The sequence below is a fragment of the Sitophilus oryzae genome, unplaced genomic scaffold (genome assembly GCF_002938485.1).
Source record: "Sitophilus oryzae breed Bouriz unplaced genomic scaffold, Soryzae_2.0 scaffold_213_pilon_pilon, whole genome shotgun sequence".
NCBI lineage: Eukaryota > Metazoa > Arthropoda > Insecta > Coleoptera > Curculionidae > Sitophilus > Sitophilus oryzae.
Genome location: NW_022146767.1, coordinates 2404 through 74492, shown reverse-complemented (window position 1 = coordinate 74492; position 72089 = coordinate 2404). Strand labels below are relative to the sequence as shown.

The 72089-nt window shown below is 31.8% G+C and overlaps 4 protein-coding genes and 1 long non-coding RNA gene across 6 annotated transcripts in view; 2 read left to right on the top strand and 3 right to left on the bottom strand.

The window, feature by feature from the left end:
* Positions 1-3796, bottom strand: part of LOC115884216 — an 11846-nt gene extending 8050 nt beyond the window's left edge. The window contains exon 1 of the long non-coding RNA XR_004050522.1: positions 3519-3796. This is a non-coding gene — a long non-coding RNA (uncharacterized LOC115884216). The remainder of the gene's footprint in view (positions 1-3518) is intronic.
* Positions 3797-32267: 28471 nt separating this feature from the next.
* On the top strand, positions 32268-33049 carry LOC115884234. The gene is made up of 2 exons (XM_030902741.1): positions 32268-32347; positions 32532-33049. The coding sequence occupies exon 2, from the start codon at positions 32567-32569 to the stop codon at positions 33047-33049; it is 483 nt and encodes a 160-aa protein (XP_030758601.1). The 5' UTR covers positions 32268-32347; positions 32532-32566.
* Positions 33050-42213: 9164 nt separating this feature from the next.
* Positions 42214-59916, bottom strand: LOC115884214. Its single transcript, XM_030902717.1, has 3 exons — positions 59829-59916; positions 52588-52917; positions 42214-43047 (listed from the first exon to the last, which is right to left on the bottom strand). The coding sequence occupies exons 2-3, from the start codon at positions 52901-52903 to the stop codon at positions 42815-42817; spliced, it is 549 nt and encodes a 182-aa protein (XP_030758577.1). The 5' UTR covers positions 52904-52917; positions 59829-59916; the 3' UTR covers positions 42214-42814.
* Positions 44441-46693, top strand: LOC115884213. The gene is made up of 2 exons (XM_030902716.1): positions 44441-44804; positions 45985-46693. Exons 1-2 carry the CDS (start codon positions 44457-44459, stop codon positions 46636-46638), a joined length of 1002 nt encoding a protein of 333 aa, XP_030758576.1. The 5' UTR covers positions 44441-44456; the 3' UTR covers positions 46639-46693.
* On the bottom strand, positions 44798-47539 carry LOC115884212 (putative nuclease HARBI1). Of its 2 annotated transcripts, none has more exons than XM_030902714.1 (3): positions 46905-47539; positions 46692-46843; positions 44798-45835 (listed from the first exon to the last, which is right to left on the bottom strand). In XM_030902714.1, the coding sequence occupies exons 1-3, from the start codon at positions 47239-47241 to the stop codon at positions 45020-45022; spliced, it is 1305 nt and encodes a 434-aa protein (XP_030758574.1). In that variant the 5' UTR covers positions 47242-47539; the 3' UTR covers positions 44798-45019. The 2 variants fall into 2 exon arrangements, with proteins under 2 accessions (XP_030758574.1, XP_030758575.1); XM_030902715.1 differs by having other exon boundaries at positions 46692-46807; positions 46905-47536.
* Positions 59917-72089: the final 12173 nt, after the last annotated feature.

Below are 72089 nucleotides of genomic sequence, written 5' to 3'. Positions count from 1 at the left end.
AGTTCAATATATTTTGTTCTAGTGGGCAGGTTTTGATAATTTTTTGAGCAATTTATAGCTAAATAATTTGACATTTTAGTCCCTTAAAATTAAAAATGAAAGTCTCCATCTGCCTTATTATCTTATACTAGCGTTTACCAGCGACTTCGTTCGCGTCGAATTAATCATTTGTAATGGTGATGATAAAGTAAAGCATGAAAAAAAACAATATGGCGATATTATTATATAACTTTGTAATATTTGAGGGGTAGTTTCATCTCGTTGGAATTTGACTTTCGAAAAATCCGTTTGCCAAAAAGAAGCTTTTTACGTCAAGCAGTTTAAGCAGAATCGTGGTTAAGAAATTACCCAACTTTTTGGAACACCCTGTATGATTTTTTAAAAAATTTCAAAATACGTAAAAAAACCAAATAAATTATGTTTGTCTAAGCGTTTTTCCGAAAGACTAACCGTTTTTTAAATAACAAATATTGTAATATTTTAGGGGCATTTTCACCCTCTTGGAATTTGAGATTCGATAAACCCCTCGTTATCGAACCTCTACACCCCACAGTCAATCCGTTTGCCAAAAATCAGCTATTGTCAAGCAGTTTAAGCAGAATCGTGATTACTCAATGGTCATATTTTATGAAACACCCTGTATAAATTAATAAAAAATCTTAAAATATGTAAAACAACAAAATAAAATATACGTGTTTAATAGGTAACCGGTGAGTTTTTCCGAAAAACTCACCGGTATAGCTAGCCTTTTATACTTCAAGATATACGCTTTTGTAGAAGACATATAAATTGTAGACATGTAGATTTTTATATCATAAAAAATGTCTATACCTTATTTAAGAATGGGAGATTTTCACAAATCTAAGATTTGTCAGCATTCATGGGACACAGGGCAGAGAATAAATTTTAATAAGGCCAAATTTATAATGAAAAAAGCGATAGCCTCTATAAGAAAAATGAAAGAGGCTTTTTTAATGCAATCTAATAAAAATAAATGTATTCCTCATTCATCTGTAGATGTTAGTAATGTATGGCAATCGCCTCTTTGATTTTAAAGAACATAACATAAATAAACATAACATACCTACGTAAAAATTAAAAATAATCGTACATAAAATTTGGGGCTTTTTGGTTTAACCTTATTAAGTAATTGTTATCAGGAAGTAATTGTTAATTTTGAAGTTTAACTTGGATATAATGTCATTTTAACAGAACATCAACGGTTTTTGTAGACGCATCTTTTTTAAAAAAACTAGTGTTCTCGAATAGTTGAATTTAAGTATTTTAAATAGTTTTTTCTTTATTCTTTGTATTTTTTTGCTACCGACGACGGAAAGAGATAAACTTTCCGAAACGTTAAGCATTTTTTTGTTCGTTAGGCAAATTTGTATATCTGTAAACCTAACTTCTGACAAGTAGTTTCCGTTTTGGATTAACGCAGAAGTGTTTACAAAAAATAACTATTTTATTTTGTAGATTTTCTTTCAGTGGCGAAATACCCATATAGGATTTTTGGATTTATATCATGTTTTGGTCCCCATCAACATCTTTTTGTTGTGTCACTGTTATTGAAAAGCTCTGTTATTAGTAATATTTGGCAGCTTTTCTAGCAGAGATGATTTTAAGTACAGAATTTGTATCTTTGTTGATTTAATTGAACATATTAGGGATCAACTTCTGTACTTAATATCATCTCTCATAGAGTAACTGACATCAAACAATATATAATACTATTTTTTCATGACAGTGACTAGAGAAACAGTAAACTATTTTTCATAAGTGTTTTGATGAGTACCAAAAACTAAGGTATGCTTGTATAATGGTCTCATTTTTTATTATTTAACTCTATGGTCAAATTGCTGTGAATTGTTACTGTTTTCCTCAAAAATGAGTATCCCTTCTTTAAAATTCATCAAAATGTTCGTTTTTGGTGCCGGTAAGTGCGTATTCCAAAATAACATATCTTGTGGTAACATTTCTATTAAAATAATTGTGTTGGCGAATTTGGTACACTTGAGTTGTACGTAGTCGTAATAAATAAGCTTAATAATGTAATTTAATTTGGCTATGAACATAATTTAGGTTTTTTATATCCTATACCAGAAACCTTATGCTTGGCACGAATCGTATTGTTATATAAACGTGCCCAAAATCACCAAGATGTTTGTTGTTTTTTTAAACACACATAAACATTACATTGGCCACACCCACAAAGATATTTTGGGTAGTTGGTTATATCACAGGACTCTAATACGTCAATTTGGATATTTATTGGTGTCATCAGTTTGAATATCTGTTTGTTTTGGAATTATTTTTCGTGATTTTGTACAGTAACTTGTTAAAAATGATAATAGCACTGTTTTTATCATTATTAGGGTATTATTATAAACAAACACAATTGTCGCGTGATGGTCTTGAGTACACCAATTAGCACGTAGAAATTTAAAACTTTTATCTCGCTAATTTGACTCATTCACATGTTAACAGTCATTATTTACAGATGTGATTAAAAACAATCTGATTATTTGATATTTACCTTAAAAATTCAATAATACGTTTTTAACACCTGGATATTTAAAAACCTTTTAAATTTTGAATGGAATATATTATAAATACGGTGTATATTCAAAGAACTAACCATTTCAGTTTACGTTTTCTGATTGCTACTGCTGAAATTGTACATCAGTGACTAACAAAATCTTGAAATATGCTATTTTATATGTTTTAGAAATTTGTGGAACTTTCAGGAGCGGCTGAGAAAAAGTTTACAGGGTTTTCACATATATTTAGTACTTGCAGGCTTACTTATTGAAGGTAGTAATTTTTTAAATAATATATGAGTTGTAAGGTTTTACCTGAACCACCAGAAAGTGAAATCAATATTTAAAGAAAAGATAAAATATACAAGATGATCCACACACACACACATATTGCATGTTTTGTTTGTAATAGATAATAGAGACCATTTTCTACATACAAACTACAATTATTATTTTAAATAAATAGTAGTTTTAGTAAATTAATGCAAATAAAATTTTTAGAGTAATTATTATTACTAAAACCTTGATTAAAACAATAATTTTGAGCAAATAAGTAATTTATTATGTCATAAACGGTGAAAAAAATGCAAGACTGCTAAAGTCTTGCATACTTGGTCTTGCTTATTGTACAAGACCAAGACTAGTCTCGCTCAAAACACTTATTGTTTAATTTTATTTATCTTTTTGGTGGTTCTGCTTAAACTTCTATATTTAAAGGTTTTTGCTACCTATATGTATGTTTTATAGTATGCAGAGATTGTAGAGAAAAATTTACTTAAACAAAATTTAAAAATAAATTTCGAATTTCCAAGTAGTACCACATGATATACATATAATGTATTTCATATAGTTTTAGTAAAAATTTCAATTATAAGTTTAGTTTGGAGTCTTTATGTTATGATTGGTAAAAATATTAGTTACAATTTAAAATCCAGCAGTACTTAAGTTAAGTACTGAAGTAAATCAGTAAAAACTCACCTGTATTAATCGAATCACTGACAACTAACTGTACACTACTTCTATTATTATTATCTAATATTTTTTCGGAACTACCCGATATTCAGGTCTACCGATGTTTGGCGCTCAAATGCCAGTTTGCCAACAAGTCGCCGTTGTATTTATCGTATTTATCCGATGTGAATAAAGCACGATGTGCGTGACGTTTCCAGTCTTGTGACTGCTCGTCCTCACCGTCACGCCGCGCTACGTAGTCGTAACCGGCTATACACGGCAGCCGGAAAAAATTATCGTAGTCGCTGTTTATTGGCTACAATCCGGGCCAATGTTTACGTTTTTCTAAAGGCCAAATGTTTGTGTTGAATTTTTTTTCGTCAGTTTAAAACACATATTTTATGCAGTTGATTTTTTCAAGTAGAACACATGATCTTTCACCCAACTCCTTCATTTAATGTAGATGTAGATTTCTCCCCAAAAAATCCTATTTCCAGAAAAAATAAGATGAAAACAATATAACATACTTAGATCCATTTTATCACATACTAAACCAATGAATACAGAACAACAAACAAAAAACGTAATGTACAAAATACCATGCGAATGCGATAATTTTACATTGGTGAAACATCTAAACCCTTAAATGTTCGAATTAATGAACATTAAAGATTATTTAAGAAAGGGAGATTTTCACAAATCTAAGATTTGTCAGCATTCATGGGACACAGGGCACAGAATAAATTTTAATAACGCCAAAATTATAATGAAAGAAGCGATAGCCTCTAAAAGAAAAATAAAACAGGCTTTTTTATTTAGTATTTTTAATAAATTGTACTGAAGCTGTGGTTGGTTCCTTGTGAAACATCGTTGAAATATTAGTATTTTAATAAAGCACGCTTTTAGATGTTTCAAAAAACTTTTAATAAGAGTAACTTTAACTCTACATATATGTTTCGGCTTGTTAGGCCTTTTCAAGAGTTTTTTAAGAACTAATCGTCTAACTACACTGTAACTATATATATATTTGCTATGGGGGTGGGTTCTGAGAGTTTACAATAGGGGTAATAAAAAATGTATTTAGAAATCCTTGTTGGTCGTTAACATTATTTTCGTTTTTAACAGATTTTAGTATTTCTAACTGTTCAATGTAATTTAAGCGTCTACCTTTTGTTTCTCTGTGTAGTAACTTAATTGAGTTTTCATTAATTTTGTGATTATTTACTATACAATGAGTTGCAAGACCAGAACTTTGCTGGAGATTATTAATAGACTTTACATGTTCTTTAATCCTTATATCTAAATTTCTACCTGTTTGGCCTATGTACACGGCATCACAATCATTGCAATCCACTCTATATACACCCGACTTATTTTTGACATTAGTTTTGTCTTTATTATTTAATAAAATTTGACCTAAATTTCTTTTATTTACGTTAATAATTTTACATCCTATTTTATTGAGATTATTTAATATTTTGTTAGTTAAATTAGGAATGTAGTTTAAAAGTCGATAATTGTTATTGTCTTTAGAATTAGCGGAATAAAATTTTTTCATTAATATTTTCTTTTGTTTTTTCTTTAGCATATTATCAATAAGGGAACACTTATATCCTTTGTTGATGGCGATTTGTTTAATAATATTTAACTCTTTTTTAAAATTCTCTGGGCTCAGTGGAAACATTACCAATCTATGAATTAAACTATGAAAGGGTGACATTTTGATTTGCCAGGATTGGTGTGATTGACTATGTATTACGGTGTCTGTGGTAGTGGGTTTTCTGTAAATATCAAATTGTAATCTATTAGACTGTTTTATAATTGTAACATCAAGAAAATTGATGGTATTAATACCCTTTTCAATAGTAAATTGTATTCTCGGGTTAATTGAATTTAATAATGTTAAAAAACTGTTTAAATTTCTCTCGGTGCCTGACCAAATACAAAAAATGTCATCTACATATCTTGCCCAATAATTTATTTTTGATATTAAACTACTCTTGTTTTTAAATAGCTTCTTTTCAAAATCTGCCATAAATATTTCTGCGAATAACGGTGAAATTGGGGAATCATTCAATTTAATTCAATCTAATAAAAATAAATGTATTGCTCAAGCATCTGTAGATGTTAGTAATGTATGGCAATCGTTTCTTTGATTTTAAAGAACATAACATACGTAAAAATTAAAATAATAATACAGAAAGTTTGGGGCTTTTTGGTTTTACCTTATTAAGTAATTGTTATCAGGTAGTAATTATTGTTAATTTTGAAGTTTAACTTGATATAATGTCATTTTAACAGAACGTCAACGGTTTTTCTAGACGTATCTGTTTAAAAAAAAACTAGTGTTCTTGAATAGTTACATTTAAATATTTTAAATAGTTTTTTTTCTTTATTCTTTGTATTTTTTTTTGCTTCCGACGACGGAAAGAGATAAACTTTCCGAAACTTTAAGTATTTTTTTGTTCGTTAGGAAAATTTGTATATCTGTAAACCTAACTTATGACAAGTAGTTTCCGTTTGGATTAACGCAGCAGTGTTTACAAAGAAATAACTATTTTATTTTGTAGATTTTCTTGCAGTGGCGAAATACCCATATGGGATTTTTTTGGAGAAATGAAAATAGGCCGGGACAAGACAAAGATAGACGGAGAAAACTTGGAATAACTGTCTTTAATTACTATTTGACCTTCACCCGCTTTGAGCTGCTTTACCTAATATTTCGCAAAATGCTTCGCGAAATATTTTACGAAATATTTCGCAAAACATTTCGTGAATAGTGTAGAGGCAGTTTAACACTATTTGTAAAATAAACTTAAGAAGTACCTACTTATAAATGCAAAATAATTAAATTATGATTCCACACATTAATGAAAAAAAATTATTTACGTTAAACTTGTCATGTAGTGATATTATTCAGCATATTTAAAAATGAAAATTATCCACAGAAAACAATTAATAAATATAATAGAAAGATTCTCAATAAAACTTCACAAACTGACGTTTTTGTTTATCGCATTTGAAATATGAGATACTGGCTCAATCCAGTCTGGTTTAACATATTTTTGATCACACCAGTGCTATCAATTTTATGTTTAACAACATTCGGATGCACGACCTACACTACATTTACACAAACGCACAAGGTAATTTATTATTTAAAATAATTTGACGTTTGTTATCTTAATGTTTTGTTTTCCATTAGTATAATTTTAAAGATATGTACTCCGTTGTATATATTATTATTACAAAATTTACCTATTCACAAATAATCGTACGTTTTTAGACTCCTGCTGACTTTCTACACTAATATGAATAATATTAGAAGACCTTTTTTAATAACTATGTTTACATAGCAACTGTTAAAATTGCATTTTATCTGTCAAAAATAGTACTTTAACCGCAAGGGTAGATTAAATGATACTTTAACAGCGAGGATAGGTTAAAAACTTTATTTCTTCCTTTGAATAAGAAGACTAAGGAAGGAGCATAATGCCATAGTTTAATGATAATGCTATCCATGTATTCATGCATGGTGGGCGGAAAAAGCACTCTAGGGTGGGGATCCTTGACAGTTCTGTTTGACGATTCATTTGACACATTTGAATTTGATTTGAAATTTTATGGATTTGTCAGTCTTTACGGAGCTTATTTTATGTTATTTATTATTTATTCTACTACTGATAGTTGTATAAAGGTAGTAAATCTAGATGGAAATTGTGGCAGAAGTTAAATTAACAGTGACACTATCGCGATTTATCGAAAAAGACTCTGAAATAGTTGGTTGTGTAGCGTGCGGTAGATCTCGGCAAAAATGGAGTGAAATAATGGAACAACTTTTCGCTAGTAAGTGACTATATAATATCCATACGTGTAGTAAACCGATCATTTATGAAATTCACTTAAATTAACTAATTATATAGTGTTTCTTGCATTTTTGCTTTTATTTACTACTTGTCAAAGATTAGAAGTCAAAGAATTTAGATACGTCAATTTGATTTACCAGATTTACCTGCTTCAGTAGCGTATCGGATGTTTGTGTTAATAAATAATTATAATTAATTAACTTATCTATTTTTATTAGAATTATATATTTTTGTAACAATTTTAATAACTACCAACATTTATTCACAACGTCAAATAAAACAACATATTATTGCGTCTACCCCACGTCTACCCTACATCATAGTTTTACATTTTTTAAATAAAATTAGAACGGCACTGATAAACCGGAATTTAAGTCGGCCATATTTGAGGCCCATCGCGGTGGACCTAAGATTTTTGATATGCTCCTTCCTTAGTCTTCTTATTCAAAGATTTCTTCTCTCACGTTTTTTAATTGCTTCCATTTTTGAGAATTTTTGTATTCCTTTTCACAAGTTATTCGGGATTTAAATGGAAGTAGTTTGGATATGGCGTTTGTCGCCTCAGCCTGAATATCTGTCGGTAATTTACTTATTTCGTTTTGAGCCATTTCTGGCTCCAATTCAATCAGCAATCGACACGAAAGAGAATTAAAAAATATTGACTCAAAACTGACAACTAAAGAGACAACTTTATTTATTTGTCAAATTACATAGAAACCAACGCCAACCCAGAACAATATTTTTTCTACTCGTAATAAATTCCTTGAAATAATAATTTCTGAATATTTTTTATAACGTAACTCGATATGGAAAAAAATATTATTTTATACACGACGATAAAATTGCATTATCGACTACCTAAATTAATTCATCTTTTCGGTCGACGATAAAATATCATTTTATCGTCTTGTATAAAAAATAACTAAAATTTAAGTAGTTAAAAACACTAGTACTACTGTAATTTTTACGGTAAAATCAAATATTTTTTAAAATAATATTGTAATTTTGAAATATATTCTGGCCAAAAATATCTTTAATTAACTACCATCACTAACATTCATCGATGTAAAACAGCCGTTAAACGGTAGCCTACTAAAATGCCGTTAATAGATATTGTGACGTCGTTCTTGTCGGCAGAAAGTAATGCCTACCCTTATGCATTTTGCAAGAGCACCTGTGGGTCAGTGGCTGAGGCTATCGCTTCGTAAGCGAATGGTCCGTGGTTCAAATCTCACGCCGACCAAGACTTTTTTATATTTTTTTTGCTTATAGCGTGATCTTATTGCATTGGTTTCACTCTTTTTGGTTGGATTGGTTTAGTTATTTGGCGGGTTGGTTAGCGTGGTTATTTGGAGGGTGATAATTCATTGGTTAGTTGGTTATTTGATGGGGTTTGTTGATTTTTACTAATTTATATTTGTTTTTTATATTTTTTATCAGTGTCGAGGTTAGTTGCGTTGGTTAAGTTGGTTATTTGGTGGGGTGGATAGCGTTGGTTAGTCCTTATAAAATTGCTCTATTTCATAAAGTCGTCAAGTGCGTCACATCAACGACCTCATACCTATTAACGGCATTTTAGTAAGCTACCGTTTAACGGCAGTTTAAGTACAGCCAACATTCATTTCAACTTATTACGTTATGGTTAGTAAAGTAATCATCAGCGTTTGATAAACAAACATAAGTTAACATTAAGCGGGTTGAGAATGACGTTAATTTAACATATCCAAAACATCAATCTTATTATTATGTTCTCGATTTTAGGCCGTGGACTTTAGAAGAGTTAGTGTGCCAAAAACAGTTATAATTTATAAATTATTTATTTACAACATCATGAACATTACATACTTCTTGACTTTGGGTGTAAGACTTTAAAATTAGATTGGATCACATGGAAAGTTTTATATTAAATTTTCCTCTGTAACACATTACTAAGTTTAGTTTGTATACTTCACGGTCTTAAAATAAGCTTTTAGTACAAAAAATTAACATCTACCGGGTGTGATATTTACTCGGTCCAACTTTTGGCAAACCAAACCGAATTTTTGAAGTGAAACTGAGATGACGTAATCGTAATTCGGGCTATATGTGAGCTAGGAGCCTTAAACTCGGAATATAGTAACTTTTCATGCTATTTTGACGACGTTTCGTGCACTATGAAATCCTATCATCAATGGTGAAACAATCGTCCGATTTAAATGAAATTTGGTATGTCGATATATTGGACCAAGGCCAACTTGAACGTATACGACAGTGTCACTGTGACAGCTCGTTTTGACGTAAGAAACGTCAAAAGTTGATGTCGTCCGATCGCGGCCAAATTTGGTTGGTAGCAGTTGGTAGGCAACGATCACATCCTGCAAAGTTGAATACGACGTTTTGTTTCCATGTTCATCAGGGTGGGACCACCACCCCTTCCACTTAAGGCCATTCAACCTTTTCCAATATGGCGGAGAAAGAAGTGCTTTATTTGGCGCGTATTTTAAACCCTGTTTTATTTCCAAATAGACATTTTTCACACAAATATCGGGTTAGATTACGTAATATTTCTCTAATTTTTTAATATACATTGAGTCTAAAGTTCTCCACATAAGTATGGAATTTTTTGTATTATTACTTTTATGAAAACATCAGTTCGTTACTTTTTATAAAAAGGTCTGCTTTTTCAGAAAATAGGTAGTGTTTAGATATTCAAACTTGAGGTAGCATATATAGGGTGTTCAAAATTATCGGAAAAAGAAATAACCAGAAATATATGACAGAAAATACCAATATAAACTAAACATTCAATTGCAAACACTTACCTACCATAGTTTAGAAAATTTACTGAACGTTTGATAAATATATACTATTATGGACAATATAGGAAGTTACTTGTCTTAGTAAAAGCCCTGGTAAATGCTCTTGGAATTATAAATTACACTGGCTTGGATAAAAAAATATGGAATATTTTTTCTGTTTTGCAGCATTACACAAATGGGAATAAATTTAAACTATAATAGGTGATGATAACTAAAAAATATAATATGTTTCAAGATTTTATATAGAAAAAAAAACTAAATACCTTTTTGGGGGTTCGTAAGTAAAACGCTTAGCTTAGTTTTCTTTACTCTTTCTCTTTATATAGGGCATGATACAAATAACATGTAGGGGGCAATAACAACATCTAAAAAAATTAGGGTTCTGTAGAAATGCCTATTTTGTACATCAATATGCTTGTATAAGATGGTATTATGGAGAATATAATACATTTGCACTTTTTTTTAGCCTCAGTACCTTTAAAGGTACGACATCTAATGCTTCACCTGTTATGTCATAAAATTTTGTACTCCTTTCAATTTCTTCATCGCGAAAATTTAATTCACATCTATATTTAATCATAATTTAAGTTTGATGGCCTTTTTGAGGCATATTTAATGCACTTCTTAAGAACTACTAGTAGGAGTGAAATTATCTCTTTTAATAGCTGTCAACCATTTTTTACGAAGCTCGTCATATTTGGGGAATATAAAAGCAGAAACCTTGGGACCCCCTCTATAATTCCCGTGACAATTTGGAACAGAGCATGTAAAAGGCATGCTACAATAAAATTTTAACCCTTTAATACCTATCTTTTGATTATTGTAAGTAACCATTATAAAGTACCGTATGATCGGAAAAAAACGGCGTCAGCGACGGCTATGAAATGAAGATCGCAGTCATTTTATATGTAAATTTATATGGGAAATGCCATCGATCGTCATTTCCCAGCCAACTGGGCGCCGTTTTTTTCTCATACGGTACTATGCAGACTGGCGGTGAAGGCTTTTTACTCATTTAGGTGTAATTATCTTGATAAATACTTCTAGTTCTTACCTTAAAATAATTAATAATAGAGGAGTACGACAAGCACAAAAGTTTGAAGTTCCCTATGTGGAATGTCTGGTTTGGATTTTTATTACACTCTTATTTTATCACAATTTTCTGATCACACCATGCACTGAACACTAAGAACTAAACAACCGTGTTGCAGAAGCACAATAAACTAGAGATAATTAATTATTTCTGGTATGCAATCGGAACGAGAAACCACTACCGGCTTTTCAGGTTAAAGGTAAACAATTTAAAAAGGCACTACCTTTGCCGCCATATTTGCTTTGCGCATATCATATTGATATGCGCCCGATGTAGCCTTGAGTGCAGGGGGTGGTGGTGGGACTAAGGATTTGATATTGAAGAAAAATGTGGGTCGATTTCGGCATAATTGGGGACGGGCTACAGGATGACGCCCTCGACGTTTCGAACCGATGCCTCTAAATGGACGAAATCTTCAGGATTTTTCTGAATTATCGGTCGATTGGAACCAAACTCGGCACGTGGATAGAGGTACCCCCATTGAGTCTTCATCTTCGGTCATTTTAATACAAATTTCAAAAAGATCGTTATTTAGAATACAAGCTTAATTCCGATGAATAAATTAAATCCTTTTAAGCTTATATATCCAAAAGGGAACAATTTTCTAAAAACGAACCGCTTGAAATTATTATGTCCGTTCGAAAACGATGAATAAGTAGAATTTCAGACAATATAGGTTTATTATGCCACAAATGTACGAGTTAATAAATTGTACGTTTGTTAGGGCGATGTTTTGCGGTTTGAAAATTTCACTGTTATTCAATTTGTTGGTCATTGTCCAACTATAAAGCGCATTTAAGGAAAACAAAGACATGAGTAATTATTTGTAATAAAGCCGCATACTCACTATGCGTTCATGCGGTTCGTCGATGCGGTTCGTCTTGCAACCCCATAGTCATTATACATATTGTTACCTCCTGGTTAACAGTACTTTGAAATCATCCAATTATATATTTCTGATATTTAACAATTAATTAAAAGTTACTTCGCTGACTACGTTCAATTTCTAATCTTGTTTTGAACGCCGGGATAAAAATAAATCTCGTATTTCTTTTCAATTTTGAACACTATAATTGTAGGTGTTGAAAAATAGCATTTTTTAACATTGAAAAATATGCATCGATTTCACAAATAACAAAATTTTCAAAACAGTAAATTTTCAAGAAGATAAAATATATTATAGTAATAATAATTTGCTAAAAATTTTCAATCGATAATTTGTTTTAGCATTAGTATATATCACTAGTCACTAGTAAATTATATCCTGTAAACATTGGTATAGACATTCGGTTAATTGATGATAACTTTTGTTCCTCCTGTATTAATGATTGTAATTTATAAAATAATAACTACCTAGCATTAATGTGGTTTGGATGAAAAAAAAATTGAACTGTTTTCTGCTGTGTCATAGTTCCCATTTATTTTGTTTCCTATCATGACCGATTTATTTATTTTTCAAGGACAGTTCTATTTATTAAAAAAAACAATATTTAGTAAACTACGTTATATAATGGTGGGTCATATGAAGGTGACGAATTCATAAGACGAATTTTATGAAAAACTTTAATTATGTTTCATATTAAATATGGAGTTATTTTACTACTTCTATTTTACGATTAAACCTTGATTTTCATGCATCCGTTATCCGTTGATACGATGCCGATGGTCCGACGGCACTCTGATTGTTAATAGCGTTTTCGCGCCATTTTTCATCAGTAATTTTTTTACTCTAGCCCATCAACGGAGAAAGATCGTGCAATAACGAACGTTTTGATACTTTTTTGACTAATAACCTTAATAAAAATAAAATAATACAAGAGCTGGTTCTTTAATATGTGTATCCTGTGTTCTCCTTACCAAAGGGCGGGTGACTACTGCGGTTCACTACTGCGCATCACATCTGTGTTATTCAACATCTGTTCACTACTGCGCAGCACAAATTCGCTCTATTTTTCAGGAACTAAATAGGCTAGGACAAACCTATGTGTAGCATATTTAGTTTCATAAAAAAGTAGCAAAGTTTCATAAAAAAGTAGCAAAGTAATGTAAATATTTCATCATTGTATCTCTACTTATAAACGAGAAATCTTATAAACCACACGCTGTGATACATACATATCTGTATGTAGTGAACGCAGTAGTGAACATATGTTAAATGCAGATATGATGCGTTAGTAGTGAACGCTACATCTATCGGCAGCCAGACGGTCCGCACTCTGCTCAGGAAAGCATATAGTTCAGTCATTAGGATCAAAAAAGGAACCTGCTTGGAAGATTGACTTGGAAGGTTTTGGGGTTCCTAACTAAAATCCATAAAATGCACATTTTCAGACTTGCCGCCGGCGCCGCCATCTTACCAAGATGGCGCCCAAAATCGATATTTTGTGAATGGCTCGAAAACTATGCATTTTTCGCGAAAATTTGAGAACAAAATTAAAGAGAATAAAATTTCCTATAAAAAAGGTTTTATGAAAATTTTCGCTAAAGTTAACCGTTTAGGCACAAAATCCCTGGAAATTTTACAATTTTGCGTAAAATATGATATATTGTGTATAGTCGATTTTCCGAAATCAAATGTCGATTAGGGTTCACTAAAACTAGTTTTAGTTTAGTTTCTTCAATTTTGTCATGAAACAATGGCGTATCATTAATTCGCTCATTAATTTATGAATAATTAATTGTCGTGCTGGACAGCATCCATTGCGAACTTACCACCAGGTTCAGAATTGGTCTGGTTGTACCAAAGATGCCGAAAAATGGGGTTGGAAGAAAACAAAAACAGGCATTACTACGTTGAAAGATCCAGCTCCAAAATCCCTGTTGGCATTTTATCTTGTAAATGCAAAACCAACAACTATGGTAAAGCCTGCGGATGCTCTGGCGGCTGAAGATGAAGAGTTGGACGTATTGAGAGACCCTGATGAGCCCAGCACAGCAGGCACGATCGATTTTGACACCAATGAGCCAGATCCGTCGGGCTCGTGCAGATAAGTTAAAGTTTTTAATTTATCTAGTGGAGTAGGTCTCCGGGGGAGACCACGTTAAAATAAACGTGCCATATACTTTACTTCTAGAATGGTGTGGAAACAAGTACACATTTTCAATAATTAAAATTATATTAATTATTCATAAATTAATGAGCGAATTAATGATATGCCTCTTTTTTATGACAAAATTGAAGAAACTAAACTAAAACTAGTTTTAGTGAACCCTAATCGACATTTGATTTCGGAAAATCGACTATACATAATATATCATATTTTATGCAAAATTGTAAAATTTCCAGGGATTTTGTGCCTAAACGGTTGACTCTATCGAAAATTTTCATAAAATCTTTTTTATAGGAAATTTTATTCTCTTTAATTTTGCTTCCCTCAAATGTTCACGAAAAACGCATATTTTTCGAGATATTTGCAAAATACCGATTTTGGGCGCCATCTCGGCAAGATGGCGGCGCCGGCGGCAAATCTGGAAATGTGCATTTTATGGATTTTAGTTAGGGACCCCAAAACCTATAAACCTGGAAAGTTGCAAAACTTCCGGACTTTTTTCCAAGCAAAAATCCCCAATGACTGGACTAATAGCACAAGATATATTAAAGAACCAGCTTTCCTAAAATTCTCTCTCGAAAACGTTGTGTAAACAGCGAAGTAAAACAACGAAATCGTTATAGAAATGAAAACATAAAATGACACCAATCACAAGCAAATCGTATATCCGATGAACGGAATATCGTATCATCGTATCGTCGGATAACGGACGCATGAAAATCAAGCTTTATTATACGAGTACAAAAAAATAACAATTATTAAATTATATGTATTAAGTATATCTACCTACTGAAAAAGTTAAAATCAATGAAGCGTGACAACAAGGGAATATTTAGTATCTAAAATTGTATCATATTTTAATCATATTTTTCCTGTTCCATTAACATTTTTCATAGATAAATAAATACAATATCATGTCGTTTTATCATGACCAATTTATTTATTCAAATACTTCACCAAACTGTCTATCACATGAGTACTTTTTTCTGATTCAATTCAAATATTTTGCATGCAACTTATCATTATCATTATTATTATCATTATCTATAATTTGTAATAACATTATTTCGTCTGATGCATTATAGTATCATCATATTGTTACATTTGTCATTACTATATGAATTTAAGGCCTATAGTGACCCTCTACACTGAATAATTATTTGGGAGGGGATTAAAATTTTTTAAAAATCGACTCCAAAATTACAGTAGCTAGCGAAACGCGGTTAATATGGAGATACGGAGTCTTTTTGAATTTTTTACCATTTGGAAAATTGCCCATAACTTTTGTATTTCCCGGAATAATCAAATTCTGTAAAAACGTTCTTGAGGCACTTTTTTAAGGACAATCCAGTGGCGTAGTCAGTTTTTTTCTATATATAGGCCATTAAACGTTTCTCAGAAATCGAGCCCATGACATCTATGCCGGTTTTGCTCTATCTAGTCAGGAAATAGGTTTTCTCTGTTAAAACAGACAAATTTCGACCACCCTGTACATATAACAAATACAGTTATAAATCGGAAAGCAAACTTTATTTTAAAATTTTATGGTAAAGATCGAAAAGTAATATTTTTACATATTTTAATTCTCGCAGTCTAAACATATTTCTCTTGGGCAATGTAGATAAATGGTTCTTCTACAAGCTGTACTTATGTGTTTATTTTTTAAGTATTTTAATTTCCAAACTACAGAGTTAAGAAACATCAATTTACAGCTACTTACTAGTCAGTCTCACGCACTTTGTTCTTACTTTGCGTTGTATAAAATTCCGAAGAATATTAAAAGTAGGGTTTTTGGTAAAGTGAGCATACATATTTTATATAGCTACAAAGTATGCCTAAAAGGTTCATACACAGCCATAAATGGTAAGAGGAACAGATACCTTTAAAAGAGGACCAAATACATTTGCTCCGAAAAGAGCTTCGTTAGGGATCTTTTTTTAAGATTAAAAATACTTATAAATATCTAAAAAATATTTTTTTTATAAAAATAGTATATTTTTAATGGAGGTAACTTGTCTATCCTATGTTCTAGGTTAATGCTATTACGTAGATTTTAATATCAACAATGAATTTGCAGTAAAAAACAGCTCTAGGCTAAAGAACATTTATTGGGTCATCTTGATAGCTCTCTGGATTTCTTAGAAAACACATGGAAAACTCTGTTCAATATAAACTTTTATTCTTCTTATCAAACTTATTATGTGCCTGTAATATTACCTACATAAAAATGCTTTGCTATTAAACTTCTATTAGTAGATTAAAATTTCATTTTTTCTGTTGAAAAAATAAAATTTTAATTTTAAATTTGGCTTTTTAGGCCTTATACAAAATACAATTTTTCATCGTGATCTAACAAATTTTGTTCGGTTTTAACCAGTATAAAATCCAGTCTATGACGTAGGTTATTTTCGATCGGAAACGATGCGGCATTGTTTTGTTTTGAGGTTTTGACACTGACGACGCGTCGTAAAAAAGCAGCATCAAAATAAAAAACCGCGCCAACTTTATTGTAGTCGCTTACGCGGCCGACAACCGTCAGAATTGTTTCAGGATAGGATCGTTGAAAAATATCGATATGATAAAATATCGATAACTTTTTGTAGAGAAAAATAAACTTTAAACGAAATCTTAGTAATGCATAACATAGATCTTTCGGCGTGTTCCACTGCGACTTTTTTAGGTCTATTGTGGTGCTCCTCTGAGTTCTATGTTACATTCTTCAGTAATACCCTACTCAAAAAATCTGACAACTTGGAAACTGAACCCTCCATATATCTTTTTGAAAATGGGTTAACTGGTACTGATATAAAATGTGTTAAAAAATGTCTGTACCTATGTGGCGGATTCATTTATCCAAAAAAGTTCTATAGGTCTTTTTTTAAAGCTTTTTGGTTTTACCTTACTAAGTAATTGTTATCAGGTAGTAATTGTTAATTTTGAAGTTTAACTTGATATATTATCATTTTAACAGAACGTCAACGCTTTTTGTAGACGTATATGTTTTAAAAAAAACTAAAGTGTTCTCGAATAGTTGCATTTAGATATTTTAAATAGTTTGTTTCTTTGTTCTTTGTATTTTTTTTTGCTTCCAACGACGGAAAGAGATATACTTTCCGAAACGTTTAGCTTTTTTTTGTCCGTTAGGCAAATTTGTTCATTAGTAAGCCCCTGCTGACAATTAGTATCTGTTGGATTAACGCAGCAGTGTTTACAAAAAATAACTATTTTATTTTGCAGATTTTCTTCCAGTGGCGAAATACCCTTTACTTACTACGAAGTACTTTTTTGGATAACAAGTCAACAAAATCTTACTTCAAACAATTAGGTGTTTAATTGGTGGTTAATTGTTGAAGTCTTACTTCAAACAATACCCTAAATTAACCCAACCAGACCTGTAAACTACGGTAAAGAGCGGTTCCTGAAAAATATCGGTTTGATACGGAACGGTTTGATAAAATACTGGAAACGTCAAATGTTGACGTTTTCTAAATTTCAATACCTCTATTATAAAATTTATCTTTTATGCATTTTTAATGTACCTATTCTCTGCTTTTACGTTTGCTTCTTCTTTTCAAAGGAGTTTAATATTAAAATGTACTTTAATAATAAACTCTTAAACTCGTTAGACAGCTCAAGTAAAGATTTGCAGGTCCAATATTAAAAAAGATCAATAATAAATAAACAAATCTAATCAATATTTATATTTTTATAGCTTGCAAAACATTCACGATTACTTGTTGTCTTGTTTTTCATGTTTTCTTTAAATGTTCCTAACTTTAAGAAACAATGGCTGCATAATAAGTTTAAATGGTCCTAAAAAGTAATTCTATTTAGTTAATGAAATTTATTTACCTTTACTGCCTATCTCCATTGCTTTTGGATGTAAATACAAAATATTATTACACATTTTAGAAATTAAATGAGAATTTCACTCGAACTTCCAATATTTGCTTGATTTTTTGTCAAAACCAAACCAATACAATATTTGCTTGATTTCTGTTACATAAATGACATTGATTGACAAACAAAACCAGAAAAAACAGCCTTCTTGCGCTGGTTAACAGTGTTCCGCAATAAGAAACCTTTCAGGAAACCGATAGAAACGGTACATAAAACCATAATTAAGGTAAGCAACGGAATACACCATTAGTCTCATACTTTGTCACATCAAAATAAATTTCAAATTGTTAAATCGGATGTCAGGGGAGATTGGAGCCAATGTAGGTATGGTGCGCATATCGATATTTTTCTAAATGTATATGCCGATATCGATATTTTTTGAAAAAGAACATTTCTAGTCAAAAGTATTTCGGATAAGACGGAATCGGGAGCAAAGTGAGGAGGCGGAGGAGGCTCGTGAAAACTCGTGACTCTATTTTCGCAAAATAGATATTATTGACGGCTTGTTATTATCGGAGGCACGTTTAACTCGTCCGCGTCGTAACGTGACAAGATAATAACACGTCTATTAACGTACAGGGTGGTCTAGAAGAGGTTAATTTGAGTTAATAATTGAGTTTAATCCATCTTGTTTCTGGTGTTTATCAACGACATTGCAAATCTAGACATTAGCGGAAAAATCTGCTTCTTTGCGGACCATACTAGTTTCACTTGGAGCGGCTCAGATGTTACGGCACTATATAATACTATATCCAGTGACTTACGCACCATTAAATCTTGGTGCCATTCTAATCTCCTATGCCTCAACCTATCAAAAATAAAGTTTTGTCATATAAAAGTACTATACAACCTTTTGTACTTAACAACACCACTACTGACGTCGTGGACTCTGTGAAATTCTTAGGACTTGTTGTAGACAACTCGTTAAAATGGGACTTTCACATCGAAGCTCTATCAAAGAAACTAAGCGCTGCCTGTTTTGCGCTAAGATCAGTTTCTAAGGAACTTAACTTTTCAGCCTCTAGAATAGCCTATTATGCCCTTTTTGAGTCACATCTTCGTTATGCCCTTCCATTCTGGGGTACTTGCTGCGCAACAAAATTTGATCGTATTTTCAGACTTCAAAACACAGTAGAACTCACTGCCAGAATTTCTTTAAAAATTTTAAAATACTGACTCTTCCTTCTTTATTCATTTTTGAATCAGTTTGCTTAATCCGCAAGCACATATCTGCTATTCCCGAAAGACCATCTCATAACTATCCACTTAGGAATGCGGAGCACGATCTTTATCTGCCAATCCCGAGCTCAGAACTAGTTAAAGGTTCAATACTGTATAATGCCAAAAAAATGTACAATCATCTGCCTTTGAATATCAAGTCGCTTTCATTCTTTCCCGCATTTCGCAAAGCTCTAAAATCATACTTACTGGAGAGAGCCCTATATGCGGTAAAGGACTTTTTTGTTGATGTTTAATCATGAATTTGATCATCTCATACACTGGTCAAAAGTCAAATATTTAATATTATTACTCTTAAAATTATACCTATATCTATTTATTGCTTACTGTTATTACTGCAATTGTCCATGTATATTCTATTTGTAATTTTAATGACTTAATTTTTTTTTGAATTGTATGATTTGTATTGTGTATGTTTTGTTGTTTGTATATCTTTTTGTGCTTTTGTTTGTTTTGTGAGTGCTTTGTCGATGAAGCTGTTTTTGTACAATAAAGCGTTGTTTGTTTTTTTTTGTTAATGAAATGGGGAATAAATATTAATGAAAAGGAACGGGAGTAAATTCAGTACTTGCCGCCCAACTTTCAAGCTGATGTGTGTCTGATGAAAATTCATAAAATTTGACAGAGAATATATAGCCACGTGTCTTCTCTTTACGTCATAGTGGTTGTGGTAATCACTAAATTTGACGTTTAGGTTATACAAATTTTTTTGACAGAATTTTTTTTTGTCCAAATATTTTCATTTTTTTTCCTCAAAGACGGTTAATGTTAGATATAGAGTGTTTGATATCAAAATTCATAAAATTTGACAGAGAATTTAAGTGTGTAATAAAAAAGGGGTGTACCCATTTAAAGTAAGGAAGTTGTTGTCAACTTCCGGTATTTTCGGAAATCCCGCCATGTATTTTTAATTGATAGATCTCACTGTGAAGCAATGATGTGCAAAAAAACTCCGATCCAAATCTTTGTATTTCTCTAGAATCTTCTAATGCACGCACCGCTTGGGACACCCTGTATATTCTGTGCTAATACTGAACAGTCAAGTTGCATCAGTGAGTGGGAACTGGGAACCCGCCTTTACATCTCTAGACCAAATATAGCAATCCTCATTCCATTTAGTTCGAGACTAGTTGTAAAATTCCAATTTTATTCCTATACTCATATCGAGGCTGTAGCCAATCCATAAACATGAATGCGCTTCCCTGCAAGTAGCCTATAAATATGTAAAATGTCTTATTTTCCTCGTAATATTCTCGTTTTAGATGCTTTTCAATTAGGTTATAGAGTAATCTCCTAAAAGTTCGGTATGATTGGCTTTTCCGTATGCCAACCTGATTGGAAATGAAAGTTTTCAAAAAGCGCTATTGGAAAACGGGTTTCGATATACAGGGTGTCCCAGGCTGAGCGTGCATTAGAAGTTTCTAGAGAACCACAATATCTAGATCGGAGATTTTTTGCTCATCATTGTTTTACAATGAGATCTATCGATTAAAAATATTTTCAATATGGCGGCTCTTCCGGAAATGCCGGAAGTTGACAGCAAATTTCTTATTTTAAATGGGTGCCCCCATTTTTCATTACATACTTAAATTTTCTGTGAAATTTGATGAATTTTGGTATTAAACACTCTATACCTAACATTAATCGTTTTTGAGAAAACAAATATTGTCAAAAAAAATTATATAGCCTAAAAGTCAAATTTAGTGATTACCACAGCCACTGTAACATAAAGAGAAGACCTGTGGCTAGCTAGCTATTTCAAAAATTAAATTGTGCAAATGTCATATAATAATTAAGATTGATTAAACAATTATCATAAATCACTTTTTTCAAATGGAAACCCACTTTTTTTTATTTCACTGGTGAAAAGGTTTTCCAGTTCGTTACTTTTTGAATATACATGTTCCTATACCTAAAATAAACTGTTTTTAAGTTATTTAAGATTTAGTTTGAAAACGCACATTTTTCTTGATTTTATCTAGCTTCCTTTGACATTAAGTGTCAAACAGTCAGACAATTTATTTCCATCTGTCAGGAAACAAATTATTTGAATTTCCTATATTATAAATACTGCCTGCTTAAGAGTCCAAAAAGTGTATTTATAAAAATATATCTTGAATTTTCGCTCTTTAGTGATATCTAATAGTTGATATCTATTATTAATAATATTCCGTATGATCGAAAAAAAAAATAGCGCAAAGGTGGCTCGGAAATGATGCTGATTTTTGAACAAAGCGTCACAGTATGACATGGCTAGATCTATTGTTTTACATCACTTGACGTTTAAAGTCATAAGCTACTGGTTAAAATCAAGAAAACTATATACTTTAAAACTAAATCTTAAATAACTTAAAAACGATTTATTTTAGGTATAGGAACATGTATAGCCAAAAAGTAACGAATTGAAAAACCTTTTCACTGGTGAAATAAAAAAGTGGATTTCCATTTGAAAAAATGATTTATGATAATTTTTTAATCGCTCAATTCTATGACAACTGCGGCCATTATTATATGATATTAGAACAAATTTAATTTTTGACATAGGTAGCCACATGTTTTCTCTTTATGGCACAGTGGCTGTGATAATCACTAAATTTGACGTTTAGGCTATACACATATCTTTGACAGGCATTTTTTTTTGTTCAAAAATTTTAAATATTGTTTTTTCTCAAAAACGGTAAATGTTAGATATAGAGTATTTAATATCAAAATTCATAAAATTTTACAGAGAATTTAAGTATGTAATAAAAAATGGGGGTACCTATTTAAAATAAGAAAGTTGCTGTCAACTTCCGGTATTTCCGGAAGTGCCGCCATATTGAAAATATTTTTAATCGATAGATCTCGTTGTGAAACTATAATGTGCAAATAAACTCCGAGCTAAATGTAGTAGTTCTCTTGAAACTTCCAATGCACGCTCAGCCTGGGACACCCTGTATGCTTTATTCGTAATGTGATCTTATAGGGCTTATAGCACAGGTATAGTCTGTCCAGCGAGAAAATCCCTGACAATTTTATTCCCAGGCAAATTATATTTTCTCTCATTTTTTAGATGTCGTTTGCCGATATATTCCCTGATTATTTTTTCTAGAATCATTATATATTGCCAAACCAAACCAAAGAAAATAAAGTCCTCCTACTCTGGGTGCCTGTTCGCCAAGGGATAGAAGGCAATGAAAAAGCAAATGATCTAGCTAGAAAAGGAGCGAACACTCCACTAACTGGACCAGAACCGTTCTGTTCTCGAAACGGGAACCAACTGAAAGCGGAACTGAAGAATCTGGAAGACTCCATCCGTAACTTGGAATGGGTGTCCTCCAACGGTCTAAGACACTCGAAAAAGTTCCTTAGAACTTATGACCGAGAAAAATCAAAGGTTTTCCTTGATTTAAATAAAAACAATCTTCGGTTTATCACGGGGTTTCTAACAGGACACTGTCTCCTCAACGAACACCTCAGTAAACTGAAACTGAGAAACAACGGCGAATGCAGATTTTGTGGGGAAAATGGGGAAACACCAGAACACCTTATCACTGAGCGCGCCGAGACGACGACCATTCGTGCCATGAACCTTGGTACGTCTGATGTCGGGATGGAGAGCTGGCCTCTGTGGAGCCGTCTCATATACTGGCTTTTCTTAAAGCCCTGAGACTGTATGATGAGTTATAACTTTTTATAACTCAAGAAAGGGGAACACACAACAGATATATAAGGTCGTGGTGATTAACTCCCCTCCTAAACATTCTACATTCTACATCATTATATATGTATAAATATCAAAAAGATACTTTGTTGTTTTTTAAATGGATTACGTTTTTAGATTTATGAAAAGATTATGTTATGCTTTGTTCTAGCATGACTGGGAAAATGATTTACAATAAAATATTGTTAATAAATTTTCTTTAATAAATATTATATTTTATCAGAGTTTGACATTTGACGTCAAAGGATAACGCCGAGGATAACGCAGTCAAAGTTTACAAAATAAACTCTGACGCAATTTAGTTATTCAGATGCTTAATTTAGTTTAAAATACAACTCTTATAAATGGACTATATTATAATATCCTATGAACCCAAAAAAACGTCGTTAAAGACGGCTGGGGAATGACATCACTATATAGATAATAATTTTAGCGAAGTCAATCTCTAGACATCATTCAGCGTATGGTACATTTTTACGTTTTTCGATCGTATGGTACGATCATATATACAGGGTTGTTCACCACATACGACACGGAGTATTGTAGCTAAACGATTAGATTTTTACAAATTGTAAGTTTTGGGTTCGTTGAAGATCTATTAGAACTACAATTTAAAAATATTTTTACAAGATACAGAGTGTCCCAAATAAGTAAAAAATATTATAGTTGTATTTTTTTAAATGGATCACCCTGTATATTATTCTATTTTTGGATTCTACGATTGAAATAAAGGTAAATTTGATTAAGGTTTATTACACTTAAACCTTACCATTTTTGAAATATTTTCAATTTTATGAAATTGCAGTAAAAATTTTAAGGCTTTATTTCTCCCAGGGTATCAAAGTTTTTCATACTAAATATTTACTGAAGATTATTTATTGATCAGATATTGTGTTGCAATAATAAAAATTCTACTACTTTATACAGAGTGTTCAAAAATGTATATTAAATAATTACTAGCTTTAAACGGCAATAACTTGTTTAATTTAAATGGAACACCCAATATATTTTACGTGAATTAGATGTACAATGTAATTGTCTATGAAATTGTATTATACCATTTTTCACCCATCTCTTGAAGTTTTCGTAGAAAATGCATTTTCTTATAATTTTGACCTCATTTATCACTATACCCATGGAATATTGACATTTCAGATTTTTTTATAGCACCATAATATGTACAAAATGTACAAGTGGTAAATATTGCAAGCCCATTGGCATACAAAAAAAACTATTTAAATCTTTGTAAAAGAGTATACCAATTAAATATATCACCATTATTTCCCACAAAAAAACACCAAAAGTTAGTTAATTACATACCTGTAAATTTTTGTAATTAATAAATTATTCTAAATAAATGTGGATTTGGCTCAGAAATCAATATAATAATAAGTTATGAAAACGAATGTCTCTGTTTTTATAAATAAGCATTCGTCAATAAATGAAATAAAATTTATAAGGTGTTACTTTTTACCACACTGTCTAATACACACATAAAATTCAGTTTTTTAGTATTTGGAACTGTTATTACTCTAACGTAAACAGTAAATTTAATGTAGTTTGAATACTGGGATCATATTAATTGGTCCTCTTTAACAAAAAATATTTAAACAGTTTTACTTTTATTTTTTAATTAACTAAGCCAACTATATCGACAATATTAGTATCTGTACCCTTTGAAAATTTGTCACATCGTTAAAAATAAGCTAAAATGTCAATATTCCATGGGTATAGTGATAAATGAGGCCTAAATTATAAGAAAATGCGTTTTCTATGAAAACTTGAAGAGATGGGTAAAAAATGGAACAATACAATTTGATAGACAACTACATTGTACATCTGATTCACGTAAAATATATAGGGTGTTCCATTTCAATTAAACAAGTTATTGCCGTTTAAAGCTAGTATTTAATATACATTTTTGGACACTCTGTATAAGGTAGTAAAATTTTTATTATTGCAACACAATATCTGATCAATAAATAATCTTCAGTAAATATTTAGTATTAAAAACTTTGATACCCCTGGAGAAATAAAGCCTTAATTTTTTTACTGCAATTTCATAAAATTGAAAATATTTCAAAAACGGTAAGGTTTAAGTGTGATAAACCTTAATCAAATTTACCTTTATTTCAACCGTAGAATCTAAAAATAGAATAATATACAAGGTGTTCCATTTAAAAAAATACAACTATAATATTTTTTACTTATTTGGGACACTCTGTATCTTGTAAAAATATTTTTAAATTGTAGCTCTAATAATCCTTCAACGAACCCAAAACTTACAATTTGTAAAAATCTAATCGTTTAGCTACAATATTCCGTGTCGTATGTGGTGAACAACTCTGTATATGTATACAAGGTGTCCCAGAAATAAGTACAGATATTTTAACTGGTGGTATATTTCGATCCCAGAAACACGCCTATGAGTTTTTTTTGCTAAGTCGAAAATTACCCGGCGAAAATTTCCCGCAGAATGTCTAAGTGACAATGACACATTTGTCACTTATACGTAAATTATTTTTAATAGGTATTCTAAAAGTGTCTCGATTTGGAAACGATTCTTTAAGTACAATTAAAGAAAAAGTTGCAGAAAGTAAGCCGAAAAACACTATAATTAATCACCAGTATGTATGGAAACAGTTTATGGACATTATAAAAGATAGAAACTACATTTTGGATGCGAACATATCAATCTCGGCACTGGCCAATATTTTGACCGATTGGGCATTTAATATGAAATGGAAAAAGGGCCAAGACTATAAGGATTTTACGGTAAAAACTATTTGGAATGTAACAGCCAAGCTATTAATGGAAAAATACCAAAATGAATATAATATTAAATTTAATCCTTTTACTGACACCGAATTTAAAATATCCCGGGAGGCAAATAGTGCCAAAAGGAAGGAATTGCAGATGGACCCTCTAAAAAGAAAAGAAAGCTCCAAGGCACTCAAATACGAAGAATTCAAATTGATGGTACGAAATTGTAATGAAGAATGTCCCGATGGTTTGCAAAAAAAAATATTTTTTGTATTATCCTACGAATTGGAATGGCGAGGAGGAGAGGGAGGAAAATGTTTTGTTTCCTATTTTAAAGATGATATTGATAATATAGGACAACCCACCGGTCGCATTGAATACAACCCGATATTCGATAAAACCACTCAAAGAGATAAATCTTGTGCTCCGTCAAAATGGCTGGTCATAAATAGAGGTCAACAGGATATATATCCAGTAAGGCTATTCAAAAAATGTATGGAAAAAAGAAAATTAATTAATCCAATATTGTTTTTAACTGTAAATCCTTCCTGGAAAATGGGTAAATGGTTCAAGAACCTTCCTGGTGGGGAAAATACGATTGCTTAATGGGTGTCTATCGAAGCGAAAAAATCAGGTTTGGCTACGGAGAAAGTAAACATTTCTAATCATTCGCTACGTGCAACAGCTGTGTCGACACTATCAAAGAAGGGGGTTGAGGAGAACACAATAGTTAAAATAACTGGGCACGCAAACTCGAAGTCAATTAAACCTTACCTTCAACTCGATGATGAACATCATGCAAATTTAGTAGAAAAAATGAGAAACAATGAAACTGCTACAAGTTCTAATAATAATACTAATGTTTTTTTTTGTACCTACTATAGATTCTTTTAATTTCAATTCAAATTCAGCATCTACAAGTACCGCAACGGAATCTAAACATAATAATTTTTATTACTGTGTTTTTGACTGCAATTCTTCATGTAATTTTTAATATTATAAGTTCTGTTTAATTTTATTGTTTCATTTTTAAATAGATTTTTTTAATATGTTCAAATAAATGTTTTTAAAAAATCTATATATTTTCACTTGTATTTTCATGTTTTTTACTCGGGTTACTCTAAAGTATTCTACCGAATTACACACGTGCATCAAAATTAACATGATAATTTTTCATTTAAGCATGTTGTCAATAAAAAACAGCATTCGTTTATATTCATATTTTCGGGCTCTTATGACAAAATATCAATGCAGTTTTTAGAAAACATGCTTTCATAAAATTCTAATAAAAAATTCTTAAGTTCCTAAATCTGTAGAAGGGAAATTTCATTACATACTATATCTAAAAATAATGAAAAACATACAAAAAATATTTCCTCCACATCCTGTTCTTTAGTAATCTGATAATGTAGATGTAGGTCAAAACGTTGTCAAAGTCAAAACTCACCTTTGCCTCTCATTATCAGTCTGTGAGATGCTTCTCTCTTTTGTAAGGACTTCGATTACAACTTAAGTAGCAAAATCAAGTATTAGAAAACTTTTATCGCTTCTCTTTAAGTCTTTGATCAGCGATTTTAACAAGTTTTTCCTTAAAATACAGAGCCGACGAGATGATATATTTTTAATTTTTCAGGATCTTGTTCATGGCTAAGAGTTCAGAATGTTAGATGTTTATAATTCATATTTGTATCTTAATTTTGTACACTAAACTGAAATGCGGGTGGGGTACGAAGTAAGCAAATTTGTTAACAATTATAGTTATTTTTTATACAAGACGATAAAATGATATTTTATCATCGACCGAAATGATTAATTCACGTGCGATGAGATCGCGAGTGAATTTATTTCGGAAGACGATAATGCAATTTTATCGTCGTGTATAAAATAATATTTTTTCCATAGCGAGTTACGTTTTAAAGAATATTCAGAAATTATTATTTCAAGGAATTTATTAGGAGTAGAAAAAATATTGTGCTGGGTTGACGTTGGTTTCTATGTAATTTGACAAATAAATAAAGCTGTCTCTTTAGTTGTCAGTTTTGAGTCAATATTTTTTAATTCTCTTTCGTGTTGATTGCTGATTGAACTGGAGCCAGAAATGGCTCAAAAGGAAATACGTAAATTACCAACAGATATTCAGGATGAGGCGACAAACGCCATATCCAAACTACTTCCATTTAAATCCCGAATAACTTATGAAAAGGAATACAAAAATTTTCAAAAATGGAAGCAATTAAAAAACGTGCGAGAAGAAATAAAGTTTTTAACCTATTCTCGCCGTTAAAGTATCATTTAATATACCCTTGTGGTTAAAGTACTATTATTTTAATAGTAGTATCTACTATTTTTGAAGGATATACCTAAGGCAATTTTAACAGTTGCTATGGAAAAAATAATATTATTACGAGTACTTCTGATAAATTAATATAAAATGGCCACATGTTCTCTCAAAAACGGTTAATGTTAATGAATTTTACCGAGAATGTATGTAATAAAAAATGGGTTCACCCATTCAAAATAAGAAAGTTGTTGTCAACTTCCGGTATCTCCGGAAGTGCGGCCATGTTGAAAATATTTTTAATCGATAGATCTCGTAGTAAAACAATGATGTGCAAAAAAATCCGATCTAGATATTGTGGTTGTCTAGAAACTTCTAATGCACGGGACACCCTGTATACATTATCCTTTTCTATTGTATTCTTCCAAACGAATAATTATCAATGCAATATTAAATGAAAAAAATACGAGAAAGTCCGGAAAATTCTAGATAGCCCTGCATATATATTTTTAATCAATAACAATTACAGGTCGAGTTCGTTATTACGATGTAATCAATATACCATTAGTGTGTTTCTTTTTTTTTCAGATACTCCGGTCTGTGAGTGTATACGAAGTAACAAAGAAACTAAAAAATGTTTATGTTTCTTTTTATAAATCAGGGTAACAACATTATAGAAAGAAAAAATAAAAATATTGTGGTGTAGTATCTTATGTCCACTTGTATTATACAGTTCGTAGATAGTATGGTATTGTATATGTCGTAGGCGTACAGAATAATCCGGCTTTTTGCAAAATTACTAGGCATTACTAGGCACAATTACTAGGCAATTACAAGGCATACTATAAAACGCCGGCTTTTTGAAGAAATTTTTTTACAAAAAGCCTATCTATTCTCAGTCACTTTGCAAAAAGCCTAATCAGAATTAGGCATATTAAACAAAGATGATATATTTTCTGTACACTTCTGCAAAAAGACTGCCTGTTTTCAGTCATTTTACAAAATGCCAAATGGAGAATCGAGGCCAGGCAGATTAAAAAATGATCAAAGTTTATCAGCTATGAGCATAAGCATATTGAAAAATTTATTCTTTAATAAAAATACTCCATATTTACCTATACAAAAACAATAATTATTATTTATGTCAAAATTTTATTCTGTTCAGACGAACCAACTTGGATCCTATTTCATAAATTTTAATTATAAATAACATAATTTTAAATACAAAATATATATTAAAACCTTAATATTAATATTTCATTTAATTATTATACTCTGTAATTCGATTCTGTGTACAGGACTGCTTCTTTGTGGAACTTTGCTTTCTTTTAGAATAAAATGAATTTAGATCTTTATAATAATCATACCTCAACCATACTCTATTTAAGAGAATTATTACTTTTTGAGCCATTATTTCCAAATTTTGAAAGAGAAGTTCAAGAAATGTCGTTGGATAAATTTAGGTTAGTTATACCAATCCCGCGTAAAATGATTTGTTCAGTCTGACTACTCTTCATTAGACATTTTGCAAAGCGACTGAAAACTCTTTGTAAAATATTCCTTCTTTTGTTAAAAACGCCGGCAGTTCATAAAAATGTAGTTTATTATTATTTTATAAAAATAACGTCAAATTGGCTTGTAAATAACTATCTATGACATGATTGAACTCTGACGCCTGTGTTTTTTGATCGTATATGATATTTATCTTTTTACCATTTTATTAAATACTTACTATAGTCCGTCTAGAAAGTATCCGGAATTTTATATTTTTCCTAATTTTAGTGTATTTTTTTTCTGTAACACTCTAAGACAACAGTAATCCATCATGTAGGTTGTGCCGATAGTAGGCTATGACCAAAGTCGCATGGCAACACCATCTGTCAAATATTGTTGATTGTAAACCAGCTTAAGATTTGAGAAATAATGTCGCAAGTAAATAAAAAGAGAAATGGTGGAATATTTGTATACAGGGTTGTTCACCACATACGACACGGAGTACTGTAGCTAAACGATTATATTTTTACAAATTTCAAGTTTTGGGTTCGATGAAGGACTATTAGAGGTACAATTTAAAAATAATTTGACAAGATACAGAGTGTCCCAAATAAGTAAAAAATATCAAAGTTGTATTTTTTTAAATGGAACACCCTGTATATTATTACATTTTTAGTTTCTACGATTAAAATAAAGGTAAATTTGATTAAGGTTTATTATACTTAAACCTTACCGTTTTTGAAATATTTTCAATTTTGGGAAATTGCAGTAAAAATTTTAAGGCTTCATTTCTCCAAGGGTTTCAAAGTTTTTAATATTAATTTTTACTGAAGTTTATTTATTGATCAGTTGTTGTGTTGCAATAATAAAAATAATACTATCTTATACAGAGTGTCTAAAAATTTATTTTAAATAATTTCTAGCTTTAAACGCCAATAACTTCTTTAATTTAAATGGGACGCCCTGTATATTTTAGGAGAATCAGATGCACAATTTAATTGTCTATCAAATTGTATTATACTATTTTTTACCTATCCCTTTAAGTTTTCGTATAAAATGCATTTTCTTATAATTTAGACCCTATTTATCAATATACCCATGGAATATTGACATTTTAGATTGTTTTTAAAGCAACAAATGTACAAAATGTACAGGCTAGTAATATTATCGTTTTTAGCAAAACGATAATATTACTAGCCCATTTGTATGCAAAAAGAAAACTATTTAAATCTTTATAAAAGAGTATACCAATTAAATATAACACCATTATTTCCGCCCATATACTAATTAATTACATACTTAATTGTGTTCGTTAATAAATTATTCTAAATAAATGTGGATTTGAGTCAGAAATCAATATAATAATAAGTTATCAAATTAAAGTCTCTGTTGTTATAAATAAGTATTTATTAAAAAATGAAATATCATTTTTAAGGTGTTTCTTTTTATCACACTGTCTAATACCCATACAAAATTCAATTTTTTAGTATTTGGAGCAATTATTATTAATCAACGCAAACAGTCAGTTAATGTAGTTTGAATACTGGAATCATATTAATTGGTCCCCTTTAACAAATATTTAAACAGTTTTTTTATTTTTTAATAAAATAAACAAATTATATCGACAATATTAGTATCTGTACTCTTTAAAAATTTGGTACATCTTTAAAAATAATCTAAAATGTCAATATTCCATGGGTATATTGATAAATAAGTTCTAAATTACAAGAAAATGCATTTTCTTCGGAAACTTAAAGAGATAGGTAAAAAATGGTATAATGTAATTTGATAGACAATTAAATTGTGCATCTGATTCTCGTAAAATATACAAGGTGTTCCGTTTAAATTAAACAAGTTATTGCCGTTTGAAGCTAATAATTATATAAAATAAATTTTTAGGCACTCTGTATAAGGTAGTATTATTTTTATTATTGCAACAAAATAACTGATCAATAAATAAACTTCAGTAAATATTTAGTATTAAAAACTTTGATACCCTTGGAGAAATGAAGCCTTAAAATTATTACTGCAATTTCACAAAATTGAAAATATTTCAAAAACGGTAAGGTTTAAGTATAATAAACCTTAATCAAATTTACCTTTATTTTAATCGTAGAAACTAAAAATGTAATAATATACAGGGTGTTCCATTTAAAAAAATACAACTTTGATATTTTTTACTTAATTGGGACACTCTGTATCTTGTAAAATTATTTTTAAATTGTACCTCTAATAGTCCTTCATCGAACCCATAACTTACAATTTGTAAAAATCTCATCGTTTAGCTACAATACTCCGTGTCGTATGTGGTGAACAACCCTGTATATAAGGTGTTCGAAACGTTAAAAAATTGGTGCAATTGGCTGAACTCGGAACAAGTGCAGTATATCTCTTTCAGGGTCAGTGGTACATAAAATGTACCCGATCAAAAATTGATTCAATGGGGTAATGGTCCAAAAAATATACCACTTGTTCAAAAGCTTGTAACTTGTTGCTCGGTGGTTTCATTTGTGGATCAACAACATTTAACGCGTGTGTCTAATCGTGTATTTTTAATGTTACATTAGCCAGTGCGCCGCTTTCACACTCAGGCGTATTTTATGTTAGAAAATCGCTACAAAAACAGGTGGATTAATGATTCGGTGTGTTTTTAGTGCAAATAGATCATAAAGGTAAGCAAATGTGATGTTATTATTAAGGTTCGTAGTCTAGATATGTTGCAGTAACCCATTATTACTTATTAACTTGTGAAACATCGTTTTTTTTTGGTAAAATGTTTCAATAAATGTTATGGTATTATATATGTACCACCGCCCCGTAACGCGTTTTTGCTAAAGTCTAATTTTTCATTTGCAGATAAAATAGATCATTTGCCGTTCAAATTAGTTGGAATGTTATACGATGAGCTCATGGAGAGCATAGAAGACATTCCATCTGATGTAGATTCGGTTGTTGACGTCTCTGAGGAAGAAACAGATATGATGGATAATACTCAAGATATAATTATTATGAAACTTGATCTGGAAACTGATAGTGAGGATGACCCAGAGGATGATTTACCCCTCTCAGTTTTGCAGTCCCAGTTAAGAGCCTCCTCCTCCTGCAACGTAGGTGACAGTCGTGATTGGTCAAAAACTATGCTTCCCGAGAAACCAGGTGATTTTGTTGACGACTTTGGAATAACCGATATTGTAATGAATATGGACACCCCAACACCTGGAAAGCTTTTCCAGTTATTCTTCACAGATGAACTTTTGGATTTCATTGTTTTCCAGACCAATTTGTACAGCAAACAGACTGCTAGAGCGCCAAAAATTATAACTCGTCAGGAATATGAATTAACATGTATTCACGTTGCTGCTCAGTGGTACTAAATTTGAACCACCAATTTTTTGTGAAAAAAATTCATTTTAATATTCTCTTAGATTTTATATAACTAGAATTCTTTTCTGTTCTTAGAATAAAGATAAAAAAGTTAAGATAAATGTTTTTTTATTCACTGCCCCTCTAGACCTTTTTTGTAGATAAATCTCCTGCCCCTGAAAGAGATATGAGACAATAAAGAGGATAAAAAATGGCACAGATATGAAGCATAACAATTTAATAAGATTCGCGAAAACAATTTAAACGCTAGTGGTATTAGGATGACAGAATCCACGCCTAGGGTTTCGCAAATTGGCTAACAGATTTGGAAGCCAGCGAAAATTAAAACTGTGTCCAGAAACCATCCGTTTTCAGTGAAACACAAGACTACATAGCAAGGAAGCCAAAAAAATCCCTGCAATAACATCTCTACAAAGACAGCGAAGAATGGATTGTTGTCAACGTTTTCAAGAAGATAATTTTAATAATGTTTTTATTTTTGACGAAAGTTGTTTCCAGCTTGGTGGAAACCAAGAACGGTAAACTAATAGGATTGCTCATCCTCATAAGACGTACGTTCGCCTCTTCCCGCGCTTCAGCTGACAGTTGTGACGTCATTGTAGCCCTTGTCAAAGCCTTCGTGGCCTTGTCATGATAGTGTGTATTATTAGTTGCCTATGGTAAACTTATAAAAATAACAGCTAAGAAATTTTGAGTTAATTATTTTGTCAATTTTAAATGTGAAAAATGTGTCTTTAAAGTTTTTAGAGCTATAGAGTGTATAAATACGTTCATTTTGTATTGTGGATTGTGACAAAGCGCTTACTAAGTGCCCACGATTTTGTTTATTAATTATTTTAAAGCAAAATATGGAAGTACTCTAAAAAGACTGCTTGCAAAAGGTGCTGCTGGGAACTGCTGTTCTTAAAAATGCATTATCCGAGTATTTAATACGATTTATACAGTTAATTTTCTATACTGCATACATATAAGGTGTTTAAATAAATAAACTAAATAATGAACGTTTTGCATTCGGCAACCAATAATGCACGTGTGTGTATTATTGGTTGCCGGATAAGGACTAATAACCATGACAAGGGCTACAATGACGTCACAAAGCGAGTAGTTTTCGCATGCACCTGGCGGACACTTTTGGCTGAATGAGCAGTCCTATTAGGTTAACTGTTCTTGGGTGGAAACCACCTAAAAATCCTATCAAAAGAAAATGTTACCGTTCACGTTTCAAAATTTCCCACTAAAATAATGGGTTGGGGAGCAATATCTCATCTTGTGTGGTGTGTGGTGCTACATCTCTGTGTATAGCTGATGGAACTGTTAATAGTGCAAAATATCGTGATATTTTAAATGTTTTTTTTTTCTTGAAACGGCTCATGTTTTATATCCAGAGGCGTGGCGTTTTCAGCAGGATAATGCAAGATGCCATACGTATATTCGCCTATATTCAAGCTTGGATGCAAGAACACCATTTGGCAACAATTCCATAGCCAGCAGCTTCACCAGATCTTAGTCCCATTGAAAACAGATGGGGCTAATGAAGACTGAAGTGGAACGAGCAGCTCCACGAAATAAACAAGATTTGATTCGCTTAGTTTTACAGGCCTGGATTACCGCCACTGAACATTATGGTGTGAACCTAGTTTCGGGTGCACCTGGACGTTTAGTTAAGTGTTTGGAGTTAAATGGAGATCGTATAAGTAAATAAAATGAATAATTTGTTATAATGTTTTTAACTCAAGTCCTAAAAATATATATCGATAATTGTAATTTTGCTTTCTTTTTTCCGGATACTTTCTAGACGGACTATATTTAGAGTACCTATAAATTAGGTTGTAATTGAGATATTTATTTTTTATTTATAACTTAATACAATAAAGAATTTTTTTGAACCTTTTAATCGTCAATTAATAAATAAATCGTCGTTAAACCTGTTCATCACATGGTACAATACACGTATGAGTCACACATTCGTGCCATGTAAGATGTATGCCTAACTGAAAACTAGATTTATTAAGTGTCAATGTCAATATTTAACAAGAGTCAATATTTATTATAACATCGCAACAATAATGGAACATTTAAAACGATTCGTAAATAAACTAATTGAACGAATATACATACAAATAGAGATATACAGGATGTCCTATTTTCATGAGTTTTACAGGATTTATCGTTCATGACTAGAGAGAGATACATTCTGTAGAAGAAGAATTCAGAAGAGAATTCAGAGAGATTCGGCTTTCCACTGGGCTACTTTTTAGGGTTGCGTACCCAAAGGGTTAAAACGTCCGTCGCGGACGCTCCGCTCCATCTGAAAACGCTGTTAGCAGAGTATCTAAACCGACGAGTAGCGACAGTCCCGTTTTCAATTTTCTTTGCGGCTGCGCGAAATAAGTAGGTTATCTGTCATACGAAGAAGCGAAGTTGCCACTGTTGCCATTTATCAAATATCTCTATATACTTTATTTCAAGTATACCTCAGGCAACGAATCGTTTTTTTAATTATTTATTAGCAGTAAGATATTTTATACATTCAAATTTAGAAATAAGGATAAAATAAAACAAAAAATATAAGTATAAAACTTTATAATTAATTCCACTTCAAAGTGTGAGCAGTGTATACCATGTTTATAGGACCACTTCATAAGTTAAGCAGTTAAATACGTAGTCTATCTGTCAAACACGTCAAAAGAGAGAGAAAGAACATTTGGTCCCACCACATCAAAAGAGCCGACGATTTCTGTCGCTACTCGGCGATCTACGTACTCTGCTGTTAGTGTTTAGAAAAATTTACAGCGTTTTCAGATGGAGCGGAGAGTCCGGGACGGACCGTCCGCGACTTCGAGCAAGTACCATGAGTTTATATGAACGATTTCATATGGGTCGCGTATTATCCGTCCGGATGAGCTATATTGAAAAAACATCCGCGCGGACGCTCCGAGATCTAGAGCACCATGGCTATGTTAAAAACACTAATTTATAATCAAGGAGCCTTGGAAAATTAGATTTGATCGTCTAACGTTTTTAGTGTCTTATCCTGGCCGGTTAAAAGATACCGAAATTACACATTTACAAACCCCAAATCAAATGACAACGACAATTACTAAAATTAATATATGTATCAGGTGGCCAAGTTAGAATGAACTACTTATCGTATAACTTTGGGAAAAAAAATTTTAATAAGTAAATCGACCAAGAGAAATCGCTAGAAATTATTTTCAAGTTCGAAAAATGTCCGCTAGGGGGCGTTTCTCTGATAGCCAATCAGAAAGCAGGGTTTTTCTTAAAAATATACAGGTGAACAGGTATTTTAAATATTACTACTGTAATCATCGAGAAATTTGTAATTTTTCTATATAGAGTGTTTTGTTCTATCTCATAAAATAAAGTGGTGGGGGAAGGTTAAACTAGTTTTTCTTAAAATAAGGATAACTCTGGTTTAGGTTAACCGATTTAAATAAACTAGGGCTCGTTTAAAAGAGCTTTTCTTCCTTAATGATATTCAGTGTAAATTTTGTTTCCATAATTTTTTTCGTGGTAGCTAGAGGGCGCTGTTTGACATCATAACAGATATTGCGCTTTTCCATAAGAAATTTAAATAGGAGGCTATAAATATTTCTCTTTGCACAGTTAAATAGCACGCAAACTTTCCAAAATATCAGCGCAAACCGCAACTTTCTATCTTATCTCAAACCGGAGATGTTAAGAGAAAAAATTATGTTAGGCTACCGCTTAGGATTATTTGATCTAAAAATTCGAGTAGTAGGCTAGGAAACAAAAAGAGGTAAATTGGTTACGTCAAAATATCAAAACATATATATTAATTTCATTTTAATACCATTTAATCACTTGATTTTAACAAGTAGCCTATGACTTTAAACGTCAAGTGATGTAAAACAATAGATCTGGCCATGTCGTATTGTGACAATTTGTTCAAAAAGCAGTATGTTATCGATCATCATTTGCAAGCCAACTTTGCGTTGTTTTTTTTTCAGGGTTGATACAGTACATTATTAATATAATTAATAATATCAACTATTAGATATCACTAAGGAGCGAAAATACGAGATATATTTTTATAAATACACTTTTTAAACTTTTAAGGCAACAGTATTTACAATAAAGAAAATTGAAATAATTTGTTTTCTGACAGATGAAAATAAATTATCCGACTTTTTGACACTTAACGTCAAAGGAAGCAAGATAAAATCAAGAAAAATATACGTTTTCAAACTAAATCTTAAATAACTTAAAAACGATTTATTTTTGGTATAGGAACATGTATAGTTAAAAAGTAACGAATTGTAAAATCTTTTCACTAGTGAAATAAAAAAAGTAGGTTTCCATTTGAAAAAAAATGATTTATGATAACTTTTTAATCACTCAATTCCATGACAGCTACCGCCATTATCATATGACATTTGAACAATTTAATTTTTGAAATAGCTACCTACATGTCTTCTCTATATGTCACAGTAGCTGTAGCAATTACTAAATTTGACTTTTAGGCTATACAAATTTTTTTGACAGGTAGTTTTTTTCGTCCAAAAATTTTAAATATTTTTTTTCTCAAAAACAGTTAATGTTAGATATAGAGTGTTTAACATCAATATTCATAGAATTTTACAGAGAATGTAAGTATGAAATAAAAAATAGGGGCGGCTATTTAAAATAAGAAAGTTGTAGTCAACTTCCGGTATTTCCGGAAGTGCCGCCATATTGAAAATATTTTTAATCGATAGATCTCGTTGTGAAACAATGATGTGCAAAAAAATTCCGATCTAGATATTGTGGTTCTCTAGAAACTTCTAATGCACGCTCAACCTGGGACACCCTGTATATCCCTAAATTCGATGAGACATATTTTTTCGAAATATATAGATTTCTGTGTCTGAAAACGTTTTCAGACAGAAAAAATCTTTTTTTAATCATTCGATAATTAGTATTAATTGTTGCCAAATTTTATGTCAATTGTTAGTAAATGACATCTGGAGATTGACGTCGTCAAAATTATCATCGATTGTCATACCCCAGCCGGTTTTTTTTGGATCATTCGGTATAGAGGATGTTTATAATAAATAAATAAAATTTCGACCAATTTAAATTAAAAATTCTCAGTTTTTTAAAATCAAAAAAAGATAGTATACAGAGTGTCCCATTTTCTGACAGATTTTACAAAACTAATCAACTTATTTGTAGTTTTTGTGTTTAATTTAAACAGGATGTTTATAATAAATAAATAAAATTTCGACCAATTAAAATTAAAAATTCTCAGTTTTTTTAAATCAAATAAAAAGATTAAGACCAATTTCACAACCTTCGAGTTTATATGAAAAGTGACCCAAACGACATAAACTTTATAATATAATAATAAACAACACAAACAACAGGTAAAACACGAAAACAAGTGACATCAATGACGAACTTGGATTAATAGCTAAATGACGTTACATGAAATAAACCCCTAGTTTTAGGCTATACGAAATTTATTATTGTTAAAAGCAATATGGCGGCACAAAATTCCTAGAAATTTCAATTAAATTATTGATTGTCCGACGTCTGGACATTTTAATCTGAGAACCACCTACGTATAATTAACCAAGAAATTTGTAAAAATTATGCGAATGGACGATAATGTTACATAAACACGTTTAAAAATTTATGACGTAATTTTTTTTAAGAAAACGTCGAAATTCGAATGCATGAAAATGAACTTAAACGTTTTGATATTTTGACGTTACCTATTTACCTCTTTTTGTTTCCTAGCCTACTATTATAATTTTTAGACCATATAATCCTGAGCGGCAGCCTAACATGATTTGTTCTCTTAATATCTCCGGTTAGAGACAAGATAGAAAGTTGCGGTTTACGCTGATATTTTGGAAATGTTATGCTTTATTTAACTGTGCAAAGAGAAATATAGTCTCCTATTTAAATTTCTTATGGAAAAGCGCAATATCTGTTATGATGTCAAACAGCGCCCTCTAGCTACCACGAAAAAAATTATGGAAACAAAATTTATACTGGATATCATTAAGGAAGAAAAGCTCTTTTAAACGAGCCCTAGTTTGTTTAAATCGGTTAACCTAAACCAGAGTTATTATCAGATTTATGAGCACAACTTTTTTTTTATAAAAATTACACATATCTCGATGATTATAATAGTAATATTTATAATACCTGTTCACCTGCATATTTTTGAGAAAAACCCTGTTTTCTGATAGGTTATCAGAGAAACGCTTCCTAGCGGACATTTTTCGAACTTGAAAATAATTTCCAGCGATTTCTCTTGGTCGATTTACTCATTAGAATTTTTCTCCCAAAGTTATACGACAAGTAGTTTCTGAGATAAAGCCGGCGTCCATTCTTAGTTGGCCACCCGGTACGTACTGTACTAAAACAACTCTAAATGCCGTAATGACGTCGTCACCAATCTCTTACATCTGGTTGGCAAGCGATCGAGAGAGTTCGACAAAATATGACGTGACGTTGAACAATCGCTGAACATTCTATATATCAGGCCAGAAGCGGTAAAATAACGAAAAAAAAAACGTACATTTACTTGTGAATCAAATATATTTTATTATTGTCGCTTATATCGGTACAACACAATAATTATTAAATAAAAAAAACAACATTATTAAGGGGAGAATTACACTAACAAATAATAACAAACAGAATAAACAAAAAAAACATCAAATTTTATTTATGTGTTGCCTATAAATAGTAATCTCTATTATTTTTTTATTAATTCAACCCATAAGGAGGATGTTATGGGTTCAGTAAATTTATAAAAGTTAAATTTGAATGTAAATTTAATTTATTTTTACTTTTAATCAATATCATTTGCAGGCAAAACTGGTAGTATCGTATTCGTCATAACTTAATAAATTGATATATACATATATTTTTATATAAACTTATACATACACACACAAAAGTGAAGTAAAGTCATGCATACTTGTTTTAAAACGATATAGCGAACAAGAAGAAAATAGTATATGACACTACGTCAATTAAGGGGATTGTTTATATTTAAATACTGCATTATGGTAAAAGAAAATGACGTCACAGGTCGAGCTATACATATTCTGCAGATAACAATAAGTAAAAAAGTACCTATAAACGTATGTTCTAAAATGATTAGTTTCGTAGATACAGGGTATAGAAGTTTCATTTTTGTTTCGATTTTTTCCAAATAATTTATGAAGCAATGTAAATATTTGGATGAAAATTGGTATCTTGGAGGTTTTTGGCATGAGAAGTTTGATTTTGATGTCAATATGACTCCTACTTGTAGAGGGCGCCACCTACATATTTTTTAACCGGTTTGAAAAGTAATAACTTTTTGTTCGAACCTGTATATAACTAATGAGTAAAAAAATATACATTTACGATATTTTTTTACCTAAAAAAGGTCTCTTGGGAAAAATCGCTACGAGAAATGGTTCTCGAGATATTTGGAATCTAAATTATCAATACCTGTCATCATTTACATAAATTAAACATGTTGACTGAATAGTTATTAAACTGTTTTATCATCATTTCTTCGCAGAAAATTTTATGATTAATTAAAAAAAAATAAAAATTTTCCGAATTTATTATTTTAGTCAAATAACTATCTATTCAACGTCTTTATTTTTCGTCAATAATGACGTGTATTGACTATTTCCATAAATATCTTTAGAACGGTTCCTCTTTTTACCAAGAGACATTTTTTACGTAAAAAGTCATGGAAATGCATACTCATTGCTTTTATACAAGTACGGAAGAAGAGTTATTACTGTTCAAAACAGTTAAAACACATATAGGTGGCGCCCCCTACAAATGAGAATCATTTTGACAACAAAATCAAATTTCTCATGTCAAAAAACTCCCAGACACCTACTTTCATTCAAATATTGACGTTACTTCAGAAATTATTTGGAAAAAATCGAAATACCCGTATAACCACGCGATATAGTAAACTGAAGCCTATATAGATTAGTTTCTTTGCTATAAAGATGTCGCGATAAAGACCTCATATATAAAGCAAGAATATTCAAATATTTCCTTTTCAGACATGTTCTGTATTTAATCTTTATAGCAACCATAAAGCACTGCCTGTATCTGTTCTCCTATAGAGAATAGATGAATGATATTAGCTTTTTCGTTTTCCTGTTATTACCGATTCTGAACCGTCCTAGAACTCTGCAGCGCATGCGCAAATGAAATAATGTCTTCATATTTCTTTCTGCGCATACGCATCACAGTTCTAAGACGGTTCAGAATCGGTAATAACAGGAAAACGAAAAAAGCTATTTATAACGCAAATAAAGAATCTATATAGTATCGATAACGCATAAATACAGATTCTATACAGTTTTTCGATGACAATATTCACTGTTACCAAAAATTTACTTATCCTTTATTAACTCTATACAAATTTGTATAGTTATACATAGTAAATATATGCTGATCCTTTACAAAAAAAAATTTCATGTATTTTATATATCTATAATGATATTCCTCTAGTGCATCATTTCATGAAAGTTTTAAAACTGATGAAAACAGTAGTGTACACGAATTTGTAAGTAAAAATATAATAAAAGAGTAATCAAATTTTCAGCAATTTTACTTACATCGCCCCAATATAAATCTTATCTAACTTATAGGTTTGATAGGCGTCCTTTACAAAATATGTAGGTATTAAAGGATATGTTTAAGAATTTACTTAAACATAACTTTTCTAATTCAGGTAACAAGAAAAACTTTCTATAGGATATAGATTTTAATACATATTGTGTAAAGGACGCCGCGCCGTCAGCATGTATATCGGTACGATAACGAATCGACAAAAATTAACTTTATTCAATCTAAATCCAGAATGTATAGTGGCGGTAAAGTATCAATACAGGCCAACTTTATTCAGTACAGGCTAGACTGTATTCAAACACGTATCGTCGCTGTACCAAAAGAATAACGGCTGCCTTTATCGACTAAAGATTTTAATATAGGCTCGATAGAGGTTCTATACTGTTTGGTTATACGGGTAAAAATAAAACTTCAACACCCTGTATTTCTGAAACTAAGCATTTTAGAACATACATTTATACGAACTTTTTTACTTATTTTTATCTGCAGAATAAGCTGCCGAAGTTTCAGGAATACAGTTCGGACCACCCTACACAATAATAATACCTATTTACCCTATACAATATCTGTCGATGACATGTCAGTTGGCTTCTGATCGTCAGTATAGTTTTTTTTATTTATTTTTTATTCTTTTTACTCGAATTCTTCATTCAGAACCTCGAAATTAGTGGAATAAATTCAATTATACTTACTAGCGTTTTCAATTATAATTACTAGTGGAAAAAGTTAATAGTTTCTAAAGTTTTTCTACTAATTGAAAATTATTACACATACCAGGAACCAACATCTACGGTAATGGAAACCAATTATTTATTAATGTATAAATGAATATCTCTTTTAAAAAAATATATTCCAAATTTTTTTCTTTTTTTTTCTTTCTTTTTTTTTTCCTTTCTTCTTTTGAAATAATTTCTTTTAAAAGATAGTTAGATTAGTCTCTTTATTCACTCATTAGAAGATGTTTATTTATAATGTACTCACTACTCACACTGGGTCAATGAACGTTTATTAATTACTTATAGGTTCTGAAGAGAGCTGTAAACTAGAACTGACCTATCATTTCTAGGCCTTCTGTGACGCCGTTTTAATTTCACCACAAGGATTACTTTGTCAATCAACCGCTTTCAATTTTCCTCTTCAATTTGCCTCAGACGCTTCAAAAGAGATTCTTTCTCCTCTTCTTGGTATTTCTGTCGTTGTAATTCAGAAGCAATAGCGACAGTGCTTATGACGTCCGTCATTTGGTTAATACGTTTCATATGTCGATAGAGAGGTACCACTCTTACGTTTGCTCTCGTTTTCATATTTACCTTACTAAGCACTGGCCCACAACCGTCGTCTCTAACGTATACCAATCCTAAAAGTATAAAGAATAAAGCTGTAAAATCGGTTGAATGAATGAAACGTTTGAAATCGGCACATTTTTGAAGTGAAACTTCTTTACGCGCGATGGGAGTAAAAATTCAAGGACGCGACACACGAACTAGCGTTACGCGAAACGTCACGCCAACATCGCGAAGCTTCAAAAATGGTATAGGTCTTGAAGCGTCGTAACTCGGGCCCTATTTGAACTAGGGAGATGTAATTCGGAATGTAGATATACCGGGTGGCCAACTAAGAATGGACGCCGGCTGTATCTCAGAAACTACTTATCGTATAACTTTGGGAAAAAAATTCTATTAAGTAAATCGACCAAGATAAATCGCTGGAAATTATTTTCAAGTTCGAAAAATGCCCGCTAGGGGGCGTTTCTCTAATAGCCAATCTAGCCGAAATATGCAGGTGAACAGGTATTTTAAATATTACTATTGTAATCATCGAGAAAATTGTAATTTTTTGATATAAAGTATTTTGTTATAAAGTATCTCATAAAATAAAGTGGTGGGAAAAGGTTAAACTTGCATTTATTAAAATATGGATAACTCTGATTTAGGTTATGCGATTTAAACAAACTAGGGCTGGTTTAAAAGAGCTTTTCTTCCTTAATGATCTCCAGTATAAATTATGTTTCCACAATTTCTTTCGTGGTAGCTATAGGGCGCTGTTGACATCATAATAGATATTGCGCTTTTGCATAAAAAATTTAAATAGGAGGCTATACTTCTCTTTGCACACTTAAATAGAGCACAAAATTTCCAAAATATCAGCGCAAACCGCAACTTTCTATCTTCTCTCTAACCGGAGATATTAAGAGAACAAATCATGTTAGGTTGCCGCTTAGGATTATATTGTCTAAAAATTGTAGTAGTAGGCTAGAAAACAAAAAAAGGTAAATTGGTTACGTCAAAATAACAAAACGTATAAGTTCAGTTTTCATGCATCCGAATTTCGGGCGTTTTCTTAAAAAAAATGACGTCATCATTAATTATTTGTATTTATGTAACATTATCATCCATCCATATCATTTTTACGAATTTCTTGATTAATTATACGTAAAGGTACTCGCACACTTGTACACTTTTTGTATTGCGCAATCTAAAAAATGTCGCCATTCCTAAATTTAAATGTGAGACTATCGTTGCAACTTCAAAAATTGCGCAACAATCAAAACTGTACTACATTTTTTCATCTTGCTTACACTTCAGAAATTGCAATGTGTGAACAGTCAAAAGAAATAATATTGCGCAACATATAAATACACCGACATGTTGGTTATATGATATGTCGCAATATTACTACTTGTGCAACTTTAATGTGTTGTTTGTTGTTTGAGGTTAGAAGTTTTTCATTGAGTCGAAGTAGATTTTAATAATAATATCAAGAAGTATGTCAAGTTACAATAAAAGCAAGTGGAAGTCGGAGGACACTTTACATTTAATAAGTTTAATAGAAGATAATCAGTGCTTATGGAATGTGACATTAGCTGATTTTAAAGACAGATTAAAAAGAGAGAAGGCAGTATGTAACATTGCTTCTGAATTAAAAATATCTTCTGAGGATGTTAAAAAGAAAATACACAGTTTACGAACACAGTACACGAACGAACGTTCTAAAATGAAAAAGTTTAAAAGCGGAGACAGTACAACTGATCGCTATAAGACTAAATGGGAGTTTTATAATGCTTTACAATTTATGTTTCAACACAGTTCAGCAAATGAAACGATTGATTCCATGGTAAGTAAACATTTTTTGTATTACTTTCTTTTAAATATAAAGCATGTCCTACATTATCCTGGAATGTCTTGAAATAAAGGGTATAGTAAAGGGTATTGTATACATAACTATGCAGGCAGTTAAACATTATTGAATTCTGATCGGACTGGTAACAAATTAACAAGTTTTATGAAATTTAAAAGGGCTTCATTTTGTATGGAATTATCTTGTTATATTTAAATGTAGTTTCTTTGCCATGGAACTTCCCCTTCCCGACAAAAATAATTTTTATATTCATCGCGTACATTTTTTGCCTCTAGGCTTATACCTCTTGGTATTCTTTCTAAGGGTACGAAATGCTGGCTATTTTCTTCGTTCCGCCAATTACCTCTTATTATTGTACCATCTTCATTCTCCACGTCAAAAGTTCCTTGAGGTGCATACATGTTTGCTGATTCTTTACGTGACATAATAAAATTATGAAGGGCAGCGATTGCACACACAATTATTTTCATCTTTTTTGGAACTAGTTCCACACTTCTTCTTAAAATTCGAAATCGAGCAGAACATATTCCAAAAACGTTCTCAATAATTCTTCTCGCACGTGACAAACGATAGTTAAATATCCTTTCTTGTATGCTCTGATTTCTAAAAGCAAACGGTTTCATAATATGCGGCTGTAATGCAAACGCATCATCTGCTACGAAAACAAATGGTACTGCAGTACTTCGTCCCGGTAAGGGTCGTTCATTTGGTATATTCAGTAAGTTATTTGTAACCGCATCTGCAAGTGAACAGTTGCTGTAAACTCCACCATCTGAGTCACGTCCTGGTGAACCAACATTGATATAGGTAAATTTGTAATTGGCGTCGGCTAAAGCCATAAGAACAATACTATGAGCACCCTTGTAATTAAAATACAAACTGCCACTATTCGGTGGTGCTTTAATATTTATGTGTTTTCCGTCTAGCGACCCAAGACAGTTAGGAAAATTCCATTTGGTATTGAAATCATCTGCTATTTTTGTCCATTCAGCTTCAGTGTTTGGCATCTAAAATTGAATATAAATTAATACTTGGGAACTCGGTTTAAAATACTTGAAGTTATAATCATGCCTTAAAAATATTTTATAAAAAATAACAATTAGATTTTAACATAGATGATATTACACGTATTTTAATTAAGATCATTAATTTTCAGAAAATGAGAGTGAGTGCTACAAATGACGACCAGACTCATGACGTCGGCGACGCTGGAATTACGAATATGGAAGACGATATAAGTAACAAAGATGCAGAAAATGATGATCCTGGGGAAATTCATAGTCAACCGCTATCGCAGTTAAATTTGCCTTCGCCCTCATGTTCTCAAAAGCCTAATCATTCTCAGCAAAGATCTTTAAAAAGGAAAAGAGGAAAAACTGATCAGCAATGTAACGTTGATGCTCAAGAAGAGGCAACGATTGGCCATTGCCTTCAAGTGCTAAATGCACCACAGCGTGTTACAGATGAATATTCAACATTTGGCGATCATGTAGCAAATGAACTAAGGCTGCTAAAAGACGTGGAAGATGTACAGTTTACTCTAAAAAGTTCAATTCTAAAAGCGATTTTGGAGGCCAATACAGCAGCACATGCTGCAAGAAAATATAAAAAACAGTCATCTGCATCTGCAACACCACTGCTTTCACCTAACTTGTCGAATGATTCTCCTTTACTAGTAGAAAATTTACAGCCAGAAAATAGTGTGTCTTCCGGCGATAAATTTTATGATAATGCACCGACATATACAGTGCTGCTTACGCAGAATTTTTCCGATGCGAATCTCACCACTGATAACAATTTGTTAAATTAAATGCCTACTTGATTTCTGTACTATTTTCATCAATAAAAATAAGCATTTTATACCTTTAAATAGTCATCCTTTAATACATCGTATATTGCTTTGCATACCTCTGGAATTATTTGCGACAGAGTATTTGTTGGTATTCGAAACAAATACATAAGGGACTGGAAGCTATCACCTAAAATGATTTTTTTTCTGAGGGCACAGACTTTTACTAAATAAAAAAAAATGATTTTTTTTTCATCTTTTGGTTATTATAATACAGTAGTACTTACCTGTTGCTAAATATCTTAATGTTACGACAAGGCGCTCAGCAAGTGTTATCGCTTTCCTCATAAATGTATCCTTTTTTTGTATTAACGGGGTTATTTTTTCTAATAAGTAATCAAAATCGTTACTGGACAACCGCAAGAAATTTTTATAGAATGCCTCGTCGCCTTCTCTTAATTCTTTTAACAAAGTATTTGTTGCTCCATATCGGGAACGATTCTGAATCCATTTTCGAACCCAAATTGTCCTTTTTTTACGATACCTGCGTCTTCTATTTTGTCGTCTTCGCAGCAATATAAGACCTAAGAGGGCAGCAGCTTTTATTTGTTCATCAGAATACATTATCAAAATATAATGCACCACTGTGACATTAAAAAAAGCAATACAATATGTCACGTAGACACCAAGAAAATGAATCAAAGTCTATAGAGCAACTTTTTAATAGAGTTTCGCCATAAAAAGTGGCCATTATGTGTGAGTAGCCCTGCAACTCTAAAAAATGTCTTGACATTTTTAGGTTGCGCAATTCATTTATGTAGCAATTTTCGGCTCAATTTTGCCTCCCGTGTGAACAGATCGAGCAATTTTATAATGGCGCCAGAAGAACTTGCGCCACAAAAGTGTACAAGTGTGCGAGTACCTTAAGTAGTTCTTAGATTAAAATGTCCGAAAGTCGGACAATCAATAATTTTGTTAAAATTTCTAGGAATTTAGTGCCGCCATATTGCTTTTAACAGAAAATGGCCGAATTTCGTATGGCCGAAAACTAGTGGTTTATTTCATGTAACGTCATTTAGTTATTAATCCAAGTTCGTCCTTGATTTCACTTGTTTTCGTGTTTTACCTGTTGTTTGTGTTATTTATTATTATATTATAAAGTTTATGTCGTTTGGGTCACTTTTCATATAGCACCGAACGAAGGTGCGAATCTTAACAATATGCACTACTGGTCCAAATCTACCCTTGATGCAAGTAGTTTAGCACCAAGACCGTTGGTCGGTAAATGTTTGCGCAGGTATTCTAGAATGGCGAATGATTGGACTTTTTTAATTATCTGAATGAAATGAACTATCCATAATTTCTTAGAAATGAATTGCCAATTTTATCATGATGAAATTGCAACAAATGCAATTTCACCAGCATGGATGCATTTAGTGTAGTTGAGGCAGTGGAACCGCTTATTTTGCTATGAATGTGTGGGGCTTCTTTGATACCACCTACTTTAGTAGATAGAGACGCTAGAGCGGCATATTTCCATGGCCAGCTGGGTCATCGGATTCAATATGCCTGGGTTTTAATTTATGGGGTCGAATCAAGAACGAACATGGATAAATAGTAATTAAATGGTATTAAAATGAAATTAAAATATATGTTTTGATATTTTGACGTAACCAATTTACCTCTTTTTGTTTCCTAGCCTACTACTATAAATTTTAGACCATATAATGCTAAGCGGCAGCCTAACATGATTTGTTCTCTTAATATCTCCGGTTAGAAAGAAGATAGAAAGTTGAGGTTTGCGCTGATATTTTGGAAATTTTATGCTCTATTTAACTGTGTAAAGGGAAATATAGCCTCCTATTTAAAATTTTTACGCAAAAGCGCAATATCTGTTATGATGTCAAACAGCGCCCTCTAGCTACCACGAAAAAATTGTGGAAACAAAATTTATACTGGAGATCATTAAGGAAGAAAATCTCTTTGAAACGAGGCCTAGTTTGTTTAAATCGCGTAACCTAAACCAGAGTTATCCTTATTTTAATAAAAGCAAATTTAACCCCACCACTTTATTTTATGAGATAGAGCAAAATACTATGTATCAAAAAAATTACAAATTTCTCGATGATTACAATAGTAATATTTAAAATACCTTTTAAAACACCTGCATATTTTTCAGAAAACCCCTGTTTTCTGATTGGTTATTAGAGAAACATTTCATTTTTCGAACTTGAAAATAATTTCCAGCGATTTCTCTCGGTCGATTTACTTATTATAATTTTTTTCCCAAAGTTATACGGTAAGTAGTTTCTGAGATACAGCCGGCTTCAATTCTTAGTTGGCCATCCGACAGGGTGGTCCAAACTGTATTCCGGAAACTTCGGCGGCATATTCTGCAGATAAAAATAAGTAAAAAAGTTCGTATAAATGTATGTCCTAAAATGCTTACTTTCAGAGATACAGGGTGTAGAAGTTTCATTTTTATTTCGATTTTTTCTAAATAATTTCTGAAGTAACGTCAATATTTGGTTGAAAATAATTGGTGTCTGGGAGTTTTTTGACATGCGAGATTTGATTTTGGTGTCAATATGACTCCTACTAGTAGAGGGCGCCACCTACATGTATTTTAACTGTTTTGAAGCGTAATAACTTTTTGTTCGTACCTGTATAAAACTACCGAGCGGAAAAAATTTACATCTCTGTGACTTTTTACGTAAAAAATATCCCTTTGAAAAAATCGCTACGAGCAACCGTTCTTAAGATATTTAAAATGGAAATAGACAATACATGTCATTATTGACGAAAAATAAACACGTTGAGTACATAGTTATTTCACTGAAACAGTAAATTTGGGAATTTTTTTTAAATTAATCATAAATTTTTCTGCAAAAAATAATGATAAAACAGTTTCTGTTGAACTTTTGGCACAAAAACTTTTGAAATTTATGATTTCAGTCTAATAACTATATTTAGTCAACAGGTTTAATTTATGTCAATGACAGGTATTGATAATTTCGATTCCAAATATCTTGGAAACCATTACTCGTAGAGATTTTTACCAAGAGACCTTCTTCACGTAAAAAACGTCGCAAATGTGTATTTTTTTACTCAGTAGTTTTATACAGGTACGGACGAAAAGTTATTACTCTTTAAACCAGTTAAAAAATATGTAGGTGGCGCCCTCTACTAGTAGGAGTCATATTGACATCAAAATCAAATTTCTCATGTCAAAAAACTTCCAGAGAAAAAATTGAAATAAAAATGAAACTTCTACACCGTGTATTTCCGAAACTAAGCATTTTAGGACATACATTTTTGCGCACTTTTTTACTTATTTTTATCTGCAGAATATGCTGCTGAATACAGTTTGGACCACCCTGTATATGTCACTGTAAATGTCCCAAATGCGGTAAAACCTAGGATAAGCGCGCTAAATCTAGGATTTACCAAAATCAAGTGGTAAAAGTTCGAAAACTTTATTTTGCTTCCATTTCGGACTTTTACCGGACCCAAACAGTAAATCTTGTGTATTTTAGTAAATCCACCCAAACAGTAAATCTTAGGATTTACCACATCGCATTGGTAAAAGTACGAATTATTTTTCTATAGCAACAATATCGACAAATTAAGGATGTCGATATACAAAGACATCTCTGTTTTTGTTTACTTAGGCACTGAAATTTTAACCATTATCGTTTCACGATATCGATTTTTGTAACGTATCAGTCTATTTGTTACTGTAAATGTCCGAAATGCGGTAAAACCTAGGATAAGCGCGCTAAACCTAGGATTTACCAAAAGCATTAACTAATTAGGTTAGCCTGGTTATTTGGAGGGTGTTGTTAATATATTGGTTAGCCTGGTTATTTGGAGGGTGTTAATGCATTGGTTAGCCTGGTTGCAACTTGTTTAATGCGTTCATGTGTCGGCGGTACGGCATCCAGGTTTCGCTCCCATATAACATGGTGGGGATTATTATTGCTCGGTACACTGCAAGTTTCGTTTTTGTGCTCAGGTCATGGGTGTAAAAAACCCTGTCTTTTAATTTCCAGAATGCTCTTGAAGCGCTGCTAATCCTGTGCTGAATTTCAGAGTCGATATTGGCCTTTTCCGAAATCAAACTGCCGAGATAATTGAATTCCGCTACATATTCTAGTAGTTCTTCTCCGATTTTTATAGCATTGTTGTGATCTTCCGGGGGAGTGCACATGATTTTAGTTTTGTCGATGTTTAGCTTAAGGCCCAAAGCCTCGTATGCCCAGGTATATGTGTTTAACATTTCTTCTAATTGCTGTACAGTTTTTCCAACTAGAGCGCAATCGTCAACGTATTGAAGTTCTGTGATGAATTTTGTACGTGTTTTTGCCCTGAGTCTGTTTATGTTGAACAGACAGCCATCATATCTGTATCTAATGCCCAATCCTCTCTCCTGCAGTTTGCTGTCCACTATAATGGAGAGCGCTGCCATGAATATGTTGAATAGGAGAGGCGCTAAGACACATCCCTGCCTAACTCCTGTATTTGTCAGGAAGGGATCGCTTAGTGATCCATGATGTGACACTCTTGACTGGTTGTTGTTATGGATGCTTTTACACACTGTAAGAAATTTGTTGGGTACTCCGAACTTTTTCAGAATTGCCCAAAGTGCATCTCTGTTCACAGAGTCGAAGGCTTTTGTTAGGTCGATGAAGGCAACATAAAGTTTAGACTGCTGTTCTTTTACTTTTTCCTGTAGTTGGCGGATGGACAAGTTGCAACAGAGACACCTTAGACAACTCTTAAGAATCAAATGGTTCCATTACGTCTCAAACGTATCGGTTCTTGAAAAAGCTAACTGCGAGAGTATTGAAGTCATGGTTACAAAATCCCGACTAAGATGGGCTGGTCACGTATGCAGAATGCAAGAAAACCGCATACCAAAATCACTGCTTTACGGTGAGCTTGTAGACGGTAAGAGGAGGCCAGGTGGACAACTCAAAAGGTACAAGGACATTTTCCACGAAAACTTAAAGGGAATTAATGTGCAGAATGAGTGGGAAGTAGCAGCTCACAATAGAACTCAATGGAGAAGAATTGTAAACTCACTTAACAGCGAGAACCAAAAAGTTAAGAGGCAGCAAAGCAATGAGATTTTTGAATGTCCGGAGTGCGGTAGACAAATAACATCACGTATTGGGCTTTTCAGTCACAGAAAAGCTCATGAAAGAAAACGCCTTGCGTGACCATCTTCTGATGCGTGTCAAATACTCGTCAGCGAGTAATGGCAGTATGTATGTATGGTTAGCCTGGTTATTTGGGGAGTGTTAATGCATTGGTTAGGTGGTTATTTGGGGAGTGTTAATGCATTGGTTAGGTGGTTATTTGGAGGGTGTTAATGCATTGGTTAGCCTGGTTATTTGGGGCGTGTTAATGCATTGGTTAGGTGGTTATATTATTGGTGAGGTTGGTTGGTTTTTACTACCACTTGCTTATTCGTACTTTTACCAATGCGGTGTGGTAAATCCTCTACGATTTACTGTTTGGGTCCGGCAAATGTCTGAAATTGAAGTAAAATAAATAGTTTTCGGGCTTTTACCACATGTTTTTGGTAAATCGTAGGTTTAGCGCGCTTATCCTAGGTTTTACCGCATTTCGGACATATACAGTAACATATATGTATAATAGATGCCTCTAAATGGAGGAAAACAACAGCATTTTTCTTAATTGAGGAGTTCAGATAGTAATTATTTGCCCTGGCGCCTCTCAGGCGCCTCGCGGGTACTTACGTCTGTAAATCACACGTGAGTACTTAACGGTTAATATGAAGCGGCAAGTTAATTCAACTGTAATGCTGAAAATAATTTATACAGATGGAGCAGGTGCCTTTATACAAAAATCCAAATTTTTCAAAAAAATTCTATCACCGGTTTTCCATAAACGCCTAACGTGCCCATGCCTTTCATCTTTCATGTATTACTTTTTAAGACTCACCCTCTTTTACCAATACGCACGTTTCATAAACTGGATCATCAAAACTTAACGCCATTGCTATGCTCCGGTTATCATAGGACTCAAATATGGCCAAAGGAAACGCTAAGAACTGGTCAATTTCATAATAGTCTTTGTAAATTATTGGCTTTATCTCATTGGCGTTTTGAACAGGAATAACCGGTATGGGTCCCTTATTGTCGTGACCCTCTCTTAATACCGGTACCATGTACGAAATAGTTAGAGGACCACACTCTTCACGATATGTTTTAACGACATTGTAGCAGTATGCCTGGATTGACTGACAGCAATTTCCCATCTGGATCTAGTGGTCTAATAACGGAATAAAAAGAAATTATACAGGGTGATACAAATTCCAAGTATTAGCATTGGTATTTCGGAAACCGCAATACACTCGTCGGCACGAAAAACGGGCGCATTAATACAGGGTGGCGCCTCTCATACGTCGCGGAGGCTCTAAGGAGAACGACAGTTTGTATTGAAATAAAATTTCGTGAGCATATGTAGGTTAATTCAGAGCACTTTTTAAAAATATAGACAGTTCTACAGGGTGTCCCAAAAAAATTACATATCAAAGTTGTGTTTTTTGTAATGGAACACCCTATGTATTAATTCATTTTCGGATTCTGGAAGAAAAATAAAGGTGAGTTTTATAAGAGTAATAACACATATGACTAAAATGTAAGGTTTTTAACATATTTTTTTAAATTACAATAAAAACTACCTAAATTGGAATTTACCCGGTATAGCTTAATATGTAGTTAAATTAACTATTGCACTTTAAATCAAATTAAAACTTGTTCCAAAAACTTATACAGGGTGAGACAAAATTAATATTGAACATTGGCTTTAAAAGCATGTTATTCTTTTATTTTTATTTAAACAACACCCAGTATATTATTCCGATATTCAATGGAGAATTCATGTCTCTTCAAAATACTATTAAGGTTGTCTACCCCTCAAACAAAGATATTCCTAGATATTTTCATTTACATGATTTGATTTGAGTAGTTCTTTATTATTTGATAAAATCTAGGTTTTTGGTGATATGTTTGACGTTACTTCAACATAGCTGTCAAATTAGTCCAACTTTAACAACTAGTAATCAATTTGTGTCAGTTAAAACAAAATTCTCAGGAATTTGCCGAAAATGCAAACTGAATGCAGTAATAGAAAACTTAAAAGCTCCTGATTTTATCTAATCTGGGTTTTTTTAATGGATATGTTAAAGACAGTCAGTGTTTACAAAACTCGACCAACTATTTTCGAAATCATGAGAGAAATTATTGTAGCTGCTTTTCGAGGTAGAACTCCACATAAATGCCTTTTAAAATGAAAAGATCCTTTTGAAAAGACATCATTTTATGCAGTTAACAGGAAAGGAAGCATTTTGAGGATTTGATTTCATTTAGCTAATTTTTGTTACATAATTTTACGTTTATATTTAGTTTTAATTCTATAATAATTAAAATATGTTTTAAACTACTGTTTTACTTACTCTACAATCTTCAATTTTTGTTAAATTAACAAAAGGTATATCACACAGCCACCTAGATTTTTTTAAATAATACAGGCTCAAAATCGTAAAAATTAAAATATCTAGGAAAATCTTTGTCTGAGGTGTAGGCAGGTTTAATAATATTTTGAGGTTATATAAATTTCTAATTGAACACCGGAAAAATATACTGGGTGTTCCGTTTAAAATAAAGGAGTAACTTGTTTTTAAAAGCGACTGAGAAATTTTCCATATAAATTTTCTCTCACCCTGTATAACTTTTCGGGTCAAATTTTAATTTGGTTTAATATACAATGGTTACTGTAATTAAATATAATGTTATACAAGGTCAACTAAAATTTAGGTAGCTGTTATCGAAATTTAAAATTTACTCTTCATTTTCACAAAATGGGAAATATGTCAAAATCCTTAGATTTTAGGTATATGCTTCTTTAATAAAACTCACCTTTTTTTCCTAGAATCCGAAAATCAATTAATATATAGGGTGTTCCATTGGAAAAAACACAACTTTGATGTGTAACTTTTTTTGGGGACAACCTGTGTAATTCCATATATTTTTATAAAATGCTTTCAATTAACCTACATATGCTGCCAAAATTTCAGTTCGATATAAACTACCGTTCTCCTTGGAGCTTCTGCGGCGGATGAGAGGCGCCACCCTGTATATTTGGTTCTGGTGGGCCGATTTTGATGATTTTTAAGTATCTAGTTTTTAGCTAAATTATTTCAGTTTTTAGAGTCTTTCTCTAAATTAAAAATGAAAATTTTTGTCTGTAAGTTATACGAGGGAAAACAAAGTAAATCAAAAAATAGCTGCAAAAGTTATAAAAAAGTGTCCTAGAAAACTATAAAAATATTTCTATCACAGATATAACAGATAATAAATCGAAAAATAATTATAAATGTTATACAGGGTCGCGCACCTCATTCGCCTCGGTTGATTATACGAAAACGGAAAGATGTTGAAACAAAATATTTATGGGTATATGTGGGGAGGGAATATACACAATTTAAAATTATTTTGAAATGTACAGGGTGTTTCAGAACTAAGATCCATACCAAAGTTATATTATTTCTTATGGAACACCCGGTATTTTATTTCATATTTGAATTCTTGGGCAAAAGATAAGGCATTTATTAAAAGGGTTAAATATGTTTAAAATCTTTGGTTTTTGAGATATTTAAGGATATTTAAAAATTCATGCTACATTAGAATAGATTATTTACACCCTGTACAGGGTGGGTCAAATTCGACGCTTTTATATGGAAACACCCTTTTCTATAGGAGCTAGACAAAAACTAATATCGGTGTCTGGAGCTCAATTTTTATCAAAAACATGGTGGTAAAAACCGCATATCGATATCTGTTACCGTTCCGGAGTTAACGAGGTGTTTTTCAAAAATATGCATTTTTAACAAATCGCTGTAACTTTTTTGCTATGGAAAATTTTGTATTTTTGTGAAAACATTTCCGAAGCATCTTTTTACATAGAATATGATGGTTTAAGTATAATTTTTTTAAAATTAATAATTTAAGAATTATCAACAGAAAAATTGATTTTTTATATGGGACACCCTGTATATTTTTAATTTATCGAAAAGAATTTAAAATCACCTTTCCAAAAATATAACACACTTGATATTGTGCTCGATTCCTCTTCGAGATATAGAGTATATAAAAACTTGCCCGTTTTAAATAAGTAGGCTTTGAACGGCACCGGCTGTAATTCAAAAAAAAATCTAGCTATGAGCATCAATTAAAACGAAAATAATATTTGCTATAAGAGATGCAGAATTTTCTAACAATTTAAAATATATTTAACCAACATCAACACATTTAAACTATATCTAATAACAATAAAAATATGATGATTTGATTTGACTAGCAAACCAAGACATGATATTTGGCTACAGGTGTTCGACATATCGACCGTCTTCTGTTATGGATAGACGGGGCAGTTTTTGAACAATTCTCGCGGAATTCATTAACTCAGTGGGGGTGAAAGATACCCTCTCATAACTGCTAAGTATTTCTAATTCTTGTTTATATTATATGGAAGAATAAGGAACCTTTATTCTTCCGCAAATATATCCATAGGATTAGATTCATGGGCAATAAGTCATGCGGCCTCGACGGCCAACGGCTGGGATCTTGGTTAGCTATTCAATTATTCTTGAAATTGGCTGCAAAAATTTGCTGATAACTTCAGCGTTTAGAGGCGGTGCGCCGTCTTGCTGGAAAAATATGTTTTCGAGTTCCATTAAGGACATATCATCAATAAGGAGTCCAAAGCCTACTAGTTAAAAGTGACAAACTTTTAAAAATTCTGTATTTCGAAGGGGATTATAAGAAAATATCAAGTGTGCTATATTTTTGGAAAGGTAATTTTAAATTCTTTTCAGTTAATTAAAAATATAGAGGGTGTCCCAAATAAAAAATCAATTATTCTGTTGATAACTCTTAAATTATTAATTTAAAAAAAAAATATACTTAAACCATTAAATTCTACGTAAAAAGTTGCTTTGGAAATGTTTTCATAAAAATACAAAATTTTTCATAGCAAAAAAGTTACAGCGATTTGTTAAAAATGCATATTTTTGAAAAACACCCCGTAACCCCGAAACGGTTACAGATATCGATATGCGGTTTTCACCATCATGTTTTTGATTAAAATTGAGCTCCGGACACCGATATTAGTTTTTGTCCATCTCCTATAGAAAAGGGTGTCTCCATTTAAAAGCGTCGAATTTGACCCACCCTGTACATTTCTTTTCAGAACTAATTCCTGTCCTGACTTATACACCAGAGAAATAAACTTTACTGAAAACTTTGATTGCTTTGTTTAATGTATACAGGGGTATCAAAAATTGCTGGTCTATTTTAAATATATATTTTACATAAAAACTTCGTTATTTCAAATAGAACACCCTGTATTTTTTAATACAAATCGAAGCAGATTCAAATGCTCTTTCAAACTATATTAGGGTTTCCTATACCTATCTATCTCAGATTTTGAATAAAAAGCGATTTTTGATTAGATAAAGGCAATTTTCTAGTTGAAGTTAGTAACTCTTTTCAAAATCGACATTAGTTTATGGACATTATTATTTAGATTTATAACAGTTTACTTAAATTTAGCTACAATAGTTTAATACTTATTAAACTTCATTATTCATCATTTTATCAAGAAAAATAAAGCAGTATCTGCTGGCGGAACGAATGGATATGTTACTAGTGATTTTATTTTGTGGCCTCTTGCTTCTTAGCCTCAAGAGCCTATGCTCAAAGATATCCAAATAGGAATCTTCCTGATAAGCGTTCCTTGAAAAAATACTTTTCTATTTCGCAGAGCTATGGTAGTGTTTTTTTTAAATATGGTCTATTAGGCAGAAACCTGTCATTGGAAGTAAAGAAAATGAATTGACATCCTGTAACTCTAAAACTATGCCTTTCCAGACCCATCTGTATAGGAACTTTTTTTTATATTTTTTGCTGAGGATGAGTAAGTACTTATTTAAAACTTACTCAAGTTAATGATAATAATTTTTTTAAAGGTTGCTATTAGACTTGGGTCAAGGCAAATTAATAAAATTGCGTTTATCTCATCAAGGAGGCCGAAATCGACAAAATATCAAGACACAACTTTTAATCGACATTAAACAGCTTACAATATTTCGCTAACGAGAGAAAAAAAACATGCTTTTTCAGAAAAGTATTCCAGTGATAACCCATATGCACGTCCCTGGTGAATATAGCGACACTTTTTTAGCCTTAAAATATGTCGTATTTATAATAACTTTAACCCTCAAAATTTCATTCGAAACGCTCAAAGTACTTGGAAGAAAAGTATCATAAATCGAATGGATATTAAGATTTTAACACTCTGCAGCTAAGAAACAAAGCAGAATCGGACCTATGTTGATATGAAAAATAAATCTTATTTTTAGGCCCCACGAGAGATGGCACGTTTTATCCAAAAAAATCCTTTATGGGTATTTCGCCACTGCACTGCAAGAAAAAAACAAAACAGAACATAACATAAATAAACATAACATACGTAAAATTTAAAAATAATCATACAGAAAGTTTGGGCTTTTTGGTTTTACCTTATTAAGTAATTGTTATCAGGTAGTAATTGTTAATTTTGAAGTTTAACCATTGCCTGGAAACTTATATGCTGAAATTTTGATAAAATAATTTAGTACACACTAAAAACACGGTATGTCGCTAGTGGTAGGAAAAATAATTTTTAGAGGTTACTAGTTTATTTGGTTGCCTGTGATATGCATATACAGGGTGTTTCCTAATTAATCTAAAATATAAAAAATCGTTAGAAAACGAATTAAGTCGGGCTCTTAATAAGTATATTTATTTTTTTCTTGACAACCGTTTGATGAACAAGAAAAACTCAAAAGATCAATTTTGTTGAAAAAGGATGGCCAGTCAAGAAAAAATGTTTTTTTTTTAAAAAGCAGTGGTGTACCATTTATGTTAAGCAAAAAATCGATTTTTTAAATTTTTAACACCCTGTAGATCAGAAAGGAAGTACTTTAGACCCAATGGTTATATAAAAATTGTTTTAAGAACACATGAGGAATCACACCATAATTTTTTTAGCCTAATTCGAAAACACCCTGTCTATTGTCAACTTGACAATGACTGCTGATAAATCAAAAAATACCTTTTCAGTGAAAAAAGCCTGATTTTTGCAGGAAAAATTTTGATTTTTATTGAATTTGGGTCTGCGTTTGCAAATAATCGTTTGTTTTTAATTTTCTATCTATCTAAATTTTAAATATCATAGTCAGAAATAGTTTTATTATTTATTAACTGTAAAAATGGTGTTTTCTTGTTGTGTTGCATCTTGCAAAGAAACTAACAAAACTGCAAAAATGTACGTGTTTCCAAAAGACGATAAGGTATGTATCTTAGATAAAAGAAAAATATATGGTATGTATTCGTTGTTTGATTTTTTTTTCGTTCGCTTTAAAATCTATAAATCTCGGTCTATTCATTAGACAGCCAGTCGACTTACGATCATTTACATGAAACTCTGTAAAATAAATAAAAAATAAATTGTAAAATATATATATTCTTATGTAACTTTAAAAATAAATCCTTTGAATTCAAATATAAACATAAAAAACATTTACAGCAGAAAAGGCGAAGGCGCTGGGTTAAACGTAGTCTCCACTAAAAACACGGAGGGGCGCTTTGACCCAAAATTTTACTATTAAGTTTCATATCTATCTTAATAGTAGATTATTTTCTTTTATCTATGAGTTTAACTTAATATAATGTCATTTTAACAGAACGTCAACGATTTCTTGTAGACGTATCTGTTTTAAAAAGTAAAGTGTTCTTGAATAGTTCAATTTAAATATTTTAAATTCGAAACGTTAAGCATTTTTTTCTTTGTTAGGCAAATTTTTATTACTGTAAACACAACTTCTGACAAGCAGCATCCGTTTAGGTTTAACGCAGAAGTGTTTACAAAGAATAACTATTTTATTTTGTAGATTTTTCTTGCAGTGCAGTGGAGAAATACCCATAAAGGATTTTTTTGGAGAGATGAATCCGCCACATAGATATAGACATTTTTTGGCACATGTTTTGTGAAACACCCTGTATAAAGATTATGAGATTAACAACAATTAAAATATCGGGAATCAAAGTAAAAGCCATGATACCAAAATGTTAACTTACCGAATGGAAATTGTTATAAATAAGTCACAGTTTCGCACAGGCCAAGCAAATACCTACTAAATTTGAACAAAACATGTCAAAGAATTTACCAGCTTGGGCCTAGATATTATAAAAAACGATCTACTAAATACCATTTTTTTGTACCTTGTTTTTAGAGTAAATGGGTTGTTAAAAAAATAACCTCTACTTTAGGTTTGTTCCAACCAGCATTTCGGGATCGTTTCGAAATCGTACTCGAATCGGTTTTCTTGCACTTTGTTAGCATGCGCGGACTTCGAATAGTTTCGTGACGGTGCAAAAAGTATCAACGTTGGAACGCTTTGTGGGTTGTTTTCGGGACTGTCAAAAGTGTCAAGCGTACGTGTATCGATCGGTTTTTTGTTTTTGTTTAGAATTTCATAACATAACCCTATTATTTTTGTTAGCAATTTGCAATAATAATAATTACTATTCTTGAAATGGAGAATCAGAATCCAGTAAGTGTTGGCAAAGTGTTGGTAAGTGTTGTTTTAACTGTATACTCACTACTCACTTACTTATCTTCTCTTTTATGATCCTGATATGCGTAGTTTCATGTTATTTCATTGCACTGGTAGAATCTTTGTACATTATTTTATAAATAAAAAATGAATTAAAATTTCCGAACGATTTACTCCACAGAAACCCATAAGCAAAAGTATAACGCACACGTATTCGAATTCGTAAAAAATAACCAAGACAGATGCATCAACCGGACGCCGGACCAGAATCAGCTGTTAAAAATCGATAATCCCTGCCAATATGCTTTAATGCGCAAGTTAACCCAAACAGTTCTCAATTTGGACCATGTACCGAAATTACAGTTCTAAAATTGTAACTAAACGATAGGATCGCAAATAGGATCGTCCGATAACCGTCAAATCTCGGTTGAAACACGTTTGAATTACTGCACATGAACGTGATCGTTCGGTGACGGTTCTGCGGCGGGTTGGAACAAACCTTTTGATAAACGATTATTGACGTAAATTAATGAAATAAAATAATGATAAATACAGGAAGAGATATAATTTGGTTAGCTTCTTTCTGAATGTCTTATTATATCTGAATAAATTAAATAATAATAATAAGACTTTTAAAAATTGTTAAGGACCAATTTTATTATACAGGGTCCCTGATATGTGTGGGAACTTTTCAACATACAGATATATTCATAACTATACAGTGTATCCCCGGATTGTCTTTACAAGAGAAAAAAAAATGTATTATTGACATTTTGAGAAAATGCATTCTTCATTATTTTTTTTAAAAAACATGAAAATATAGTACTAAACATTTAAAAGCGTGTCTATGGTAATTTAATTCAAAGTTTTTATTCTTTGATAGATTGTTATTGAGAGAATTTTAATTAACGTCATATTTTATGCTGTTTTAAAATGTTAAATGAGCACAACATTTATTTAGTTAAGGGCCCATTTCATTAGTCCGAAAAAGTAGCAAAATAAGGGTTCGGCATTTAATGTTTGACGTAAAACTGGCTAGGTATTTTTACAAAAATGAAGAAGGAAATTAAAGATAAAGGATTATACTATATCCGTATTGTAGCACATTTTTAAACAACTTCTTTGTTTTTAAGATTTTGATGGTCAAATAATCAACAAAATATTTCTTATGTTTGGACTAAATTTTCTTGAAAATAAAGACATAATTTAAAATTCCGTAGCAATACGGAAATAGATTGAAGTTTTGTTGATTACAGTGATATATAATTTATGTGGTTTTGTCACAAATTGCTCGATATTTTATGGCAAATTCTGAAGCTCTGCAAGCCTTAATCAAGCGTTAATCAAAGCATGTGTGCTTGGAATTTTAGATGTGACTTAACACGACAGTCAAAGCTGTAGTAGGTCTACTAACAGGGCATTGTAAGCTAAATAGGCATCTAAAGCTGATGGGATTGACAGACGAAGCTATGTGTAGGTTCTGCCAATCTGAAGAAGAAACGTCAGAACACATTTTATGTCGGTGTGACGGCCTGGCAAATGTGCGGTTCCCGGTAATAGGCAATGATAGGCCATTGCCAAGGACCTACATGGAGGGTTCAGTCTCCAAGTTGCTAAACTTTGCGAAAAGGATAGGACTGGAGAATGTAATCTAAGGATCAGAAGAGGACCACAATAGATCTGAGAAGGTCGCAGTGGATCAGGCCGAAAGCCACCTCTAAGAATCTAATCTAATCTAACACGACAGGACCGGGCTACATTTTAGGCAGATTTCTGAAATATAATATATATTTCCTTCGGTCACACACCCGCTTTACCCGACCCCTGAGAGCAACCCGAAAGTACATCGTAATCTTAAATGCTAAATGATACGGAAAGGGTGATAATAATAGTTATCGGAAAATGGGATACTCTAACAACAGCAAAAATACGACGTTAATCAAAATTAATAATAACCACCTATTTTATGCAAAGGGATACTTACCTTCATCGAGCAATATGCGAGATTGACCGAGGCTACTCTTCCTTGAACCTGGCTTCCCATATCCCAACGGAAGTCCCATCGGTTCAGGAACAGCTGAGGGAACTTCGAGGAAAGACTCTGCATGGAAGGTATGCCAACAAAAGCCAGGCAGAAGGAATTGATAAAAGTGGATCTATACAATTCCTTACAAACATTAACCTCATGGGAGAAACCGAGGGCTTCATATGTGCAATACAAGTGGTTAGCACTAGAGCGTATCGGAGGCATATTTTAAAACAAAACATACCAACTGACAAATGTAGAGTATTGTAGCGTTTTTTAAACAACTACCACTGCGAACGGCAGCTTTTCATCGGAGAGCAGTCGTGGATAAGGTATTTCACTGGAAAGAAAACTAATTAAAAACAATAAACAAAAAAAAATAGATATTGGGCGCCAGGCATGTACAGAGAAAGAAAACACAGTTGTATAATACTTAAAACTAATGACTATATTTATTCATGATGAATTCTGATGGTAAATAGCATTGTACAATTTTAATAATTATTATAGTGGTTATTTGTTGAGTAAAACTATGTATGTAAATAATATTAAATATGTTCTATGAAAAGACTATGAAAAAATACAATGCGTGTAACGTTATAGAAAATATAAGAAAAGTAGCATTACTTTATTTAAATTGTTAAATTTTATGCGGTGTTAAATCTGATGTGTTGCAACCTGTAGATTCTAGAATCTATGTCTCGTTATTCATCTGTTAATATAGCGCAATAATAATATCTATAGAAAGTAATACTATTACAAGGCGTAATGCAATGAAACCTAAGATCTAAATTATATTTTAAAGATTATATCGACATAAATGTTCTTAACAATCTAACCACTGAACATAGTCTGTACGATATTACTTAAGATGTACGTTATTGTTTAAGACTGAAAATATAGAAGATCTAAAACATAAAAACTAGAACGTAAATCTACACTTAGCTGTTCTTTATGTAATCTTGCTTCAAACAGTAGCAGCGTGAGGTGGTCTCGCATCTCTGTACTCAGCCATCCAACACAACCAAAGGAGCCAGCATGAGACACCATAAATTGGTACAGCCGTAACTAACTAGCTTACAGCTGGGAACGAAGCAGCATGGGACTCAAGCTACATCCACGCTGTGGCACTTAGATGTAAGAAAAAATCGTTCTTACTGGGGACACTCGTCCACAGGACATCTGTACATAAGATAATGTCTGTACATAAGACACTACCCGTACCTTGGACACAGTCCGTACCTTGGACACAGTCCGTACCTTGGACACAGTCCGTACCTTGGACACAGTCCGTATCTTGGACCCTCGAAATACTTCCGAGGGCTCAATAAATAAGAAACAACATGTCCTTTCTTCCATGTGACATTCTGGAGGACAAAAGAAAAGGGACGCCAACGTGCCAGCAAAACACAAATACAAGTTGGGACATCCGTAACTCTACCCTGTAGCCTCGAAATAGCAGCTGATTCAAATTATACAGCAAGACTTAAATAATCACCATTTCCAAAAGCTGGGATACAACCGGGCGTCAAAACAAAGTGAGATTAAGCACGGAGACAGTTGACAGAAGCGATGTTGACAGCGCCTCCTCAGAGCAATAACAGGGTTGTGTCGAACGATAACAGGGTTGGCGACTAGGGAACGTAAAAATTACGCATCAAATAAACTATCCGGCCTGAACTATAGGGAATCCGTTGATGATAGGCCAGACATCATATATTATATATAAAAAAGACATGTAACGAACTAAAAACGTTACAGTATGTCATAAGATTAGCGAATCCATCCAACACATCAGCTCTGGATGTGAGTCTTGCGTCAGTCCACTACACGGAAAGATACGACAACATAGCAAAGATTATTCACCTGGAAAAGCTAAAGTACCTAAAAATCAAGAACCCTGAAAAGAAATATTATGAATACAGGCCACAAGAATTAGAGGAAAACCGAACATCATAAAGTATACTGGAATACACAAATACAGACAGACAGATCAGTAGTTCATAATAAGCCGGACATTGTTTGGATAGATAAAAACGAAAAGAAAGCCTACTTAATCGACGTAGCTGTACCACTAGATCACAACGTAGTCAAAACTGCAAGGGAAAAAATTTCGAAGTATCAAGACTTGGCTTTCGATATGGGGCAAACCTATCATCTAAAAGCAACCCGAGTAATACCACTCGTCATTTCAAGCAATGGTCTGGTTTACATTGATTTTGAGAAGAACTTAAAGGAGCTGAAGCTACCAGAAAATATCATAAGTCAATGTATTAAAGCAGCTATTTTGGGTACGGTGAACATAGTCCGCAGAATAATGAACATGGAGCCTTGAATGGAAATATTCCGGCTAGTAGTGGGAACTATCGAATGAATACTATCGAAACATTCGATAGTTGCAATTCATTCGAATAATTCGATAGCTAGTAAAAAAACATTCGTTGAAAACTATTCGAATAAAAATTATCGAATAGATGCGTCATCTGCCTTGAAATATTGTATTCTAGTAATTCGGCAGCAAAAACCATTCAATTATAAAATTCATTCATTTGTGAAATTCATTTATTCGTCAGGATCGATTATAATAAAATATTAACTGGATTTTAGGGTTTCTTTCCGAGAAACCCGACAGCGGTCGGTGGCAATGCTAGAAAGAAGCCGGCATCTTTGATTTTTTGCGGAGTCATATAAAGATAAGGACACATTATTTTTTTTACTGAGGTCATTGAGGTGCTAGTATTTACACAGAAAATACATTATGAAGGGCGCTGTTGCCATATATTGGTATTAGTTGATATTAGCAAAGAATATTATTGTTTGGCTTTAGTTAGGGATAGTATGTCTATATATTTTGCATTTTTTTGATTAATATTCTGTTGTTAGGTTAGGTTAGGTTAGGTTAGATAATAAAATATTTTGGATGTAGGAAAATGATTTTTAATGTTTTTAAACAAAGACTAGTTTAATAAAAATAATAATAACAGTAATAATTTGTTATACCTATTAACAACAAAATTTAAAATAATTTAATATAAACATTTTTTTACGTAGTGGCAAAATATAAACAACAAATTAGATATCAAAATTATTTATATTAGATCCTATTTAAAAATAATATAGTCTTTAAATTTTTTGGCAACGTTGGTTTATTAAATAATAATAATTACAGAACTAATTTGTTATATTAACAACAAACTTTAAAATCATGAAATATAAACATTTATTAATTTTCTAAGCATGTAGTGTAATGGAAGAAAAATATAAATAAAAAATTAGAAATTAAAATTATTTATATTAGGTACTTTATATTATTATTTAAATATAATATTTACTTTTACTGGCATTTACTTTAAAAAATAAATGAAATATTTCTTCGCAAAAAACTACATGTAAGAGAATTAGCATAAACAAAATACAAACATCGTTAACTTTTTTTTTTTAAATTGGCACGTGTAAAACTTTCAATTTAATTTTCTCACCCCATAGTTTGAGTTCGATAACCATTTACTTAACCACATTACTTAAATATGATTATTAAGTTCAACTAATTCATATTATTACAACATCTAAAATACAAATATGTATTTTTAAAATTAATTCTAAGTTCATCTCATATCTCTTAAAAATTGCTACTTCTCAAAATTTCCCATTAAAAAATAGACCATATATACCATATAAAATAGAATAATTGAAAGATCGGGCTACGGAAAATCACACAAATTTTCGGAAAAATTTTGACACCTGCACACGCACACAATCGTCAATTAAAAAAAACTACTATTTTAGTATTATAAATATTTTAATAAACGCAAAAATAGCACAGTATTTATAAGGTGAAGTTATAAAAATTTGGAAGAACTAATAATGCACTGACGCATACAAAAATCAAACGAATACTAAATTTCATTTATCAAAAGCATTCGATAGTCGTGGCTCAACGATAACCATTTAGTGGCACGGCGAGGTTGTCACGTATGCTTTAGTATACAAATGAATGAACGATTTTATTCGAATAAAACCATTCGATAGTTGAAATCATTCATTCAGTAACCATTCGATAGTCTAATTCATTCGATAGTTCCCATCGCTAATTCCGGCGACATGTCATGGTACAACCGATAGAATCGTGAAAAAAAAACCATCTTACAACCTTTTGATTTTTAGGACTTTAGGAAAAAATTCAACCATATTTTCATGTTTTTATTTAATTTTCTCTAGAAAGGTATGGAAATTTGAAAAATTGTAAACGGGATTAACCATTTTACAACATACCCCAGTCAAAATAAACAGAAAAAAGGGGGTTAAATAACAATAATTCGCAGATTCCTGAGATATGGCGATTTCAAACATCGAAAATACTAATATGCACACATACTCGGCCGGTATACATCATAGGAGACTCACTTTAATAAAAATATTGTAACGGGTTTCGCCCATATAAATTGAAACACGTCATGATTTAATTGATTGCGCAGACGTATTCAAAAAGATTGACTCTTCTCCACAAGTCATCATCACAAGCGGAATTCGCTTGCTTCTTGCTATATATGGTGCTCCAAAAAATTGATTCTATAGACAAGTATAGATATTTAAGTTTTGTTAAAAATACTCGGAGCAATAAAATGGTACAACTTTCTCGTCTTCCTCCAACATCTGCTTCTGCCTGTCAACACTTGCTCAGGTGTTTCTGTTGCTAACAGTTCTCTTCGTTTCTGTATCCTCGGATCCCGATTACCCCATACCTCTACAAACGTTCTCCAACAATAAAGCAACCTCACACCTCCGAGATTGACACTTTTGACCGCTCCAACTACAGAAATCTTGACTATAGACTAACTATTTATTTTCACTTTCTTTGCACGTTAGATCAATACTGGTTTCTTTGGCCTTTTCGAGCCTTCTTTTTTGTTGTGTAGCAGTTCCACGTTTTCTATTTTTGTCCCTTTGTTTTTTATTTATTGTTCCATGTTGTTTCCCACGAGTAACGGACATTTTAACGGTCGAACCCCCAGAGGTCCAGTAGAGGGCAACGCTATAATATACAACAAGAGGTGCCCAATCTTGAAGGGAAAACGCTTGCGACACTACATTCCCTCTAGCCCCCCTAAAGCCATACAGTCCTCAGCACGTTTTAACCTTAACTTGGGTGGTAAAGCTTCCGCTAACTACGTAGGTATATCTAATCACCTATTTTTATCTGCTCCTTCTAACATCACACAATCTTGGACACAACTGTTCTAGACACGACTACTCATGCCCTCACCTAAAACGCCATTTTGTAACGACGTCCATCTTGGATTTAAATTTTGTTCATTTAATCACACCCTATTCTACTACTGTAGCCCTTTCATTTGATACCATATTGAGGGGGTTGTGGAAAAATATGAAATCCGCCATTTAGTACCGGCGGCCATCTTAGATTTACAACCAAGTGTTACTTGTATATTACTATATTGTATTGTCATCGAAACTAAAGGTGTGTACCAAATTTCAGACCAATCTGACAACAGGAAGTTACTAAATTTCAAATTCTAATTTTGACCCAAATAAACAAACAAATTTAAATAAATACCGTTACGAGTCAGCTAAATTAAAACCGTTTAAAAAATACAGTTTTTCACTTTTGAAATCGCCATATCTCAGGAACGGTGGCTCGTAAGAAAAAACTATAAGAACCATTATTGTAAAAAATTTTATTGCATAACAACAATTTGTTTGAAGGTACCTTTAATGCGACAGGGCCTTACCGGGGTTAGGTATATGAAAAAAGCAAAAATAACATATTTTTGACTTTTGACCTGAAATAATTTTTTAGCAGACGTGGAGGGGGCTGGGGATTTTTCCGATATTATTTATAATAGTGTATTTAAAACCTGTACCAATTTTCAGCTGATATTGCGAATTAATTGTTAATTGAAACTGTCTATGATGAGTTATAACAAAAAAAAAAAAAAAAAAAAAAAAAAAAAAAAAAAAAAAAAAAATATCAATAATAAAAAAGTTTTTCTTTTCTAAAGACAATCCGCGGACATACTGCATGTTAATAATGTATCAAACAGTATTAATAATATATAAAATTAATGTAGATTCCAGCTGTATGATTCCTGTGTTGCCTGTTCCTATTACAAATTTTAGCAATTTTGTTTCTTTTTCTTTCTAGCTATACTTTTTCTACTTATACATGGTTGTTCACCACATACGACACGGAGTATCTGTAGCCCTTAAAAAATTTCGATTAGATTTTTACCATAAATTGATAAGTTTGGGCTTTGGTTGGAAGACTATTAGTAGCTACCAATTAAAAAATTTTTACAAAATATTTTTTTTTTTTTTAATAAATAAAAACAAATATCAATTTGAATTTTTTAACTAACCACCCTGTATATTATTGCATTTTAGTTCTTACGAATACAAAATCCCAAAGGTAAAATTTGTATTTAAGGTTTATTACACTTCAAAACCTTACCGTTTTTGAAATATTTTCAATTTTGTGAAAATTGCAGCTATAAATCTTTTAAGGCTTCATTTCTCGAGGGTATCAAAGTTTTATTACTAAATATTTACTGAAGTATATATATCGATCAGTTATTGTAGACTTGCAATAAATAAAATTTATACTGACGGCGTAGTACAGAGTGTCTTAAAAAATTTTATTTTAAATAAATATAGTTTTTTTTTTTTTTTACTTAATTTAAATAGAACACCCTTATATTATTATATTTTTTTTTTTTTTTTTTTTAATTGTCTAGCAAATTGTGTTAGACCACTTTTTAACCATCCCTTCAATTGTCATATAAAAGCATTTTCGTACAAAGAATAGGAAAACCATATTATCAAAATACCCATCGTGAATATTGTATTTTAGATGTTTGAAACAACAAACTGTACAAAATGTACAGGCTATATAATATTATCGTTCTTAGTAAAACGATAATATTACTAGTCCATGTATCACAACAAAACTATTTAAATCTTATAAAAGAGTATACCACAATTAAATATACACCAGTATTTCCGCCCACAATTACTAATTAATACATCATATAATTGTGTTCGTTAAGAAATTATTCTAATTAAATTGATTTTGATTATCCAGAAAACACAATATATCTATCTGTAAACACGCCTATTTATTTTAAACAAACAAGTTTCTAGTGACAGTTACTAGCTATTTTCAAAATCGAAATTAATTTATGGGCTTTTTTATTTATACTAGTTTACTTTTATTTAATTTACATACAATAGTTTAATAAATAATATTTATTAAATATGTATTTATTATTCTATCAAAAAAAACGAAGAAGTAGATCTTTGATTTATTTTACCATGACTTGTGGATATATGGATTTTCTATAAAAGAGAGAATTACGGCAAATTCATTTTTTTCGCTTCCAACGACAGGTATCTGCCTAATAGGCTTTTCATAAACCAGCTCTGCGAAATAGGACAAGTAGTTTTTCAAAGGAACGCTTTTCAGGAAGATTCTTATTTGGATATCTTTGAACATAAGCCCTTGTGGCCAGGAAGCAATTTTCCTCACAAAATAAAATCAGTAGTAAATCACTACTATATCTATTCGTTCTGTCAGCAGATACTACTTTATTTTTCTTGATAAAATAATGAATACTTACTTATTAAACTGTTGCAGGTATATTTAAGTTAACTGTTATAAATAATAATGTCCATAAACCAATGTCGACTTTGAAAATAGGGGAGACTGTCCTAAAATGACATACCCAAATTATTTTGGGCAAAAATTCCGTCCTAAAAAATTAAATTCCTACACTAATTTCGGCATCTAATATATTGAAATGTTTAACATTGGATAGCAGTTTTTATTCTTATTAAAAAAAAGCATAGGCAAATTAGGCATAAACAGGTGGTCTCGAAACCCGTCTGGGTTCAATGGGAATATACGAGTATGAGTAAATCCAGAACACGCTATTGCCGTTGTAACTGCCTTACCATAGGCTACAGAAAAAGTTTGGTACTAGGAAATTACTAGGATAAAATGGCATACCTATGTCGTTTTACAGTAAATGCCGGTATGCCGTTTTAACCGATAAACATTTTTTTAAAAACTTTGGGAATTAAAACTATTCTTACGTTTTTTGGAAAATCACCCACTAGAATATCGATATAGTATTCTGTATAGAATGGCACCGTTTTAATGGTTTAACCATAAAAACGTACCTTTGTTTAACTTTTCAATACTTTTATAACAGTTGGTTTAAAAATCGGGAGCAAAGAAAACACATAAGTAGAGATGTGGGCCCCAAATAAGCAAAATCGTGCGTGATATTACACGAATGAGTTGTAGGTTACTCTGCTGTTTCATAGATGGAACCAATTGTCTTGAAAGGCGCGTTCATAAATAAAAACGGTGTCTATGTCATTTTATCGACTATGTCATTTTAGGACAGTCTCCCCTAGTTACTAACTGTCACTAGAAAATTGCCATGGCGACACCACCCATCTTGATTGCAATTTAATTTAAAAATTGCTTTTTATTCAAAATCTGAGCTAGATAGGTATAAGAAACCCTAATATAGTATGAAAGAACATTTGAATCTGCTTCGATTTATTTTAAAAACGATAAATCATTTAAATGATGTTTTAATTGTTGAAGCCAGTTTTGACTTTCTTTATACAAAACGAATTTTTTATAGAATACCTAGTATTCTAAGGAATATGATTAATATGTGAAGAGTTACAGCCATTAACATTTTAGCAAAATAGAGACTATTAATAATATAACACATTAATATGATATGTGAAATAAGGAATGCAATCATCATTGAAATTAAATCAAACGTAATGTACACAAGATAAAACTTATTCAAGTTAAACTACACATCATCTCTCATTAAAATTAGATTTAGTGATATTTTGACTAACCAATTCAAATAGATTCTTTATCCCGCTGTTAAAGGATTAAAAGGCTTAAAATTAAATTATTTTAAACAATTTAGCAACATAAATAATTGTTTGTTTATGATTATATATGATATATAAAAGATTTATTAGCTTCAATTTAAATTTCAATATCCAATATCAAATTAATAGCTATTTCATAGCAAGTAGGGAAGTCTCATTACTGTCGAGATTAACTCTCAAGACAGTAATGAAAACTTTTTATCGAGATTTGTATACTATTTTATTTACAGTCAACGCCAATAATAAAATAGTATGTACAGGGTGGGTCAAATTCGACGCGTTTTAAGGGAAAAGCCCTTTTCTATAGGAGATAGACGAAAACTAATATCGGTGTCAATTCAATCGGAGCTCAATTTTTATCAAAAACATGATGGTGAAAACTGCACATCCATATCTGTCACCGTTCCGTAGGTACGGGGTGTTTTTCAAAAATGTGCATTTTTAACAAATCGCTGTAACTTTTTTGCTATGGAAAATTTTGTATTTTTATGAAAACATCCACATCGCCTTTTTACGTAGAATGTAATGGTTTAAGTATCATTTTTTTAAAATTAATAATTTAAGAGTTATCAACAGAAAAATTGATTTTTTATTCGGGACACCCTGTATATTTTTAATTAAATGAAAAGAATTTAAAATCACCTTTCCAAAAATATACCACACTTGACATTTTGTTATAGTCTCCATCAAAATACAGAAATTTTAAAAGTTCGCCACTTTTAAACTGGTAGGCTTTGAACCCCTTATTGATGATTTGCCCCTAATAGAACTCGAAAAGATATTTTTCCAGCAAGACGACGGACCGCATGGGAACGCTCA

Excerpts from the sequence above, each read along its gene's own strand:
- LOC115884234 (XM_030902741.1), top strand. The coding sequence starts at position 32,567 with ATGTTATACGATGAGCTCATGGAGAGCATAGAAGACATTCCATCTGAT.
- LOC115884213 (XM_030902716.1), top strand. The coding sequence starts at position 44,457 with ATGTCAAGTTACAATAAAAGCAAGTGGAAGTCGGAGGACACTTTACAT. Across the intron at positions 44,805-45,984 it reads ATGAAACGATTGATTCCATG|AAAATGAGAGTGAGTGCTAC; the intron begins GTAAGTAAACAT and ends ATTAATTTTCAG.
- LOC115884212 (XM_030902714.1), bottom strand. The coding sequence starts at position 47,241 with ATGTATTCTGATGAACAAATAAAAGCTGCTGCCCTCTTAGGTCTTATA. Across the intron at positions 46,844-46,904 it reads ATTAAGATATTTAGCAACAG|TAAAAGTCTGTGCCCTCAGA; the intron begins GTAAGTACTACT and ends TTTTTTATTTAG. Across the intron at positions 45,836-46,691 it reads TAAAGGATGACTATTTAAAG|ATGCCAAACACTGAAGCTGA; the intron begins GTATAAAATGCT and ends ATTCAATTTTAG.
- LOC115884214 (XM_030902717.1), bottom strand. The coding sequence starts at position 52,903 with ATGGGAAATTGCTGTCAGTCAATCCAGGCATACTGCTACAATGTCGTT. Across the intron at positions 43,048-52,587 it reads GTGCGTATTGGTAAAAGAGG|GATTGGTATACGTTAGAGAC; the intron begins GTGAGTCTTAAA and ends TTATACTTTTAG.